Raw genomic sequence first — 72,089 nt, 5'->3', positions numbered from 1 at the left:
CTCCCCCAGCTGCTATCAGGGCAGGAGATGCTCACACCTATGCGGCCAAACTGCAAATGAATTGCGCTTGAGCGAAGCCGCTGCTCCCGCACTGACTGTAACGCAGTCAGTTCTTCTTTTACTGTTATGTTGTTTTGTGGATCACAAGGTTTAAAACTACTTATAAACACACAGACACAAAGTAACTCCACCAGAGTGCCTATTTCGGGTCACTTTTGCCGGTCCAAGGCCAGATAAAGGAGTAGGGTTGGAATTGTGACATTAACAAAACAATAATTGGTAAAATAAATTTAATTTGTAGTTCTAAATAAATTCTAAATGCATTTAGGACATTTTTTACTCACTTTATGTCTCTTCCAAGATGTGATTTTTTTCTCCTACAATGTAGGTTACTATTACATTAGCATGACCAATTATGCAAATTAGACAATGATGTCATTTAGCGACTTCTAGCGACTTTTAGGACAGCCAATAGCGATTTTCCTTACTGAGGAGTTGGCAACACTGTCTGTACAGTGCACCAATACTGTTTATGGATGCAGCTTGTTTATCAGGCTTTTCTATATAAAGTGACTTCTGTCTAAAAATAAAATAAAATAAATAAAAAGAAAGAAACAACATGCCAATCAGAAACATCACAGTAGTTAATAATGCTAAAGCATTATGTTAGCATGATGGGTCTATTTAGCTGCTAGAAAGCAAAGGTTAGCATGCTACTGTCATCAGCTTAGCCAGCTGCTAATCTAAAATTACTCAGTTTTTTGAATTACTCACATTCCAAGATAATACAAGCTGCAAACTTCCATTTTTCTCCAACGTATTCCACTTGTACCCAGTGGTAAGCAGGTAATGGTAAATTTTTGAATGCAACCGCTACAAGTGGGCCGAGTGTGTATACAGTAAAAAACCAAAATAGAAAGATGCTAGCTAAAACAGCTGCTGCATCTCAATAATTTGTCTGACTCCATTCTATGACTTGTAGTTATCTATTACTTATCTGATAAAAAATATAAAAGATATAGATGATATTTAGGTGTGGTTGTAGGAAGGTTGGTAGTCTGATCCCTGGTTGGTCAAGTCTGCATGGCAAATATTGGGGGCGAGATACTAACTCCAGTTTGCTCTGATGCATCCATCGGAGTATGAATGTGTTTAAATGTTAGATAGAAAGCACTTACATAGAAAAAGAATGAAAAGGTGCTTGTGTAAATGTGGTATGTTGTATAAAGACCTTTGAGTGCTCAGGTAGAGTAGAAGAGCGCTACATAAGAACCAGTCCATTTACCATAAAAACAATCAAATGTTTACAGTAATTTCCTTGTGAATGAAAGAGAAAGTGAACAAATATTCACACTCTTGGTGTAAAGACGAGACATTCATGAATGAAAGAACTTCTGTTGATGCTCTCACTCACTATTCTTCATAATCTCTTGTTCTCTCCCCCTCTCGCCCACACTCACACATTTGCATTCCTCTGCTCTCAGTCAAACAAGAATGAGACTGTGTGTGGCTCTCTGTGTGAGCCTTTGTTTGGGACTTTGGCTTGACCCTGCAGGTCTAAGACGGATCAGGAAATTGAAGTGGGACAGAGGTGCTTTACCCCATCCAAAGACACTGACAAAAAACAAAAGAAAACATGAAACAAGCATGTTATCATGTCAGGGACTGAATGACAGACTTGTTAGATTCCAGTGTGCAGTTATTCTCAAAGAAACCATAAATTGCAGGTTTGTCGAGCAGAATCTCCTGATTCACTTGTTTAACACTTTGTTTAGCTTGTTTTTTCTTTGACTTACTGAACTTAAAAAAAAACTTGGTCAGGTTTAGGAAGATTGTGGTTTGCATTAATTTTCTGGCCTTCATGCTGTTTGATAAATGATGAGCTGGGAGTGACAGTCATGTGTCTCTAATACAATAGAACACGTTGTACTAAATAAGCCACTTCACTAGTATTTACAAAACAGAATTAAGTGACACCCCAGGGGAGAGAACTGACTGTACTAGCTGTATGAACAACATTTATTTATTGACACGTTAGCCTTTATTTTTAAAGTGCACAGTAGAGTAGACAGGAAAGCAAAACTCAGGGCCCTGCTATGACCTTTTGGTATATGGGTACTTTGTAAGGCTGTTCTGGCTGACACACTTCTACAGAATTGCATGAAGATTTGGTGTGGTGCCTCTGGATTGGCAGATATCGTGGTTGAAGAACACCGGACCAGCTCTTTATCCTTTCATGGTATGTGGGAGTTAGCCCAACTAGTGTTTTCGACATTATCCCTCGGAATATCCTTTCGGCGTGCTTCTAAAAATGGGATAGCAGTGTCCAACATCCTCTGGGAATGAGCCTGACTTATTGCCGGCAATGCAGTCCAAGCCCTTGTAACGGTTGCACATGGACCGAAAAGCTCTGGCCCATTGATACGAGCTTTTCAGTCCTTGTGCAACTGTTGCAAGGGCTTGGACCACATTGCCAGCAATAAGTCAGACTCATTTCCAGTGGATGTTGGACACTGTTATCTATGGTGGAAGACTTCCACTCTAATGGCCTCAGAATGTCATCACTGCTTTTTGTGGATGATGTGGTTCTGTTTGCTTCATCAGGTGGTGGTCTCCAACTTACACTGGAGATTTTGGTGATGAGAGCTGAGCATAAAACGAAAGGTGTCAATTTACCAGTCAGTCTATGACTCCACTCACCTCTGGTCTCACGATTTGGGTAGTGAAGTATGCAGTTGTATAGATCCAGGACATCTGTCGGCCGGCCTGGGAATGCCTCGATGCTTCCCTGGATAAGCCGGTGGAGGTGGCTATGGGGCGGGGAAATGTTCTTTTAAGCAGAAGAAAGTGAGTGGATGGTCATCTTCCACTCACTTTTACAACGAGTAATGATGTCATTACTCATTGTCATTACCCATTGAGTAATGACATCTCCCATTTTCAATTACAATAATAAATAATTTCCTATAAAAATATTAAAGTAGAGCATAAGAGCTTTTAAAACTGAGGGACAGGGAACCTAAACAGGTTTGATGGGGTCATCTCTGTGAAAATAGGTGTTTTTTTAAGAGAAAATTAGTTTGCTAATGTTATTCTGTATGTACAATGTACAATTAGTGAATATACTATAAAGTAAAGTAAAGTATATTTTTAAGTTTTAAATTTTTCTTAAACCTCAAGAACTTAAAGAAACAACAACAAAGGGATGGGCGGTCTTAGCAGAAATAGGATTATGTGCATTTTAAATAAACGTAATTAAATTTTTGGTGTAAAGCGGTAATACTGATGCTGCCACTATAACTGCTGACTTTGGCATGTGACAGCTCAATTAGATCCAGTTCTGAGAAGTTAAAGAAACAATGCTTTCACTGTAACAATGACTGGATCTGAGTGACTGCACAGAGACTGTACTGTAGCAAAAAGGAGCTGTCTTTCTGCAAAGCCTGTAACAATGCAACTCAACAAACCAAAGTTGCATGGGCGTGTGTATGTGCTCGGAGCGAATCATGAGGGATTTAGCGGCACACACACCTTTGCAGATAAAGGTATAAAACACTGATAACAGGTCTTCATGAATGAGAAGACAAAGTTTACATTTTTGCCTCAGAGTGTAAAAATGTTGATATTTCACTCACAAAAATAAATCAAATTAAATCCCTTGTAAAATAGATCTCTTTAAATTGTCCAGAGTCATCTTAATTTTGATGTCCTCCCAGGAAACACAAGTTGTTTTTCACAAAGAACTGTGACCTTTCAGAAGCGCCAGTGTCACAGAGAAATGTGACCTGTGACAGCAGTTCCTCATGGAAGGAGTTCAAATGGAAACAATGCTCATTTAGTCGGTAACAGAGAGAAAAAAAAAGAGATTACTTAACAGGAGAGATATGGTTACGTAACACTGCTCACACAATAAGGTATTTCATTTTTTGAAGTATGAGTTTGGTGTTACTTCCGTCTTTGGACATAACAAGACCATACTCAGGATTAACTTAGCTAGCTGCTTCCAAGAGAAAGCAAGTTTCTACTTACACAAGCTAACTTAGCAAGAATGTGCAACTTTCCCAAACTATTAAACAGAGAAATGATGAATCCAGTAGTGCTTTTTGTCGGTATAGTTTGTTTCAATGCTAGGACTGCCGTTAGTAAGTACCAACAGATTCCAATTCAGTTCAGAAATCAGGATTTTTTAAAAAAAAAAGACACACATTAAAAATGGTTGAACAATGAATTTAAGTATTCGCTTGGCTCGTCTCTGTAAACATTTGTGTGCGCCAAACATTTACCATCAGCAGGTTATAAAAGAGAAACTGTGCTGGTACAACAGGAAAAACTTTTTGTTTTCGCATCCAGCTGGTTTGACTGGTTCAGTAGTTCCTGGTTGTAGCTTAGGTGTAGTATTTCTGCTTTCCTACTCTAATAGTACGATTTGTTTTCTTAAAGTCAGCCACAAGTTCTAACTGTACTAAAATGCGTTGCCTTTTCTTTTGCCAGAGTAAAGTTCAAAAACATTAAAGCATTGTTCATTTCACATAATGACAGGCCACAAGCACAGTTCCCACCCAGTAAGTACCCTATTTGCACATGTGCCACAAAGGTAAGCTGAGAGCAGGTGTGCTCCAGTTTCATCCCACCGATTGAAGTTAAAGAGAGGCGGGCTGGTGACCTTCTCAACATGAATGTGTTATAGTTAAAGCTAGAATATTTAACCTTTATGACCTTTTCTTGGTTTAGTAGAACTTTACATATACCTGCGTTTCACTGGAGTCACTGCACCTGATCACCCCTGAGCTAATCACCTCTCAGGCAGCTTTCCATTTTCTTATGCAAGTCCATTGCACACTGCCAAGTGAACAGCTCTCAGTACATTACATGTAGTCTCACCAGTCTCCCACTAAGCCCCCTTCCTGAGACCAGCCCGGATCACTAACACTATTGCTCCCCACCTGCTCCTCCATCCCTCAAGACAATACTTATTAACTTTTTATTTTCCCTCACATTAAACTGGGATTTTCTTGTTCTTCAACCTTACTCCCCCCATCCCTACTGCGAGTGTTCTTGGAACGGTTAACCTCCAAGGAGGATCTTTATTACAATATAGACGGGCAGCCTTTTTTCTTATTTGTTATCTTTTCCAAGAAGGAGATCTGACGATCGGTCAAGTTTTATTAAGAAAATAAAGGTCACTGGGTTTTTCATCCTTGGGTTCTTGGTGCGAACAAAAGTTAATGCAGGGAACGGCGGGTTTCAAAAAAGCGAGGAGATACCAGGTTATTTCCACCAAGAGAGAAGGGTGCAGCATAAGCTGGGATGGAGACACTGCAGGAGTCAACCTGGAAAGAATTTATGTTCCCATGGAGCCCCAACAATCAGTAGAGATTTTTAATAAAGTAAACTCCTCCTTTCATCCTAGATTGCTTGTTCTATAAGTGCTTTTACACATGCATGTGTGTGTGTGTGCATCTTTTTTTGGTCGATGTTAGGTGCCTTTAGACGTTGATGACACAAAACAGGCCAGTGGCCATCAGACTGAAAGACAAACAAATCACCGAAGAGGAAGTGAGTTATCTTTTGGAAACCTTGTCATGTCGCCTACACACACACGCACAAATACACGCACTTGAACAGAGGCATAGTTGATCCTGATCGGATGTGAGGTCTCTGACGGGATCAGGGTCCCTACGTAAACATTCCTTAGCTAAACACGACCTCCTAACACAGTGGGAAAACCTATAAAGTCCAACAACCATCGCGGGAGCCTCTTCACAGTTTGTACTGAGCTCTTGGACATTAGCTTTTAATGCTGCATTCAAGTTTAATTTTACTGACAGGTTCCCAAGCCAAACCAAGCCAGTCCAATCCCACTGTTGGCTTAAATATCGCAGAGTGTCACAAGGCATTTAGGGTTGTGCGTTACACATCGTATCTGCTTAAAAATGTGGTGAGGGGTTTTTAATATGCCAAATGTTTGACTCCTGCACAAGACACTAAAAACTGATATGATTTTATCAATAAATTTCCTACCAAATCCAAAGAAACAGCAAAATCTTGCCCACTGTCTTTAGCAAATTCTCACCACCATTTGGCTCTGGAAACCACTTTAGGTAGGAAATAAAACTTGGCTCCTTTAAATGTCAAAGTATGTGATTACTCAGATGGATACCTGGAAATGTGCTCGGTATGATAGATGATTAATGAGGACAAGGAACTAATACACTGCTTAAACTGGCTTGAGCTCAAAAAACTCAACTAAACAAACATTTAAAATGTTCAAATGGCCTAAGATAGCAGTAGTGATTGGTGGGAATCTACTGAGTGGTGATGCTGTTGTTGCTGCACTGCTGTTTACTTTTTGCACTCTTTTTCAGGGCAACAATGAATAAACCATGACAAGAAATCACAATCAGCCAATTTTGTAATTGAATCATTAGAAAAAGACATCAAAAATTAGTTTAAAGTCCAAAATCAGCACCAATTCCCTCCTTGCCTAGGCTGCCTAGCTGGTAGCCACACTGAACATCAAAGTAAGGCACCGGTTTCATTCACAGAGATGAACTCAATCCAGCCCTGTACATGGGTTATTAAATTCATCTTCACATTGCCCGCTTGTACCGGAGCATCTCTTGATTCTGGAGCATTACCTTGGTAATCCTCTTAGTGGTGGGAAAGTGGTTTAGCGGGTGCATTCTTTATGACAGGCGCACAAATGGGGGGATCACATTAGCCTTAGGGGCCCTGGAGGGGAGGGGAGGGCGCTCGTCTCCCTCACCAAAAAAACTTTCCACCCGAGATGGACCTCCGTCAGCCCTGTGAACCCGCTGACTCCCAGCTCGCCTCCGCTGCCCTGCTGTGGGATGTGTGTTTTATACAGTGACAGACAGGCAATGAAAGACACAGATAAAACGAGAATTGTTTCAAAGGTCATGCCGCAATTTAGCCATCAAACATGTTTTTACCTTACAGGTTTCATCCAGCTAAGATTTCGACACCAAAGAAGAATAACAATGACCACAGTGACTGCATTCATTTATTCCTACTGTTTTTCTTCCTTGCTCCAGCAGAAACAGGAAGATACTGTCTTCAAGTTTTTATGTTCACAGACTAACCACCACAGACTGAGGAAAAGGACAAAGCTCTTTCATCAGAAAGGTTAAGCCTGCACAGAAGCGCCTTATAATGCCTTACACTGGGTGCCATATTGGGGAGGAGTCCCCTGGTCCAATAAAAAAGTGGGGTTCTATAGAAGTCTATTGGAAAATAGCCTTTACCTCACTTACTGAGATCTAACTAAACCATTTCTTGATGATTATGAGCTCAAGTTTCAGTTTTAATTCTTATTGCATGCAACACAAAGCTCAATTGGGTCCACATTTGCATCCAAGGGCGATAAATCATGATTTACTCCAAAGCAGTGCTATATCTTTGACAAGTCACTACCCACCCACGGAGAGTGCTTCAACTTCTCAGTCAGATCCAAAGATGGTGACTTCATGGTGACTACACTTTTTATATCTAATAACCTGTTGTGTTAAAAAGAGAAGCTAACACAATGGTGCAGTGTCTCGGCCGGCTAGTTGAGGATGGGTCTAAAATTCGAGCTAGTTATCTCAGTTTCACCACTCACACAGCTCCAGCTGCGTGGCTTTGTAAGGCAGTATATGCAACTTTGTACTCTTATGCACGATAGAGTAGCTTTTAAAACATGAATCGAGTCTTAACATTTCACACTGCCAGCGGGGAGAAAAAGAAATTGGGAAATATAGAGGTTATTCGGTTCGCAGCGCAGGGGAAAGTAAGGATTCTGCTGTGGCACAGGAATTAGCGGAGCTGCAGCAACCGGGAGGATTAGAATAATAGGGTACAGGACTTACTGAAAGCAAACACATATACATTACTGTGCAAAAGTATTGAGACACCTATTATTTAAATAAACATTTTGCTTCCAAGGAGGCAGGCTTTATAGTAACTTTTTAAAAAAAGTGATATTAAACATTAGGCTCTGCAAGCATTCTGGAGGTCTTTCAAAGGTTTTCTTTCAAAGGTTTTCTTTGGTCACTGTCTGCTTTCTCACTTATTTTCAGTCCAGTCTTTGTACATGAAGATTTCAAAGCAATGTCTTTTTGTTTATTAAGCCTTTTAACACTGACCTAACTGAAAGTCATGTCCTTAAGAAAAAGGAAAAATTCCAGCAAAAACTTGACACAGTACCCGAGAGATGTATCTGACTCTTCAGTTGATACATCTTCTAGTGGTTTCAGCAGAGGGGTGACTGTCAGAAGCTATTCTTAGGGAAGGGAAATTACAAAATTACACAAAAACAGGACTAAAAATGGCAACAGGGCTATGGAGGAGATCAGGAGAGAAATACAACAGTGAAGGCTCTGTCATGGTTTGGTGCTGCCTTTCAGCCAGTGGTGTTGCAGAGTAGAGCCATCAGGTTTTGATCCACTCTACAATACCATCTGCAAAGTGTTTCTTTTGTTTCAGCATGACAGTGATCCTAAATACACTGCCAATGTATGTCAGGGATCGGCCTATCAGGTGGCTGAAACGCAACATTATTGAAGCATGATGGCATCATCCTGACTGAAAACAAACAAAAGGGAACCAACATCCAAACAAGAGCTTTGAATGTCCTTCCTAAAGACTACTTGCATGGATGCAAGAGTTCAGGATGTGTTGAAGAATAAAAGTAGTCATACCAAATATTGATTTTAAAGCTCATTATCATTATATAAACTGTTTTACCTTATTTACTGTATTTGAATGAATGCTTGCCCATATATCTATAAATTGCTCCTCCTTGGAAATTATGAAGAAACAAGGGGTGGGTCAAGAGTTTAGCAATGTTCTGTATTATTTGTCAGACATGAGGTACAATGACAGACTTGTGACTGTCACTGTCCATTTTTAGCCTGCAGCTGATATATTAGGGCAGAGTGTAAGGCACATCTCTGCCAGCAATGTTTCACAGGTACACTTATTACAGTACCTTTAAACAAAAAACAGTGTTTTATTGTACAGTACTTTTTTTGGATAGTATTGCTTCACTACCCGACCCGACCATGCAGTTGAAGGCCAGCTACAACGGCTCTTTTCTGGCCTTCCGTGGCTGTTTGGATCGCTTCCCCCGACCATGCAGGCCTTTCTCCGGAACACTCCACACCTTCTCCAAGCTACAATTGCTTCGCTACCCGACCCACCGGAGGACGTTCTGTCCGGCCCGTCGGTCCAGCCTCCAGAAAGAAAGCGGCGCTCACGCCGCAGACGCTCCTTGCCACAGTCAAACCCGTGGATTTCTGTGCAGCCGACTGTGGTGAGTGAGACGGACAATTTTTCTATTTCGGACTGTGAGACTGTTTTTTCCGGGGCTGTGTTTTGTGCGGCAGATAGCAATAAGAACTGCTTATCCCCTGCCCAGCAGCCTTCGGCCCAGCTAGCTGCCCAGCAGCCTTCGGCCCATCTAGCTGCCCAGCAGCCTTCGGCCCAGCTAGCTGTACACTCGCTCTCAGCTCAGTTTCCTGTGTCAGCTGCTCACTCGCCCTCAGCTCAGTCTCCAGTGTCAGCTGCTCACTCGCCCTCAGCTCAGGCTCCAGTGTCCCCGCTACCCGTAGCCCAGGCTCCAGTGTCCCCGCTACCCGTAGCCCAGGCTCCAGTGTCCCCACTACCCGTAGCCCAGGCTCCAGTGTCCCCGCTACCCGTAGCCCAGGCTCCAGTGTCCTCCGCTACCCGTATCCCAGGCTCCAGTGTCACCGCTAGCTCCGTCCCTCATTCTGTCACCAGTCTCACTCATTCATTCTATGCAGGGAGAAAATCTAATTTCCACCCAGGGTGTTTCTCGCGTTTTCGCTGCTATGGGCACAGTTATGCACTCCAGGGCCTCCCCAGAGGCTAGGTTTCAGTCCCCAGCTAATTCTGGATCCCTGAAGGTTAAGCAGCCCCCAGAGAACTACACCGTGTTAGCGCTGTCTGGGCAGAGCCAGTGCTCAGCGCAGCGCCAGTTGCCTTCATGTCTGCCAGAGGACTCCATGCCTGCTGGCTTTGGGATAGCCCCCACTGGAGGGTCCGAGGGGCCGTCCGGCCTTCGTCTCCTGTCTCCGCTGGAAGATCCAAGGGGCCTGGCCGGCCTTCGTCTCCTTCCTCCGCTGGAGGGTCCGAGGGACTGCCCCAGCCTTTGTCTCCTGTCGTCGCAGGAGGGTCCAAGGGATCCGTCCAGCCTGCAATGCCACCACCTGTGGCTTCCACGCCGTCGCCTGCAGCGCCACCGTCTCCGGATTCCACGCTGTCGCCTGCAGCGCCACTGCCTCCCGGCTTCCACGCCCTCGCCTGCAGCAGCCTCTTCAGCCTGTGGTTGCTTCGCCACCGCCCGGTCCTGTGGTTGCTTCGCCACAGCCCGGTCCTGTGGTTGCTTCGCCACCGTCACTTGTACGTCCAGCTCCTCAACATCACCGGCCGCTTTCCAGGCCACTGACTGGGCGTCATCGCCGTAGTGGGCCGGCCTCCGGACCGGCTCCGTCGTCTCCTTCGCCTGCGCCGCCGCCTTCCGTGCGGCCGGCCTCCAGACCGGCTCTGTCGCCGCCACTGCCTTCCGTGTTAGCACTGATTAGGGCTATTGCCCTGTTGTAAAAGCTGTCCTTGCGCCTGAATCTTCTGCCAGACAGCAGCAGCTTAAACACACGGTGTCCTGGGGGTGTGCAGTCCCGTAGGATGCTGCATGCCCTCTTGAGACAGCGAGCGCTGTACAGGTCTTTCAGGAAGGGAAGATGATGTCCAATTATTTTTTTGGGCTGTATTAATGACCCTCTGAAGTGCCTTTTTGAGTGCCATGGAGATGTCAGCACACTTTCAATGGAGCAACGGTAGAAGACGATCAGCAGCTCCTTCTTCAGGTCCATTTTTCTGAGGATTCTCAGAAAACGGAGACCCTGTTGGGCCTCCCTTACAAACGCTGAGGTGTTTGAGCTCCAGTGGAGGTCTGTGTCTATGTGCACACCCAGGAACTTGAAACCTCGACACCCTTTCCATGAGCTCCCCATTGATGCTGATGGGCTGCAGCTCAGACTTCCTCCTTCTGAAGTCGACTACCATCTCTTTTTGTCTTGGTGGTATTGAGGTCCAAGCTGTTGTCTGCACACCAATCTGACAGCCTCTGAGCCTCCGCTCTGTATGTCGTCTCATTCGCCCCGTGGTGGGGCTCATGTCTGGGGGCTAAATTTGCAGATTATACCACTGTGGTAGTGGTATAATCTGCAAACTTAATGACTGCGTTGTCTGGGTGGGTACTGGGTGGGTACTGACACAGTCATGTGTAGGCCTGCACAATAAATCGAAAATTTATTGTCATCGCGATATCAGCCTGTGCGATGGGCCCATCGCAAAAGACGGCGTAAACTGCGATAATTGGGTACCTTAAAATGTTTACACACGTGCTTTAAAGAATTTACCAATCAAAGAAACCCCTTTACACATTTGACCAGTCGAATAGAGCCCTTCACGGCATTAACCAATCAAATGGATTAGAGGCCCGCCTCGTACGCAGGTGGGGAGCGAACAACGCTGCAGCAACGAGTCAGAGTTGTAAAGGCTGAGAGCGAGACGCATGACGAGAACGCTACTGACTATGAACTCGTGCCTAAAAAAAAAATAGTACCTCGCTTATTTGGAGGTACTTTGGATTTGATAAAGACGACGTTCTCCAAACACAGGTACTCTGCAAAACTTGCCAAACACTCGTGGCAACCACCAGAGGAAACACGACTAATTTCCACTATCATCTTCAATACAACCACAGAGAACTGTTTGAAGAGTTCCAGAAAGACAGGGCTAGCCAAGCAAAGGTTGCTAAGTAAGTAAGTAAGTAAGTAAGTAAAATTTATTTATATAGCGCTTTTCACAGATAAAAATCACAAAGTGCTTTACAACACAGGAAATGGGAATATAAAAACAATATAACAGTAAATAAAACAATGTAAAACAATAAAACTATAAAAACAGCATAAGAAGAAATTAATCAAATGCTAATGTTAAGACAAAGAGCACAGCAGTCCAACAGCTGTCTCTGTATCCGAGTTTTTCAAGTGGAACTCATGAGAAAACGTCGAAGCGCTTCAAAGAAATAACAGAGGCCATTACACATTTTTTGACAAAGACATGATGCCTATAAATACAGTTAGCAGAGAGGGCTTCACCAGTCTGATATGTAAAGTGGACTGGAGATACCGCATCCTCTCACGAAACTACTTTTCCCATGTCGCCATTCCACAAATGTACGAAACATGCCGCAAGACCGTCATGTTAGTGCCGCCTCTGTCAGTGCGCCCCAGGGCAGTTGTGGCTACAATGTAGCTTGCTATTGCCAGTGTGTGAATGTGTGTGTGAATGGGTGAATGACTGAATGTAGTGTAAAGCGCTTTGGGGTCCTTAGGGACTGAGTAAAGCGCTATACAAATGCAGGCCATGTTTGAACTGAGCCAAGCTGAAAACTACGCAAGCCCTACAGTAAAGTTTCCTCTCCAGTTTTGACTTAGATCATAACTACTTGGTGAGTGGTAAAATGATGAACAACTGCATTGAGATAATTTGCAGTATAATTTAAGTTATGTTTATTTAAAACTAATTATAGAGACTTGGAAGGATGTCTTTCAGAATTCAAGCCTTAGAATTTTTTTTTTATGGGGGAAATGTTTGAAAGTTAAAGTGCACTTTGTTGTTACACTGCTAATACAGCAGCTTTCATTAAATAAAACTGTTGCAGTAAAATGGAAATTATGTATTCGTTTTTTTTTGTTTGTTTTTTGCTATTTATTTTATCGCAAGTCATATCGTTATCGCAGTATTGATCACAGTTATCGCACATCGCAGGTTTTCCTAATATCGTGCAGCCCTAGTCATGTGTGTAGTACTTTTGTGGTGATCTGACTGTTGTTGTTACCACGAGATTTGGTGAAAGTGTTGTTTCCTTTTGTCAGAATTTGAGATAAAGTTTTCAAGAGTGCTAAAAAAGCTTGCTGAGAGCATCTTGTTTCCTGTGTGGTCTGTGTGGCTCAGCTCAATCCAACACAGGAAACTAAAGAAATGCCTTCACTGTGACAGCTTCCTGTTTGAACTGAAGTTAACGGTACACAGTCAGTATGCTGATGCTGGGAAGAGGTGTCTTCTTAAAAATGTCCCTATAATTAACCACAAGTAGTGTGATTTTCATTCTGAAAGTAAGTTGTGTTACTTAACTTCCACAGGCTTAGTGATGCAGTTTCATACATTTATTCTGAGCAGCTGTTGCAGCATATTGCCAAAGTTTCACAATGAAGCTCAAGAGGGCTTTCAGTTTTAAATATTGACAGAGCAGTGGGACTGTGCTAACACAATACAGCAAACCAATCAAACAGAGAGAGTAAAAAGGAAAGACCTGCAAAGTAAGAATAAAGGTCTGCTGCAGTCTGCAGTTTAGGTAAAATAAAAAGGCCCCAGACACTATTTGATGAATCGTCTATCTTACTTGGAAAAGACCTACAACAGCAGCCACTTTCTAAGAACAGGAAGTTATTTCAAGGGAGGCTCTTAACACAAGAATATAAAAGGAAATAGACATCAAGTCCTAGTCCCTCAGCCCCCCCTCACTTTTGCAATAAGTACCACATCCTTACTAAGAACATCTACTGCTATGATTAAATATTGCAGAAGAAACGTCTGGACAGTTGGTTTATATTAAAATATTTAAAAATATATTTAAAGAAACCCTACCTAAAACAGCTAAGACCTAAGAATAGGCTATGAAGATATAATTCAGTGCGACATAAAACAACTTAATCCATTGAATAAAGTCTAGCACTCATGTCTGTCCAACATAGAAAGCTGAAACCAAGATACAGCTAGCATAATATAGCAAAGAAAAAACAAGCAGGTATAACTGCCGGGCTGGTCTCCATTCAAATATAGCACAACTATAATTCACCAATTATACCTTTACAACTGACTTCTTTAATTAGTTGTACTAACCTTAACCAGTAAATGAAATGTTAAAAGGTAAAACTAGCATATTTTAGCTATGTGCAAGTCTTAGCTAGCAGCTCAACACCTTGTGTCGCTGCAAGTTTGCCAGTTGATTTTCTGTTCCTTTTTAAAATTAATTTGCTTTTTATGTAATTCATTTAGTTAGTATTTATTCATTCATGCCAGTCTTTGTATAGAACCAAGCCAGCCATTCCTTGTCAAGGTTAAGCTAACCCTCTTTTGGCTCTAACTTCATATGGTTAATGTATCTCTTTTTTATTTGCATTTTGGCGTCACTAAAGTTTAAGCAAACATGAATTGTGCTTTCATTTGAAGACATCATTAATGTTGCAACATAGAACAGCTCTATGCCACAAATACTACTTTGGCAAATGGTGTTTATGGCACAAGCAATATTGTTTTAGTCTTATTATATAAGCCATTTTTGAAAGTGACTAACTACAGGTCCTCACAGTTTGTTGGGCATGTGTGTTACTATGAGTGCAGCTATTTGGCAGAGTAGTGTGACAGTACAACTCGCCGACTGATTTCAAGTGTGCATGTTAACCTGCTCTTTTATCTCAAGGCCTGTTGTGTGGACTAGCTACAGATGTCCTGGTTTAACCAGACACTGGAATTATGTAATGTTTTCCCAAGCAAATATGAAAAGGAGCAGCACTTAGCTTTTAGCAGTGAATAGCCTGATGTCACAAGAGTTCAGGCATCATTTCTCTTGTTATCTGACCCTATTCCAGCCTGGTGTAATGTACATTAAACTTTTTGAATGTGACGAAAGCAAGGGTAACAGATCCTTTAAATGAACTGTTACTGTCCCTCACTGAATCAATATGAAGTGTTATTTCTTGCATAGTTTTTATGGATAGAATTGTTAAAATGAGTATGTGTTGTCTTCACTCAGCCTACGTATCCATGACCCTTGTCAAATTGACCCAAGACTTCTTTTTTAATGAAGCCAAAACACACACACACACACCTCCCCACGAGTTAAAGGTCAGGACAATGACATGTGATGCAATACTGCACACAGTGTGATAGTAAACAGAGACAGCAACTTGTCTCTGTTGCTGTCTCTGTTTGCCAATTTGCCAATTTTGCATTTTTTTTTTGCAAAATTGGCAAAATTATTAAATTATTGCTTCTGTAAGTTCTCTCCTCTTTGTTCTCCGTGCTTCTCTTTTTCTTTTTTTCATCCTCCAGTCAGTTACACCAGAGGCCTGCATGTCTATGAGCCTGGTTGTGCTTCACAGAAGCAGATGTGTTTTATTTGTAGCTGTCAGATTTAATTTACTCATTTAACCCTTTGAAATTTGAAGGATTTGATACATTTTTCTCATAAGCAGTTAGCTATAGCTAACTGTCATTTAGTAGAAAAAACTTGCACAATCCTGATATTAATGAGTACATTTGTATGTGCTATTATTTAGTATTAAAAAGCATAATTTGTTACCGGTATTATTTTCAAAAACTGTGTGAAATATGGAAATATAGGATGAAATATATGCATAAGTAAAGCTAAATAAATAAAATAAAACAGAGTTCATATATGAACAGCATCTAAATTATATACAATATATAAATAATAAAATGTTGCTTTTTTCTGCAAAGTAATTATAAAGCTGCAAAACTTGTTACTGTGTTGCAACAAAGACAACCGAAGCATGGAGTAATTTAGTTTTGTGCCTCATGCTTGAGTTTACCTGTTGTGCTGTGATTTATATGATTTTATGATATTATTACCTAATCATGTGACTTAGCAACAGCAATTCCTAAAGTGATCTTTACGCAAAATGTTACCAAATGCTCATGCTGTGTCCCCTTCTCTGTCCAACCATGACTGGTTTACCACGTGTCTGCCCTGCAGTGATGTTGCAATGGTCAAAATAAAGAGAAAAACCAAACTGCTCAAACACCTGCTGCAATCTCACAGGGACATTCATGTGTATGTGTAGTCTGCCCTGTCATCATAACACTACACACAATCAGTACAAAGCTCCTTGCAGCTTGGCTTGGTTGTGACTGGAAAATTTAGCTTTCAAGGTTTGTAAGTGAAGGAGTGGGGCAAAGTCTGGGCCCCGATGATCTGAGTCTCCAAGGGGACTGAGAAAATAAAGCTGGGCTTCCAGGTGCAGAGAAGCTCTGCAATGTTTTGGTGTGGTTATGTAACGCATGGGAGTGCCGGCTTATCACGTCTAAATATTCAGCCCTCTGATTTGTGTGTCGGTTAATTTATCACGTTTTGAAGTCAAAGGAGGAGACTTTTTACAAATATTTAATTTATTTGTCACATACACAGTACAACATATAGTGAACTGCTTGTGTCCTGAACTGTGGACAGGCTGCAGACGTAGCCGCACCATTTCAGGGCTGGTATTTAGCATGCGGGGTTTAGCCAGGACCCTTACTGGATACCGGGTGTGAATTGAACTTGCGATCCCCGCAATTAGAGACACATGCAGCTTGCCATTAGAGACGGATTAAGTTGTGGTGGATAAATTTGACTGTTACAAATCTGTTACGAAGCCTAATTAAACAGAAAAGGTCTGAGAAACAATGACTTTTTAAGCATGTTGGCTAGTGCATTTAATTACTGGCTTTCTTCCAGCTCTTTTTTGTATTATCCTTCAAATCACAAATGCTTCTCACCTGCATCAGGGTGGAGCTCAGGTGGTACTTTCTCACTGTCGTTTGTAGTTAGGTATTTCTCTAACTCTACAGTTAGAGGGATATGAAACCTATGCAAATGTGCCTGTGTGCAAGTCCTAAAGTCCAACAAAACCTTCTATGGAGAAATCTACCATTTCATTTTTCTTTAGGCCTATGGAAAGTGAGTTAATCCTGAGGACAACCTGATTAAAGCACCATAGGCTTGAACTTGTTGGCCTTAAAAGCTCGGCTAGTAAGCCTACTTCCCTGTGTGAATTATGTTTTTATTTCTGCTCTTTATTTGCTCCAGAAATTTAACACTGCCTGGTTTGCAGCTGAAAGCATAAAGCTAAGACTGTCATCCACGCCATAAGAATACATCAAAGCGACATGCAGTAGGGGAAATAATTATTTGACGCTCTGCTGAATTGGTAGCTTCATTTTAGCAGCGTGAGATCAACCGAAAATCCAGAAAAAATACATTACATTACAATTGTTTTACATGTCATCTAGTAAAATAAGCATTTGATTTTCTACAATTCAGGCAGAATTCTGGGTTTCTCAAAAATTGGCTGTGAGCCCACAGATTACAGTCAATCAATGCTGCTGATCTCAACTCATTATGTGTATAAAACACATCTATCCACAGAATCAGTTTCTTCTATTCCAACCTCTCCACCATCATGGGCAAGACCAAAGAGCTGTCAAAGGATGTATGGGAAGAGATTTTAGACCTTTACAAGGCTGCAATGGACTACAAGACCATCAGCAAGAAGTTTGGTGAGGAGGTGAAAAACCACTTGTGTCATTTTTTATAGAAATGGAAGAAATATAAAATGATCATTGGTAACCTTCAGTCTGGAGCTCCATGCAAGGTCTTGTCTCTTGGGGTAAGGATTATCAATAGAAAGGTGGTAGATCAGCTTAAAACTACGGGGCAAAGCTTATTAATGATCTGAAAGCAACTGGGACCACAATCACCAAGAACACCACTCCATAATGGATTGAAAACTGTCAGTGCCCGAATAGTGCCCTGTACAGTCCTGGCTTAAGTTTGCCAGTGAACACATAAATGACTCAGAAAAGTGTTCAGATGAAACCAAAATCAACCCGCCATGTTTGGAGGACGAAAATTTCAAGTATGAGCCAATGAACAGTCGAGCACAGAAGTGGAAACATTATGCTTCGGTCGGATGACTTCACTGCACCTAGGGGCCATAAAATCTTGGACGCTGAAAAAGGGCTGTGGACGGACCTTGCAGCATGTCAGCTAGTGATTAGTAATGTAATGTCACCACCACCTGTTTTATGAGAACACACTCATAACTAGAATCCTGGTTGGACTTACCAACTATCGCTCAACCATTTAGCATTATTGCATCATCTGGGTTAATGAAACCAGACAATAGAAAAAATAGCCTTGATATGCCAGACTTCCTTGTAGTACAGGCTTTGCTGCTGTTCTCATTAGTTCTCAGTGTACAGACAGTGATCCCAAAGCAGCGGCAGTCACATGCAGCTGCAGCAGTAAAGCCGTCTGCTCTGCGTCTTTTACTTTTTGCTTTAAAAAAAAAAGTAATCCTAAATCATACTGAAACTGAAATTTTCAAAGAACACATCATAAGTTTTGACTAAACTCCAGAATGTTTTCTATGATCTTGCTTGCTTACTTTTGACTCAAACTACCGAAAGTAATGTTTGAGCATTTGTTCAATTTACATACATTAACAATAACATGACAGTCAAATTTCATCTGCATTTGAATGTGTCACGAGCATTTGCATTTCATTGCTTGATAAAAATTGTATTTTATGAGAAGAGTAAGTCTGCATGAAGGGCACAGTTTGTTAAACTGCACTGTGTGCGCCCAGACTGACTTCCTAGTTAGAATGGTGCAAATACTCAGAGGATCATAGGTTTAAGCATTCCTTTTCATAAATAACGGCATTTACAGAATAAGTCAGATTCAAGACAGCGGCATTTTAATGAAAGATTTACTTTAAGCCAGATATTTTAACCCTGCTGAGTGAGATTTCATTTCATAAGTGACTGCTCAGTATGGTCAGCACTTCCTGCAACGTGGAGAAGACACCTCATTCAGCTAATGTGGCATCTTTCACAACAAAAGTGATCACACATACTAACAAGAAGCAGTCAGAGTTTCAACGGTTTTATTTTCTTGACTTTTGGTTGATATTCTGTTATTGTTTAGAGATTGTGTATTCCTTTGTAAGTGAACAAACTCATTCAACAGAAGTTCCCCACTGTATCAATTTAATGGAATAAACATTAAACCACCGTGGCACGGTGGTTAGCACTGTTGCCGCACAGCAAGAAGGTCCTGAGTTCAATTCCAACATCAGGCCGGGGTCTTTCTGTGTGGAGTTTGCATGTTCTCCCCGTGTTTGTGTGGGTTCCCTCCGGGTACTCCGGCTTCCTCCCACCGTCCAAAGACATGCAGCTTGTGGGGATAGGTTAATTGGAAAATCCAAATTGCCATTAGGTGTGAATGTGCGAGTGAATGTGAGCGCGAATGGTTGTCTGTCCCTGTGTGTTGGCCCTGTGACAGACTGGCGACCTGTCCAGGGTGTACCCTGCCTCTCGCCCTATGACAGCTGGGATAGGCTCCAGCGCCCCCCGCGACCCTGAAAAGGAGAAGCGGAAGCGGATGGATGAAAATATAGAATAGAATTCAACTTTATTGTCATTGCACATGCACAGGTACAGGGCAACGAAATGCAGTTTGCATCCATCCAGAAGTGCTTTAGCCATGATATAGATATATTACAATATATATTAGCAATAATATAGATATGTAAGTATATTACAGAAATGGGTCTATTATGGTATGTTATAATGTACACGGTATGAAGTATGTTATGAATATTCTATAACTATAAGTATGTACAGGCTGTAGTGAGTACAAGCTATGTACAGGCTATGAACAGGATATAAATATGAAATAAAAAACTATACAGAAATCTGAGATATACAGTTATACAGAAATGTGAACTATGCAAGTTATAAACAGTTGTAGAATTAAAAATTATCGTATGTACAGAATGATTATTTACACAGAACTATACAGTAGTGCAGTTAAGATAAGTGAGATATGTGGATAATTTCTACAGATATATATAAACTATATAAAGTGCTAGTGGTTGTGAGTGGTGGTTCAGTCCATGTTATTATTGTGTGTTTGAGGGTACAGTTGTCCATTGTGTGTGTGTGTAGGTGGTTGTGGGTGTGTGTATGTTCAGTCCATGAGTTTAACGTGGGTCAGATGTCAGGAGGCAGAGTTCAGGAGTCTTACAGCTGTGGGGAAGAAGCTGTTCCAGTACCTGGTGGTCTCTGTCCGGAGGCTCCTGTAGCGCCTCCCAGAGGGCAGGAGGGTGAAGAGTCCATGTGATGGGTGACTGGGGTCTTTGATGATTTTCCCAGCCCTTTTCAGACACCGCTTCCTGTAGATGTCCTTTATGGCAGGAAGTGGTGCTCCGGCGATGCGCTGGGCAGTTTTCACGACCCTCTGCAACGCCTTCCGGTCCGAGGCAGAGCAGTTCCCGTACCAGACTGTTATACAGTTGGTCAGGATGCTCTCGATGGTGCAACGATAGAAGTTCACCAGGATGTCTGAGGACAGGTGGTTCTTCCTCAGAGTCCTCAAGAAGAAGAGGCGCTGGTGAGCCTTCTTGACCAGCTTGGAGCAGTTGGTCGTCCAGATGAGATCCTCGGAGATGTGGACTCCCAGGAACTTGAAGCTGCTCACACGCTCCACAGCCGTCCCCTTAATGTGGATGGGTGGATGTGGGTCAGCATTCCTCCTGTAGTCCACGATGAGCTCCTTAGTCTTCTCGGTGTTAAGCAGCAGGTTGTTTCTGTCGCACCACTCAGCCAGACGATCCACCTCCTCCCTGTAGGCGGCCTCATCGTTGTCACTGATGAGGCCAATAACCGTGGTGTCATCTGCAAACTTAATGATGGTGTTGGAAGCATCAGCAGGTCTGCAGTCGTGGGTGAAGAGGGAGTAGAGGAAAGGGCTCATAACACAGCCTTGTGGTACACCGGTGTTCATTGTGATTGTAGATGAGCAGCAGTTATCCAGCCGGACATGTTGGGGGCGGATGGTCAGGAAGTCCAGTAACCATTTGCAGATGAGGGAACTGATGCCCAGGTCTGTCAGTTTCCTGATGAGTTGTGAGGGGTGGATTGTATTGAATGCTGAGCTGAAGTCTATAAGCAGCATTCTGGCGTATGTGTTGTTGTTGTCCAGGTGTGAGAGGACAGAGTGCAGTGCGATGGAGACTGCATCCTCTGTGCTCCTGTTCTGGCGGTATGCGAATTGGTGGGGGTCCAGGGTGGGGGGGAGACAGGATTTGAAGCGTGCTAGGACCAGCTGCTCTAAGCACTTAGTGATGATGGGGGTGAGTGCTACTTGGTGGTAGTCATTGAGGCTAGATGGGTTGGAGTTTTTGGGTATCAGGACGATGGAGGTGGATTTGAAGCAGGCCGGTACCACAGCGTGGGCCAAGGACAGATTGAATATGTCTGTGAGCACTTCTGCAAGCTCCCCAGAACACGCTCTGAGAACATGCCCGGGGATGCCATCAGGACCTGCAGCCTTGTGGACATTGATCCTGCTCAGCACCGCTCCTACATCGGTGGGGGAGAGAGTCAGAGGTTGGTGGTCTGGCGTCACGTCTGCTTTGGTTGTGGTTGTGGGGTTCCCTCGCTCAAAACGTGCATAAAAGTTGTTGAGCTCGTTGAGGAAGGAGACATCAGAGGATGCGGGGGAGGGTTTGGTGGTCCTGTAGTCTGTAATGGTCTGGAGTCCTATGGTCTATGAGATGGATTCGCCGTAATAAAGGGTCAGTACTATTATGTCAGATCACAGGACACTTTAGCTTTTGTTCACACTGAACTTTAAACTTTAAATACTTTGCTACTTACCTATAGAAAGGAATGTGGTTGTCCATCTCCATATCTTTTGTACAGGTCTGTCTTGACAAAGAGATCTTAATCTCAGTGAGACTACCTGTTCTAAAAAGAAAGAGTGACAAAAGATATTTTTACCTATAGTTATATTTTTTTTATGTACTATGTAAAAACCAGTGTAGGGACTAACGCGTTATTAAGTAACACGTTACAGTAACTACGTTATTATTGTGGTAACGAGCACAGTAACTAGTTATTATGCCAAAACCAGGAATGCGTTACTCGTTACTGGGATAGGCTCGTTATTCATTACTTCGTGTGGTGGCTATCACGGAGCTTCCACAGATTTAGTAACATTAGCAAGTGGTGGAGGCCGCAGGTGGATGAGGGAAAGGGGAGGCAGGAGGAGCAGAGACCCGAAGCGGCCGCCGGTCCGAGTGTGAGGTGAACTGAACTTCAGATAAGAAGTTATGACCTGCAGTCTATCTGGGTCAGATATAAACCAAGTTTAGGTTTATTTTCGTTATGCTGACTTTTTCGTACTGCGTACTAGCTAGCATGACGGAGTTTCTATACAGCTGGGTGGGTGCTATGATGTTGCTGATGTTGAACTTTATTTTGTTCATAAGGTTAATTATTAGAGTTTCCAACCATCCCGTAAAAAACGGAATCGTTCTGTATGCAGAGAAAATATTTCGCGTTTGGTATTGAGGTGAAAAGAAACGCAGTTTGTCCCGGACTTCAGCTACAATGAAAAAGACACAAAACTGGAGTTATTCTGTGTCTTTGCTGCACAGCTGCCTCTTCTTCTCTCATCCTCTCCCCCTCCCTCTCCCGTTTCTACTTCAATAATGAAACTGATCAATGATCAGCTGATCGGCTTTTCTCTCTTGTTTGTTTATCGCCCACTTTGCGCCAGAAAGAAGAAACCAGCTGTGGTTGCGTTAAACAACAGCAGCACGTTTAAGCTTGATCAGCTGTTGTTAGAATTTATTTAATATTACTTTCTAGTATCAGCTGATGTTTGCTGGAACCACAGCCGTAAAAGCTGCTGGTCATGATATCGGTTTGATATGTGGTGAGAGGGAAACATGAAGATGAAACCAGGAGATGTCCTTACTGAATCATCAGAGCTGAACAGGTGATGGAGAAACAGGTTTACCTTTTAGGTGACATGAATGAGTTGAAGGGAAGTTATGAACTGTTTCTGAGAGACAAATAACACCAGGATCCTTTTCTCAGTAGCTGACAGCTGGTAACTGTGCAGGGGCGGATCTAGCAAAGTGTTGCCAGGGGGCCAAGTAGGGCATTAACAGGGAAAGGGGGGCACAAAGAAATACTTTTCTTTCTTATTCTCATTTAAAATGTCTAGCTTTTAAAAAATAATCATCTGAGTCTTACAACAAACGATTGATAGATTGATACATATATACCATCAAGACAGTGAACATCACTGTCACAACAGTGTTTGTTTTCATTCAAAGGCTTTATGATTTTTCCTATAATGGTGGGCTGGTCTCTAGTCAAAATGCCCAGGACGATTTTTTGTCCCAGTCCAGCCCTTTATGCAGCTCATCTGCAGTCTGGTAGTTACCTACATCTTCCTATTCAGAAGGCAGAATTTCCGACTTCTGAGTACAATCGAAAGCACCACAACTGCAGTTTTTGTGTTGGATGTAAAAAGCGCACATGACGCTGTGACGTAGGCTAGAATCATGGCGGCAGTCAACGACGGTCCAGGCATGGGATTTCTCTCGTGGAAATATGCACGTTATCTTTTCCTTTCTATTGGTAGGTGGCACAGTGCACTTGTGGTAAGTAAGCAAGCTAGAAGACTGGCAATCTTGCTGGGTATCCAGTTACGGAAGCAACACATTAACAAGAGAATTCTGAGTAAAACCAAAGTTACTTTCCCTAGTAACTAGTTACTTTGAAAGTAATGAGTAACTTGAAGTAACTGAGTTACTTTTGATAGAAGTAACTAGTAATGTAACTAAGTTACTAATTTAAAGTAACTTACCCAACACTGGTAAAAACATATAGCTAACAACAAACCACAAAGTGGAGACTTGCCAATTTATAATCTGCATGAAGGGTACTATATTTTTGGCAAGTGGTCTCCAGATACTTTTAAACAAGAAATATGCACAGATTTTTAAAAGATTCACCACACAAAAAATGATACACGGGCTAATAAAGTAAGACAGTGCTGGAGTCATCAAGTAGCTTATTGGAAAGTTCTAGTTTGGCAAAAGTTTGCTACAAATTACATTTGGAGTGTATAGTAAACCCCCCCAACTAAAATATGTTGTCATTTAACATACCTTTAACATACCACATAAAACTTAATCTGGCCTCCTTTCATATATGCTATAAAAATGTGGTTCAACAGACGTGTTGCCTTTAAATGTGCATTTCTATATATATATATATATACTTACATATATATATATATATATATATATACTTACATATATATATATATATATATATATATATATATATATATATATATATATATATATATATATATATATATATATATATATATATATATATATATATATATAGTATGTTTTCTTTAAAAAAAGGCCATTGTTTTTTTTTTATTCTTGTGAAATATGCATGTCCAAAGCTTTATATGTTTGTATGTGATGTTCTAGCTCTTAATCCAATGTCGACATGATGGTCTAATGTTGTGGTTTTGATTGTAATTAGTGATAGATTTTACTTTTCACATGTTTTACAACAAAATTAAAATGTGTTCTTTTATTCCTTTCCATGGTATCCTGAGTGATGCATCCTCGTCCAGTTTATTAGTTAAGTTTGAAGCAGGCTTTTAGAAGAAGCTCAGCTTTTTTGAGCCACCATACTCACCTTGACAAAGCAAACTTCCCTCAAAATTCTGACAAATTATAAGGACTCAGGTATGAATGGTGTGAATCCACCTGGGATTTATTTAATTTAAAACATTAAAGCACTGAACCTGACAGAGAATAGAACAAAAGGCAAGCAACATACAACAAGAAGAGGAATGCACATGTTCCAATACATTGTTGCAGCCATTTACCATTTTGCTATATAAATAAAGAAATGAGTTACTCAACAAAAAGTACTGGCTCAGTACTTCTTCTTTTTGCACATTACTGCAAACAGGGGTTTAACTGCATCAGAAATGCGACCTTTTGTGTGAAATTAGGGAACGTGTAGCTCTGTCCAAAACTCAAATTCCATTTCCCAATATTAAAAAATACTGACCTATTTCATCTGGGAATAAATATAATAAAAACATTCACAGGCTAATGTTAAGAACTAAGAAGCATGCAAGCTCCAATTTTTAATCTAAGTAGTCACAATGACATAAGCATTGTTAGTTAAAAGATGAAGTAGCTTGCGATCAATTATATAAGCACACACCTTAGCACATGCACTTTGCATGCACTTTGCAGGTGATGCTTTAGCAAAACTTTCCTTTTTGCTAAAGCATATAGTTAGGGCTGAACCAGGTGACCCTGAATCCTCCCTTAGTTATGCTGCAATAGACGTAGGCTGCCGGGGGATTCCCATGATGCATTGAGTTTTTCCTTTCCAGTCACCTTTCTCACTCACTATGTATTAATAGACCTCTCTGCATTGAATCATATCTGTTATTAACCTCTGTCTCTCTTCCACAGCATGTCTTTTATCCTGTCTTCCTTCTCTCACCCCAACCGGTCGCAGCAGATGGCTGCCCCTCCCTGAGCCTGGTTCTGCCGGAGGTTTCTTCCTGTTAAAAGGGAGTTTTTCCTTCCCACTGTCGCCAAAGTGCTTGCTCATAGGGGGTCATATGATTGTTGGGTTTTTCTCTGTATCTATGAAGCGCCTTGAGGCAACTTTTGTTGTGATTTGGCGCTATATAAATAAAATTGAATTGAATTGAATTGAATGAGGCATGATGACATAGCAAAAATCCACCTTAGGTAAAATGCACAGCAGACTAATATAGGGTGGGCCATTTATATGGATACATATAAATGTATCCATATAAATGGCCCACCCTGTAGAATAAAGGCAGTTTGTGGGGTTCGTAGTTTTTGAGAGTCTTCAACTAGTAAAAACTAAAGTTATAAGGAGATGTCTGTATGTTGTGTTGCATAGACACTAAAACAGGCAACTGAATTTAGCATGCTAACTGGCTAATTAGCTGCAAAAGTCTCTCATGTCTGCTGGTGAGTTCATCATCAGACATCAAAATGACAAATTTGACTGGCAAATAAACGCTAGCACAAAGATTTCACTTTGACATCCAGTGTTTCAGTCCCAGTACTCACTTATCCTTTCCCTCTATCACAGCTGTTATCACGTGAAAATTGTGCCAAGTCATGCCGTGCAGTACGTGGGTTAAATTGCCTGATGGAAATACAGCACCTTAACAGGAACATCCAAAATCACATGGAGGGTGAGAATAAAATAAACAGCTCCAGCTGAACAAACACAACTCCAGAACACTGTATGATTGTCTGGGTATGATTTATCCCCCCCTCTTCCTCTTCATGATGTGCCATCAGAGGGTCAGTCCCATTGTGTATTTACATTGTGAATTCCATACTGACCCTGTCTAAGCCTCTTGAACCTGCTTATCTTGAACCTGCTTATTTCCTTCTGGCTGTGACATGAAAATAACACAACTACGCCTTTTTTACATGACAACTTCAAAAAGATTGTTTTCACATCAAAAGGGTTTAATATTACATTCATATATGCCTGCAAGAGCTTCATGAGTCCGTAGTAATACGCTCGGCAGCTGAAGCTGGACCACTGGCCACTGGTTAAAACATTAATGAAATATTTATTATTGTAAACCAAACTGAGCGAGAAAACATTTGATATACTCTGAAAGTTATGAGGATATAGAGATACACAGGCGAACAGAAACACCGCTGCCTTCTGTGTGCCGATAGCACAGACAAGTGTTGACACTGACTCAGGCTCAGATGCTGTTTCCTCGTGTGTGCTTGCTGTAACTTTGCCCAAAATGAATGAATGTTGCCACATTATAAGAAGAAAGCACCTGTCTCTTTGTGAACCAGAGTGATGAGCTAAACCGTACCTATGATTATCAGTATTATCATCTGTTTAAACGTGACCTTTTGTGTGAAATTAGGGAACGTGTAGCTCTGTCCAAAACTCAAATTCCATTTCCCAATATTAAAAAATGCTGACCTATTTCATCTGGGAATTAATATAATAAAAACATTCACAGGCTAATGTTAAGAACCATGTCATTTCCTAAAATAGTTTTGGAGTTGAAATACTAAACAAACCTGACCTTTGAACTGTACGATGTGTTCATAGAGAGATAATTACCAGCACAGCAAGCTTTGTCATTGTTTGGCTGTTAATGTGGAATGCAAAGTTTGTATCAAACACAGTGAGTCACAAATATTTTTACAGTCAGGAATATCTATTATATCCACAGGAAATACTTACAGGATTGATATCATTCACAGCATTAGGATAACAGCCAGCGTTTGAAGTCTGTTTTATGATGTGGCCATTAAGATAAACTCATATAGATGAAGACTAATCAGTGTAGGTTGTTTGGATAGTTCAGCTTTGAATTATCATCATCACAAGGCTGTGTTGCAACCACTACATGCTGATCATGGATACTTTATTTGTTTGTCATTTCTATTTAATAGAGTTATGAAATGCTGCATTACTAGTAAATTTAGCAATGGTTGATTTCATAGTTCGCATAGAGTTCAACAAAACATAGGCTGTAAGAAGACGGTAAAAATCAAAGAAATTGACGAATTAAAACATAAAGCTGGCTGTAAGTTTGTATTAATTTTCACAGAAAAGAATATTGCTATAGAGATTTCCATCTAGACCAGGGGTGTCCAACATAAGGCCCAGGGAGCCTTAATCAGCCAGGAAAAGACTCCCATCCTGGATGTTGCTAGAGTATGTGAAGGAAGCATATGTTTTAGACTTTAAACTGTATTTTCATACATTTTACACCTTGTCGTACAGATGAAGACCTCGCTGATGGCCAATTAAATCTATTTTAACTTCAATTTCATTTCAATGTGTCCAATTACAGGACAGTCCTGACAATGATGTACTAGAACTTACTCTTGTTAATTAATCAGCCCCTGCTTTGCATGACTTAGTTCTTGGGTGAGTGCTGGGTTTTTCCACAGAGTCGCAGGTTCCACCCCTGGGCAGAGTCGCTGCATTCAGTTCAATTCAATTCAATTTTATTTATATAGCGCCAAATCACAACAGCAGTTGCCTCAAGGCGCTTTATATTGTACAGTAGATACAGAGAAAAACCCAACAATCATATGACCCCCTATGAGCAAGCACTTTGGCGACAGTGGGAAGGAAAAACTCCCTTTTAACAGGAAGAAACCTCCGGCAGAACCAGGCTCAGGGAGGGGCGGCCATCTGCTGCAACCGGTTGGGGTGAGAGAAGGAAAACAGGATAAAGACATGCTGTGGAAGAGAGACAGAGATTAATAGCAGATATGATTCAATGCAGAGAGGTCTATTAATACATAGTGAGTGAGAAAGGTGACTGGAAAGTCACAGCTCTTCAAAGGAGAAGATTGTTTCACAGTAGCATTTACTCACCTTGTGCTTTCTACCTTCAGCCATCCGGTCGACTTCCACTTAGATCCTCTGACTATACTCACCTGCATCCAGACGTTGGTCTGTACTCGGCAGCTCACATCGGCTTAACTCACCTGCCTGCCCTCCTGTCACTGTACTCCTGGAAACCACGCTGCCTCACCCGGACCACTTGGCCCTCCCTTGCCATTTCTCCACCTGCCTGTTATGATTCCTATCCACCAGGACTTCACAGACTGAGCCACTAAACCTTGTCTCCTCTCATTCTAGTGTTCAGAGCCTCCTGTTTGCTTTACCTGATCCAAGATCTTGTACCTACTCCCCTCGTCACCGCTCCCAAGTGCTTTTAGTAAATCTAGTATTCCACGTAATTTAGTGTCACTCATGTTAGTTATTGTTGTTAAGGCCTCATGCTATTCCTCATAGTTAACAGTTCACAGTCAAGTCACCTTTGCTATTTCCTTGTACTTGTAAATAAGTTCTTTAAATCACTTTCACCAGTGCCTCCATGTGTGACCTGTCTATTTGTCCGGTTCAGCCTCAGCCGTGACAATTCTGTAATTTTAAAGATTTATTTCTTACAATTTAAGCCAAAAGATTCTTGCTTACAGATTTGTTTAACTACAGCAACACTTCCTTGTTGTGTAGAAAAACTGTGATATACTGTTATAATTGCACTTTTTCTTGGACTGAGATATCTCAAGGATTAATATATCTTAAAATAAAAGTGGGCTGTATATGGATGACAGTGTAAAATGAGTTTGACACCCCAGGTTTAGAACTGATAGATGGACTGACTCTGGATTTTTGTTGCAAGAAAGTGTTTTATGGTGGCCAAACAACAAGGATCACAGACAGTTATAATCACAGACAGCAAGAACTTCAACAAAAAGGATATACTTACTTTTTTATTGCCAAAAAAGGCTGATGCTGATGGACTACAGCAGCAGAGAAGACCAAAACTGGACAACAGAAGTTTAGAAAAATGTTGTCTGATAAGTCCCGATTTTGCTGCAACATTCAGAATTTCACATAAACAACCTGAAATAATGGATCCCTCATGCCTTGTATTGGCAGTCCAGGCTGCTGGTGGTGGTGTAATGGTGTAGAGTAGGGCTTTCAAACAAAAGGACTGGGAAAGACTCCAATCCGGTGCACCAGATTGCTTTGGAGCAAGTGAAAGAGAGCATATGTTTTGGACTTTTGAACTGTATTTTCAGAGGTTTTTTAGCTTTTCCTGCTTTTCCTGCTTTCCACCTTCCCCATGTACATTCATACTATGATAAAGTCATTAACTAATAAATAAACAATTACATGACAGAAAGTTCCTGTTTTGACCATCTAATGTAGAAATTTTAGTTTTTCACAGCGAAAAAAGCAAACAACTGAAGCTTATGAGTAAGTTCAAAGGAAGATCCGCAATCACTCTTCTGCCTGCTTTCCTGGGTGTTAGGCTGCTTTCTGTTCTTTACATAACTACCACTTTCCCACGCTATCAGTTTCAATACTGACATCATTATTCCAGTCCAATCATCTTCTCGTCCACCTTTGAGCCAATCAGCCTCTGCTTTGCATGGTTTAAATCTGTGCGCTCCATCATTCTCCCTTTCAGACTCTCATTCGCGCAGCCCACCTCCTCCTCATCTCCACCTCACGACCTCAGTCAGGGCTCCATCCATCGGTCTCCAGCTTTACCGCCACCAGCGTCTAGACTCGGGGGAGTCCTATCACGGCTGGGATTCTGTTCTGCCCTGAGGGGTCATTGGAGTCTAATGGGAAAATATGTTAATTTCTATATCTTGATAAATCATGTTTAATTCTTCCAAGTCATCAGTTCTTCTCAATTCTTCCAGATGAAGTTACTGAACTTAAAATATCTTTACGATGAAATGCCTAGCATAGGTACTTTCTCTGGTTCAGCCCACTTGAGATCAACGTAGGCTGTATGAGTGATGTCACATCCCTGGTGTAGAGAAGATTGTTCTGTTTCAAGAAATGACTGTTGTTGTTTGTTTTTGTTTGTTTTTTTTAAATAAAACTGAATTAAACTGAACACTTCATGTATATAATATGCCAGTTAAACATTATTGATCTTAATGACAAACATTGAGTGACAAACATGGAGTGGATGGCACTGTGCTCCGTGTGAACACACTGAGGAACAGAATGTACCCAGAACTGAACTGAACCAACATATAATAGACTGAGGTTGATTCGCACAGACATATGAAACTGCAGAAATCGAGCTCAGTGTTTGCACACGTAGCAAACGTTCATTTTCTTAGAAAGGGTGTGATGTACTCTCACTGTCCTGACTGTCAGTAAAACAGATTTATTTTCCATCACAGCAGGTGAAGAACACAGAGCTAATGAAACACATGAGTGAAGGCCGTCGGCTGGACCGGTTCCCAGGCCGCTGAGTCTGTAGCAGTATTTTACCTCATTGTGTGTTTAGGTTAAGTACACACTTTATTCAGTTTTCATAGTTTGATTTTCAGAAATGTCTAACTGTGCTTGTAAGCAATTTCTATCTCTTTCGTTTCTCAGGAATAAAGACTTTAATTTCTTTTCAGACATGCGGGGCTAGCATAACCTCCCAGGCAGATTTAACACACCTAGGTTTTGCTCCACCACACCTATACGGTCCCCAAGAGGTCACGATCAATACCCCCCCTTTTTGCATGCGTAGTGTACTGCATGTCTGTGGTTGGAGGTGGTTATTTCTCACACCTAAATGTAGTTTATGCCACAGGGTTGCCATCTTTGCCACTGTAGGCATGTCATGCAGCACCTTACAGTCAGACACATAAAATCATCCATCTCTGATCTCAGAGACTGAGCCCTGCTCCCCTGAGCACATCCTTTAAGTGATTAAAAAGAGATAGTGTTTGTGTGTGTGTGGTTTTCCATGTTGTTGTGGCTATGGAAAATGTGTGTATGCTGTGTGTGTTGTGCTGATGCTGCTTTCAGATGAGTCATCAGCATATGGTGGGGACCCCGAGCTTAATTACGTCCTCTAATTCTAGTTTTAATTCATTTAAGGTCATTTAGTAAAGTCGATCAGTGGTGATGACACTGACATTTCCCTGATGCACTCAGTCAATGAGAGCGGGGCCTTTTCCTGACTCTGCTCAACTGTTCTAAAATTGAATTGTATTTCATAAAAGTCTGTTAACCACATCTAGACAGATGCTTGTTCAGAGTGGGTACTGGCATCCACTCTGAGGCCACCGAGAGCATCCTTGGTCACACACACACACACACACACACACACACACACACACACACACACACACACACACACACACACGTATATATATATGCTTATTGTTGCCATTTTCTCATTGACTTATTTCCTTGTGGTACTCAGTATTAATTTAAGTGACCTCTGAATTAAATCTCTGCTTTTACTAATTACCAGCTGTAATAGAACAGATGTTTGTACTGCATGTCTGTCTATCTATGGAAAGATTTTTATCAAGACATTAACATCAAAGCTATGCAAGCTGCAGTCATGAAACTTGACACTGAAATGAGAACTCTTTATAAGGTCAGTGTGTTCCGAGAACTCATACAACTGCAACACGTCTCCACACGTCTTTGAGCTCCTGTTAAAGTTTCTCACTTACACTTGGACAGTCTCTTTTTAGGGTAGTTTCATTTTAATGAAGTACGATAGTATATCAACCAAATATCAAGCATTAACACATTAAATACGTTATGAACCGATTTGCATGTTGTTGAGTGAAAGAAATATTTGATCCCAAAGCAAAACATGACTTGGAAAAACCCTTGTTGGTAAGCATTTCTTGTAGTTGGTCACCAGCTTTGCACAGATCTCAGGACAGAATTTGCATTGTTTAGGCTTGGGCCAATTGTTTAAGAATAGTGAAGCAGTAGCACTTTTGCATGAGATGCCCATCCCTAGTATGAAGCAAATGTTATGTATATCTGGACATACATAGATAGAAACTATAACGTAAATGGTTATATAATTCTCATTTTTATATGGAAATTCTGAAAGGTATTGCACATATAATGTTACACCTACAAATAATCTATGTTATGAGTCTCCAGTTACCCTATACCAGGGTTTCCTGGCTCAACAGGCTTCTGGTTGGTGGCTAGACTTCTGATTCTCATAGTGAAAGCAATAAGTCCATGTGATCTTATTTGACAGAGCTTAATGCATTTTCCTGTGTATATATATCTTTTCAACAAATTAAACCATAAAGAAATTTGAAACTAATTTTTCCAAAGCAAAGGATCCATTAGTACTTGGTGGAGAGTCCTTTTTTGGCAAGTATGGCTTATAGTTGGTCTCCAGGTTTGCGCACATCTCGAAAAGGAATTTTGAGAAAGGCCAAATCTCTAAATCCTTTAGGTTTCCTAGCTCTCGTCTTCAGACTGGCTAGGCCACATCATTGCCGTAATGTGCTCCTTAAATAACCACTCCTTTATTGCCTAAGCAGTATGTTTTGGGTCATTGCCATGCTGGAAGACCCATCTATGACTCATCTACAGTGTTCTGGCTGAGGGAAGGAAGTTCTCGTCCAAGATTTTATGGCATATAGGCCTGTCCATTGGCCCCTCAATGCAGTGGATGCCAAAGAGCTTAATTTTAGTTTGATCTGACTACAGCACTTTTCTGAATGAATTATATGTTCACCGGCAAAATTAAGATGGGCCTGCAAATGCAGCTTCTTGAACATGGGGACCATGCGTGGGGTGCAAGTTTCCAGTCCATTACAGTGCAGTGTGTTACCAATGGTGTTCATGGAGAACATGGTCCCAGCTGTCTTCATATCATTAACAAGCTCCTTTCTTACCCCATGAGACAAGGCATTGCATGGAGCTCCAGACCGAGGTCGTGTGATGGTCATTTTATATTTCTTAGATTTCCATAAAATCCCCCCAACAGTCATCACCTTCTGACCATGCTTATTGCTGATGGTCTTGTAGTGCATTCCAGCCTTGTGGAGGTCTAGAATCTTGTCCCTTACATCCTTCAACAACTCTTTGATCTTGCCCATGGTGATGGAGAGGTTGAAATAAAAGAAACTGATTCTGTGAATAGGTGTGTTATATACACAAAACGACTTGAGATCAGGAGCATCTGCTACTGATTGATTGATTGATTGACATGGGCAGACAGCCAGTGAGCCAGGAGTCTGGTTTGGTTGTGGGGGATCAAATGACACGGAAGTTAGATTATAACTTTTATATGTTTATGTTTTTTTCTGGTCTTTTGGTTGATATTCCTTCATAAAACTGTCAAAAAAAGAGACTGTTCATTTCTTTGTAAGTGAGCAAACCCAGTGGGAGATCAAAAACGTGTGGAGAAATGTTACAGTTTAAAATGAGTTCTCTGAACACACTGACCGTAATATATGAGTAATTAGAATGACTCATCAGTCAGACACACCCAGGGGCATGTCCAGAAAGGTGGCATCGGCTCCCCCTGAAATAGGATCAGTGTATCATTATAGGGCTGCATATAAACCTGAAAAATCATGGCATATGTTTTGTACACTATTTTTAATTTGATTTCATGCTGTGCAGTGTATGTAAATGAATACTGTAGCTTCCATGTACTGCATATTTGTGTAGCATAGTATAAGGTGTCCTTGGTTATGATAGAAGATAGTATTATTACTGTTTCTTTAGTTTAAATGTTAGCAGTTTTATTACAAGGAGCTTTCATACACAGGATGAGGAGTCTCCAGACTTCTAGACCTGGATTTGGCCTCTGCAAGGATTATACTACAGACACAAATGTCCAGAATTAGTTTCTGGGTTCACCCTTATGGCATGTTGGGGGGTCAAATATCTGGAAAAATCTTAATGTAAACAGAGCCAAATGGAAGCTCCCAAATGAAATGCTTCTCACATTCGTCGTGGAGGTATTGGTAAATCTTTGCAAAGAACTTTTAGCCATAGACCCAGCTGGGCTAAGACTTAGTATTGTGATCCCCCAGGAGAATCTGAAGGATGTGGCTAGAAAGAAAAACTACTGTGATAACTTTGCCACATGACTCAGATTAGCTGTTGTGGGGATTTTATGCCTCCACATTGCTGACAGCTATAGCCAGGAGGCATTATGTTCTCAGTTGTCTGTCCTTTTGTTCAGTTGTTAACAAAATATCTCAGGAACATCCTGAGGGAATGTCCTCAAATTTGTCACAAACTTTCACATGAACCGATTGATTTAATGCACTGATTATCTTTTGGTTCTCAATTGGCAATGTGAACTCACAAAATAGATTGTGAAGACGATGATCATGCATTTTGAATTATCATGCATTTTGAATTATATAATTGCATAGTAATTCAATTATAAAGCATTCCAATAGTTTATGCAGCTTCTTTAAAAAAAACAAAAAAACAAACCCTTTTCCTTATACTGGAAATACACTACTCCTGCCAAGAGTGTGACAGTATTGCACATGGAACAAAAACACTAGTGGTGTGGTGTGTGGAGTGGTGAGATTAGATGCTAATGCAAAATAAATGTATAAAGCTGTCAAAAAGTTCTGATGGCCCAGTACAAATTCTATCAAATACAGCTAGCATGTCACAAATTTGGAGTGGTTTGGGGTTTATTGTTGGAACAGTAGTTTTGCATGAGGTGCCCATCCCTGGTATGAAGCAAGTATTATGTAAATCTGGACACACATAGATGTAAATTGTAACTTAATTGGTTATAATTCTAGTTTTTATACTGAAATTGTAAAAGTGTTACACATTTGTAGTTTTACACCTACAAAGCGCCTTGAGGCGACTGTTGTTGTGATTTGGCGGTATATAAATAAAATTGAATTGAATTGAATTGAAATGATCTTATAGCTTTCCAGTTACCCATTGCCAGGGTTTTTTCCTGGCTCAGAATGCACTTCTGGGGGGTAGCTATACTCTGATAGTAAAAGCATTGAGAATATGTTACCTCATTGACCCAAATCAGTGCATTTTCCTGTCATTTTTATGTCTTTTTTTCAGCAAATTCAACCACAATTAACATCACAACATAATGTTACTTTGTAACTTCAGTCATGCTAAATTTTTCAGAAGGCGCCACAAATGACTACGTGCTGAAAAGCCCTGCCTAAGTTATAGCCTGTTTCAACAGATTGTTTTGGTTTAATGTTATCTAATACTTTAATATTCTCTCAGCATTCTCGTGAGTGTTGTCATGGTTTTAGCAGCCAGGCAGTTTTCAACATAAAAACCCCAAACAAACCAACCAACAAACATAAAAACCCGAATTGCGCTACCTGAGCACTGAGAAAATTAGCTTCTACCTTGACATAGCTAATCACCTACTAGATGACTCATTTAGCAGCTACTTCCACAAAATATTTGGACACAAAACAGAAGCCAAGTAGCCAAGTCACATGTAACACATTTGCGATCTGGTCTAGTACACTTGTAAGAGTTTGCTAACACACCCAACATACCAGATAAATCACTTTGTGGTTTATAAGCTGCATTAGGAGAATTTGATGATCAGAACTGGAATTTTTATTAGATCATGGTGGGAGCTTTTAATTATGGCCAGGTACTTTCTCAGGTCAAAAAAATCTGGGTAATGTGACTTCAGTTCTCAGCAGTTTAGTGGTGCTGTGCTGAGCCTCTTTCCCACACAGATAGTAGGTTATTAACGGTGAGTGTATTCCAGGAATTTACAGAACGGTACAGCTAATCCTCATAAAAAGAAGATACTGGGTGGTATGGGAGGGGGGCAGGAAGCGAAGAGGGTTTTGGAAAGGGGGGACTATTAGTTCCAAAGGTAAAGAGTTAAGAGGAGGAAGAGAGAAGAATAGAAGAAACGTCTTGGTGGAGAATGGTGAATCAGAAAAGAGGAAAAAAGAAGAGAAGAGAACAGCATCAGGAATCACAAGAAGCAGGTCTGTTTTGATTATTTACATTGGAGTGGCACACCTTGATCCAGTTTTATTTGCTCCCTTTTTCAATTACACTTCCATCTAAATACAGTTAAAGCTTTACATTCTTCAGAAACAACAAATAGGAACAGCAAGCTACGGCTTACTGACTGGTTACACAGTTCTAAACTGTATAAATCAAGTTATTCATAAAAAGCTCCATTAACAACGGATTTGGGTGTATAGAATGAGTCATATTTGTTGTATATCCTGTGTTTACTTAACATATCTAATGTGGAAGATAAATGTGCTATTCAGTTTATTACTCATGCATCCTATCCTTTCCCTTTGCCACTGCAGCAAGCTGGACTTCTGGGAAATGGGAGCATTTGAAAGACATTCTGACTATTTTTGTGGTCATTTGGATGCTAATCTATGAATGCACACGGTTCATTATTTATATGTGAAGAGAACAAAAATGTTTTAACAGGTATATGAGGCAAAGGAGCAGCACAATGAGGTGAAGGGAGGTTTCTACAGATTGTCAATCAGAGGTCAAAGCTCACACGTGTGGCATAACCAGATTTACAACTTCCATGTGGTGGAATCTGCATTGTCTTGTAAAGATGCCGTGCTCACACATAAAATCTCAGTTGGACAACACAATTTTTCATAGAGGCATTTTAATGGCATTGATGAAAAACTGAAGCATGGGCCACCAGGTCCTTGCATAATTAAAGTCTGTTAATGAGTTCTTAATGATTGTTAAAATAATGGTGTAAAAATACTATGGTAAGTACAATACAGTTATTTGCTTTGAGCATAGAAATGTCAGAAAATGACTTTATGTCTTTTGCAAAGTGAAATAATTTTTATTTTAAGAATAATCTTTGTTTCAGTGAAAGTCAAAATGACACTTACGTTACAGGAAGTTTTAGCATCAAGTAGAAAGTAGAAAGAAAAGCAGCAACAAGAGTATTCATAAAGAAACATATGGCACTGGTCAGCACTCTTGCCTCACAGCAATAAGATTCCTGGTTTAAATATCAGCTGGGGCCTTTTCTGTGTGGAGACTGCTGTGCCTCTGTGGGTTTCCTTTGTCCACAATTCAGCAGCATGCATGTTAGGATAATTAGAGATTCTAAACTGGACACAATGTGTGATAGATGGTAAAGTGCTTGTACTCTAAAAGCCTTTGAGTGCTATATTAAATTAGGATTATTGATTTGTTGATGTGTATAGCCATTTTTAATGCTCCAGCTGGAGATGAGTTTAATTATAAACTGTTGAGTATTTTTTTTTTTAAGTAGTTTTATATTTATTGGCACAGGAAAATATGCAGTATTAGTGGATTTTTTTAAGCTCTGCAAAACCTTTTAAATTGAATTGCATGGAGTGTAAAGTTGGTTTTTTTTGTTTTTTTTTTTTAAATCCAAACCATAGTGGAATTGATAAAAAAAAAAATCATTAGAAGTGTACAAACATCAATACATTCAGTCACTCCAAACCATTATGAAGTTTTGTTGGTCACTGTACTACTCACGCTCAACAGTGTTGTGGCAGGGCACGTGCCACACACTTCTGCTGGACATGACTATGATATATGATATTTATGCATTTTTATTACTGTATTTGCAAAATGCAGGAGAAAAACTCTTTGGAGAAAGAAAAAAATGGAAAGATTATAACATTCCTCATTTTGACTCTTGGGACATTACAAGCAGGTGTTACATGTCAGCAGCAGATGCTAGGTATCCAGAAAATTGAAGATTTATTTCTATAGGCCTAATACCATCTAATTGTTATGACAGAAATATGGTTGTGGTCACTACCTTCTCAGACACAAACTAGAACCCCCCCCCCCCAGCATGTTATATAAAATCTGGAGCGACAAAAGGGATTTTTCCCATATCCACATTTACAAACATTTTATGATATACTGCATTTCTATTATTACCACTTGTTCGTTTGCTTTGGTTTTCTTTAAAGAACTATGATTTTAAAAGTTAAACAATGATAAAAACATGGTTTTTATTTCACATTTTTATTGTTCATCATAATGAAACAGCATCACCGATACAAAAAAAAAGGAAAAAAAAATCCCCTTTGTTTAGGTAAAATTACAAATCTGAATGTTCAACCTGATCCATAGGAACACTGTGAACAGCAGAAACATTAAGCCAGTGCTTCTACACGGCTGAGGGTCCATAGAAAAATAAGGCAGGTGGTTTTTCTACACCTTCTTTCGAAACACATTCTGGGGACTTGTCTGTTTTACAAATCCATGAGAAGACTTGTCATTTAGACCAGCACGGCTTAGAACAGCATCGTACAGCTTGGCTCGATCACACAGAAAAGGAAAAGAGATATGATACGAGTCTATCCGAAAGTGAGAAGAAAAGTTCAGCCAGACTGAATTCCTGAGATACTAAAGTGGGTTGAAAGAGCTTTCTGGTAAAAAACTGCTGTCTCTTCTCTTTATTGGATGAGCTGCTTGAAAAGACAAAACTCATCCTGAGGAACAGAGAAAAACTCTTACATTAGTAACAGACCCAGAGGAGAGAGTGAGGCAGATTTTCAAACACCTATTATTGAATATTGATAGTGAGTACTGCACGGGTCAAGTGACCCTTTAGTCGAGAAGCTTGGTGACTTTATCAGGCTGTAAAAATGTTCAAGTAATGCCTTGCAAATAAAACCTGACCAAAAACTGGGCTTTTTAAAGATGTCTATGACACCAATGCGTCACAAGCCACTGACATACACCCAGCAATGGTGTATGATTGTCCTGGTAAAGCTTTAAGCTGGTGAACGTGGAAGGTTCTTATGCATAAAGGTATACGCTTACAGTACATGTTAGTTTAAGTGATGGCTACATTGCATTGCACAGTGCAATAGCAAAAGAACCACTTGGTCTTGTAACAGATGACTAACGTGTCTCGTAAGAAACTTCCTGTAGTGTGGTCATAAAATATTTGTCTCGTCCTAATTTTGTTGAGTGTTAAATTACATGTTTAATATCAACACAGCTTAATCGTGGCTTTAACATTCAACCCAGTGACGGTCAGCTAGTGACATAAACCCTGTTGCCTTATTTCTGAGACTCCTGGGAAAACCGTGTTGGGAATTAGGCTGTTGAGTTAATGCATTGTGATGACAGGTTAATGTTAAAATACGAAAACAGATATATAGCGAACAACTTTTCTACAAATATACAAGCTTCAAATATAGGACCAAAAAAACCCAGAACAAACTACTGTCTGACAGCAAGAGAAAAAAAAAGGTCTAATACATACTTAGAAACTAAAACAAACACGGATTGCAGAAGAAGTCAAGTAGAATTCATCCATCAACCCGCTCACAAGCAATGAGTGTCAGTGTACCGTAAAATAAAGATTATTTACAGAGCATATACAATTGTTCAAAAAGACCATGTTTGTAGGCCAAAAACATGCACATTATATACTATTTCATTTGAAATATCTATTTGTTTTTATGTACGTAGATCCACAAAGGATCTATAAATGCTGTCCACTTTGGCTGCGTGTGACTCGCAATGGCACGGGAGAAGCGGTGAAACGGAACAAGTCTGAGGTTGTGATGCCGCCATTCACTGTTACATTTAAGGCACCTGTTTCAAAAGCCAATTACAATACCAAGAATTCAGAAGGCACAATAAAATAATGAATACGATTACTGGTTGTATATTATTCTTTTAAATTAAAAAAAATGTCAAGAATTATATATATATAAAAAAATATATTGCTAGGGGATATCCAAATGTTTAGCTTTAGATGTTGAGGTAAAACATCTGAAGTTGCAACTTGGGATCTTAGTAGACACCCTTCACAACATACTTAAATATGGCTGACACCTTTAGCATGGTCATCTAGGTATTGAAGCATTCTTTGTTAATTATTATTTACCGCACCCTTACTTCTAAAAATTACTGCTCTTTGATATTTTGTGTGTGAAGGGAACATTTTCACTTAATTGTCAAGACTTACACGTGAAGATTGATAACAATCTCGTTTACATGCCAAGTAAAAACAAAGGAACCTGGAGACTTGTTAGCCCTCGCTAGCATATTGACTGACTAGCTAGCATATTGACTGACTAGCTAGCATGGTTTGGCGTAAAGTTAAAATTTGCCTACCACAGCCTCTAAAGCTTAATAACTGAAATATTATATTATATTTCCTTAAATTAATTTCTATATATCCGTAAATGTTTAAGCATTGCGTCACACTTTTATGGAGCGTTTCAATCCCTACAGGCCTGACAGTAAAAGGTTAGCTTCCTACTTAACGTGCCTACATGAGATTGTTATCAATCTTCGCATCTAACTCATAAACTTTTACAAAGTGTCAAACAATTACTTCAAACTGAATAGCATATAATTATGCAAAAAAACAAAGGACGTACAGAACGTAAGTTCTTCTTGAGCATAATATGGCACGAGTTAAAATAATTGTAATATTTAGGTCAACCTATTCATATGTATCTTTTTTAGCTGACCTTTTTTAAAAATTGTCTAAAATGCATACTTATTTTTTCCCCATATAATTACTTATTTTTAAAAAAAACAATTCAATGTTTATCTCATGAGTTCTATTGTATGTGCCTTAATAATGATTCCAGCAGGTATATGTATACTGCTAGTTGGAAATGATCATCCAGCTGAATGGGAAACAGCCTTAGGAGGCCAAGTAAGATATTATATACAACAACCATTTTGTCAGTAGATACACTTAATTATGTACATTCGTATCTTGCATATTTAGATCCATCTGTGAACAGTAATACTGAAAGCACCCAGTTAATCTTGTGTGCACAGCCGAAATGAAAAAAGACCAGCAAGGAAGATCCTTGACTTTTTGGAGCTGAAAATATCTAGCATAACTCTACTAAAGAAAATTGTTTGTGCGTGCCAACTTTGGCAAAGCTTCTGATTGTTAATACGTAACACAGCAGCAAATCGATGTTGAATTTCCCAAATAAAAAATGGAATTAAATTGCTCATCAACCGTCATTTTGAGAAGAGATGAATGCTTAATCGACCGCAGGAATTTTAGGAAATAGTAATAATAATTATAGTAATGGCTCTTTACACAGCTACTACTGAACACAATGCTAGATGTGCTCCTTTTTCCATGGATGATGGCACACTCCAAAAGACTCCTTAAAGTTCACAGAGGACTGATGGACCTACATCATCGTTCCAGCCCTTCCAGCTTCAAGTACAGGCTGCAGAGTATCTGTTCATTGTTGTTTCTTCTTAGCTGGAAAAGAATGACCATCAAGATGATGGTGACGATCTAAGGCTGTCTCGGTGGCATGTTGGCATTTTAAACCAGAGACCGGTACCCCTTGTGATTCTTTCATTTGTGTCGTTTCACATCCAAAACAAGAAAAAAGAAAAAAAAAATACAAACTAAGCTAAAAGGATCCCCTCCAGTGGGACTTTCTGGGAGGATATTGAAGATGTCTTAACCCAGTGCTGCACTCATGTCTATAGCCTGAGGTTCTATAACGATTTGATGAAATGAAGGAAACCAGTGGGTACGGAAAACAAGTGATTTGCTGTGGGGCAGTCAAGGAAGTGGCTGCACTTCTAAATGGGAAACTGAAGAAGGTAGAAAAGTGTTTTAATGGTGTCCCCCAGAGCCTGGGGGGTTGTGGATCCAGTCAAGAACGATAAGCGTCAAGCTGCCAATCATGAAGATGACTCCCACGACCAGGAAGATGGCTGCCTGAAGAGAGAGAGAGAGAGAGAGAGAGAGCGACAGAACAAGAAGGGATTCAGCTTGATGAGATACACAGAAGGGGTCTGTGGAAATTTCTGGCAGATCACATTCATCTGGCCCTCAGTGGATACATGGAGAAAGCCAATACAGTGAGAAAGCAGCAGAAAGCATTGTGTGTGACTGCGAGTGTGTTTCTGCACACTTACCCCAATCTTCTGTGGGGAGCGCAACGGCAGCGACTTTACCAGGCGCAGGTAAAAGGCAGCGGGTAGGATGAAGATGAGCATTGTTGCTGCAGAGGCGCCTGCAATTAAACCGAGAGGAAAACTGAATCTGCCAATCAGGTGACAACAACTGAAACAAACAGCCAGACCAATCACTATGAGGAGGAATTCTTTAAGTGACATGTTGAGTGACAGTTGTGTTTTTTTAGACTTTTTAATAATTAAGGTGCATAACATAAGCTTTTAAAATACCTTTAATAAAGCATCAAGCCTCATATATTATAGGCATGCCATTAACTATTGATTTGAGGTGCTGGTACTCAGTACTCTTCGGTTTGATTTAGGGATTACTTTTGCAAAGCTGATTTTTCTTTTTTCTTTTTTTTAAACTTTGCTCGAAGTGATCGTCTTTCCTCCAACAGAACATGTGCACAGGCATCTGCTGGCAACTCTTTATTAAAAAGGGGGTGAGTAGGAAAGTGTTCTTCCTGACAATCTTAAACCTGAGAATCCTTACCAGGTAAGGATTTAACCTGACATTTTAAGCTTCTCTGTACTTCCAGCGGCTTTATCCAATTAAACAATCCCTCATCTGAAGGTGCCAATCAGGCGTGAACCGGCAAACCTCACTGACTCACTCTGGGTTCATGTGTCTTTTTGAAAGGGCAGAAATGTTGCTCTCTGTTCACACTCAGTGTCAGGACTCACCGATGAAGCCAAAGATGTCCCGGATGGTGGGGACACAGATGACCAGGACGTTGTTAAAGGCCAGGATGAAGGCGGCAATCAGCAAGTGGCGAGTCCAGCTGAACTCTCGCCCGCTGAACAGTAACGTGGTGATGGACGAACGGATCTAGGAGAAACAGTGACAGAGTGGTGAATGTGGTGAAACAGTGTTTTCAGCTTTCTTGTAAATAGAGAAATAAACGTTTGTTTGATAAAAAACAATTTATTCCAACACTAAAGTCAGTTGCTCTCTTCTTGTCTCAGTCAAAGAACCGAATCATTAACAAATATGCACGGCTGCCAGCCTGCGACTGAAGCCGATTCCCCACACTTGGCCAGTGATTGAAGTGTGTCAAGAGTTATGAACTTGTGTGTGTGTGTGTGAGTCAGAGAAAACCAGGAGATCCTTGAGCTACAGGCAACCTGTTAAAGCCTGAACTGGGTGAAAGGTCGCAGGTATCAGGTAAAACCTGAGGCCCCTTTAGCCCGTAAGCCTCTGGGAGAGAGGTCACAAAGAGCCCTGCTTACAGCGCCCATTCAAAACTGCTTGGGATTATCTCCCGCAGCGCAATGGAACTATGGGATTGCATCAGCCAGTGCAGAGAGGAGGGCGGGCTCAGCCCGGGGGGGGGGGGGGGGGGGGAGGAGGAGGCGTGTCTTTACGCCTTTTCTCTTTTTTTGTTGCTGCCAGCATGTGCTCACAGCACAGATAAAATGAACGATTCAAACCCAAGTTTCTCTCTTAGCCGTTTTAAAACAGCCCCTCCTCACTGCCCCAACCCATACCTTCACTTTACTCCCACCAGCGTAATTAGGACTGCTTGGAAAACTAGAGCCTGGACGCAGCATTTCACTCCAAAGCTTCAAGTTATTCAGCATCTGACTGTCATCTGGCACTATGACTCTTGAGAGTGCACCCTTTGATATCTGCACACTCCTAACCTATCAGTATGGCCAGGCTTCGGTCAGTCCAAAACAAACCACAGATGAAGATCTAAGGTAATAAATAGGCAAGCATATGTGACTTTTTCTGAGCAAAGTTAAATGTGTGACTGACAAAACCAAGTGTGAACTAAAACTACAAGCAGCACAGTAAGGAAAGCCCCTTCTCGGATATACATATATATATATATATATATATATATATGTAAAAAAAAGTGTTGCCTCGCTGTAGAACCACTGAAGCTTTACAAACCATGACTTCTTCTCTAGGCAAAAGGCTTTAATGCAGCCAAGCAAACCTAAGAAGAATACTTGTGAACCGTGCTCTCTAGCGGTGACACCGATCCTGATGGACAACAACTGCACTGTGTGAGGCACAGACTTCCCTGCTTTCCCAGAGGTTTACATACAGAACACGCTTTGTACTTCAGCAAGAACAACATTCGGGTGTTGAGGTTGTGTAATTTCTGTCTGGGTGGTGTTTGTCCCCTCCAGCATGACACCAGTGTCATCCTTTTAACCTAAATTCAATAGAAGACCCCTCAGGCTCGTTTGCCCTCGGCTCTTTTGGAAGCGTTTCAGCACATCTGGACTGAAATAACACAACTGTTTACAGGAGCACACTTAGGAGGAGCACACCTATTAAAAAGTAAGACATTCACACGCCTGGATTAATCACCAGAAATGACCACTCATGACACATTAAATATATTTAGCTTGAGTGGCAAACTGCAAATATTCACAGTCACATGTACATTACTAAAGCAGGAGCAGAGGAAGTAAAGAGAAACCAGCTGTAGCATACAAGCCTTTACATACATGTATTTAAGCCAGAGCTACAAAAGGAACGTTTTTATGTTGATGATAGTAAGTTATTACTGGCTGTAAGTGTTAATCAGCTCTCTTACAGCCGTCTTTTGTGGTTTCCATCTCCTGCTGGAGCCTGAGAACTGGAGCACGTCTGACTCCACATAAAACCCTTTCATTATATCCTGGATCCTGGCAAAGCCTTATGTGATGTGGCCTCTGTAAGCATCTATCCTTCACGTGACTGCACCGCCCTCTGCATGCACACACAAACACACACACACACACTTTCAGGCTTGAACGTTTATCTGGACATTTATCTCCCACACATACAGTCTTGTCTCGTCTCTTATAGTCCTCTACAGGAGTCAAAGACAGCTGCAGATAAAGCTAAAGTTAATCTCTAGCTGAAGGTCGGCCACATTTTCCTACAAAATGAAGGTCAGGAGCATTCAAGACAAGATTCTCAAATGCCACACGGAAACTTGGCATAAGCGTTGCTGTGACTGAGCAGTTCTTTTGATCCGATGCCGTGCATGGATCTAGATCTAGCCAGTCTTCCGGCAGTGTTATGGCAACGGTAATTGCAGGAATAGTTATGGTCAGTTAATTAAAACCTCCCCAACTTTGTGTATTTTAATCAGAACGCTGTTATCAAATCAACTTTCCCAGTCACTTCATTCACACTGTCACCAGTTAAAACTACACCCAAGACTGACTAATGTTATGTGTCATGTCTTCACATGCAGGCATATTCAATCTAAAATCAGTTTGCAAAGCAGGATAACTAAAAGAAATCTCCTTGTAACAGCTTCAACGCTGATAAAACGGCCACGTGCACATTAGTTTTTTAACTCTAAGCCAAGGCTGCATAGCTGCCTTTTTCCTAATTCATCACAGCATCCTGTTTCAGTCTCGTGTTTCTCTGCTGCTATCAGTTTTCTATGTCCTCTGTCAAACTCTCTCTATTTCTCTTGAAGGACTCAGCTGGATATGTTTCACACAGTGACTAGACATGGATCATAAATACCCAGGATTACGTTTTTTGATACGATTTGAACATAATGTCACATATGGCCGCAATATTCAATTCAATTCAATGCAATGTATTTTATGTAGTGCCAGATTTCAACAATAGTTGCCTCAGGCACTTTATATTGGAAGGTGAAGACCCTACAATAATACAATACGATAACACAATAATGCTAACAAAGTAAGTCCATTACACTGTCTTCTTCATTGACAGAGTGGGTACAGATGCGTATTTCTTATCAACAAAACTACACAATTGGAGGACTGTGCGGTCCTGGCAGAGGTTTGTGTCTGTTTCTCTTCTCTAGCTCGTCTCACTGGCTCCACCTCTCTATCGCCCGGAAGGCAGCAGTTAGAGTCGGGGTTTTTCCACTGTCCACTCCGAGTCTGTAAACTTCCACTGCAGAGACTGAGGGGGCTGAAGGGATTCCCCTCTAACATAACAAAACACAACAAAGGAACTGAGGGGGAAGTGGCACTGTGCGGGCATAAGCTCCATCCATGCGTCTAAAATGTAACAAAATGTGTAGGCTGTATGTAAGAGAGCACCGATGTACAGAAATGTGTCTGTATAAATGTGTGTGCGTGTGTGTGAGTGCGGTGTCGCAGTGTGTTTCCATAACATGCCATCACTTGCTGCATCATTCTCCATCAGCACTTTCCTCTGATTGAATGCTCCTGCCCCCTGGTGGCAGTCTGCTGTAACTTCAAGTATTTCCGAGAAGAATTCATGAATGCCCCAGCTGCTCTTCTCTATATTAAACCCAGTTTAGATGTGTGTGTGCGTGAGTGCCTGGAAGCCAAAACGGGTCAGGAAACTTCCTCTGTCTAGCAGCCATTCTTGTTCTCCTCAAGTCAGATAAAGGTCAAGCTAAAATTAGCCCTTGACCATGTATGGACAGGCAAGTAAGAGGGGAAGCGTACGTGTGAATGAATGTGGCTTGTGAAGTTGTGGTGACTGGAAATCACACACATGCAGACTTTTGACTTCATGCTGAGAGAAAGCAACATAAACGGGTGTAAAAAAGAGTTGGGCCTCACTGCTGAAATCTTACAGTGTGTATGCCTGTTTGCGTTAATGTGATAAAAAAGTTTTGTTTTTTTAAAGAGCCTTCGTCTGTGCATTTGAGCTTTGAGGTGACGGCACAAGCTGGAGCTCCAAACTGAACAGTGTGTTCTTTTTTACCAATGGCGGGAAAAAGCAGCTGTGTCCAGAAAATGACAAAAAAAACCCAAAACATTCTGAATGACTGCAGTGAATACAAAACACAGTCTGTAAGCAGACTGACAGAGAGTGGCAGCAATGTTCAACATTTACAGGCGTGGTGTTTGTGCTTGTGTGCTCTGACGTAAATCAAATTAAACTGCTGCCTAAACGAGGCTCCAAATGATGACGGCGAGTGATGAAAGAGGTTAGAAATAAGCTCTAGGCATGATATTTTACCATAAAGGCAACTTTTTCGGCTTCCAGAAGACAAGACAGAGACAGACTGTGTGTTTATGCAGGTTGTACTTACAGGGAAAAGCACGATGGGGACAGTAAGAGTGACGGCAGTGAGGACAGCCAAACGCACCAGCAGCAGCATCGTGTCAAACTTGTACACTTTAGTGAAAGTGTGCAGCAACTCTGCCTCCACGTTGTCTGTGATGCAGAGGGATAAAAGAGCAGTCTGTGAGAAATACTGAGACTGAAGAAATGGAAAAATAGGAATTCTAGCAAGACAAAAGAACGGAAAGGCAGAACAAAACAAACAAAAACCAATCGTGCCATTTTTTCTGTTGGTTAAACTGTTGCTTTTACCATAAAAGGTGAGGTAGCCAAAGAGTGCCGACAGCATGTACATGATGAGCATGGCCAGGATGGACAGGTTAGAGACATTCTGCATTTTCTTCCGGCTCCGACTGTAGATGGCAAACACACAGACTTTTAGAGAGGTGACTTCACGATCGAAATATAAGGATTTTCCCTACTTTGTAGGGTGAACACAAAAGGAAGTGTCGAAAACAAACCACTTCCTGCAGAGTAGCACCATTATCATGCCACTTCTGCAGGAGGTGGTCTGTTAAAATTAGGTAGTGACCGACAGAACAAGATTGTAGACACAAGTGGCAGAAATGACTTTTCTCCAAAGGACTTGCCTCTCCCTTAGCGATTGGGTGCCAGTTGAGGTTGTTCGGGAAAAAGTGACAAGTACGCCTCCCGGACACCTCATATGTGAGGAGTTCCAGGCATTTCCTATTGGAAGGAGGCCCCTATTTCTCTCTAGTGTGTCCTTGGGAGATTATATCTCTTGACTGGCCTGAGAATGCCGTGGTGTTTCCCTGAATAAGGTGGAGGCGGTAGCTGGGAGCTAGCTCACAACTAGCACTTCCCAAATGACAGTATTACTGAAAAATGCTAATTAGAAATCCATGTTAAAGTCCCTGACAGCAGTGCACGGGGAGGTATCTGAAACCAGATGAATGTAAACAATACCAGCTCTGGCAGAGGTCCACTACTAGGAGGCATCCACTAATCCACATTAGGAGTACCCCACACAGACACCACAATTTTTGCCATCTCAGAATTACTAATCAACTTTTTTTTTGCTTTGAACACATCAAGAATATCAAGAACTAACTGTTTCTTCGCTTCCTCTTGGAAGACGTCATTGCAACGGGTCAGCGTATGATGATTTAAATGTATATATAAGATGTTTGATGGTTTTTCAGGATGTGATGATGTAAATGTAAGTAGCATACTTACTCTTTAAGCTCGCTATAGATAGGCAGCACCTCAGGATGGCAGACGAACGCAAAGGCCAGGATGGGAACAGTGTACGCAGTCTAAGGAAGGATGAAAAAAGTAGGGAAACGAGCCATTAACATGATGTAATATATATGAGAAGTATTCTTCTACTGGGTAAAGTAGCTGTAAAACAGAAATGCCTGCTGATATAGCCTCAAGAGAAAAGAGAAGAGGGAGAGCACTAAAAAACCTTTTCCTCAGCATTTAAGACTTCTGATGCACTGGACAGTTGAACACAGCAGTGCTGCACTGCTGTCTGCTGTCTGCTCAGGTCATAAAAACTGGTATGCATAAAAAGACACGGAATATGTTTCCTTTCTTTGTCTCCAATCAAAGCATGACATGCAGACAATACAATGACCTTTACTTCTACCAGCTACTACTTTTGAACGGTCTCATTTTTCTACTTAAATTATGTGAAAGGTATCATCGTGAAATTTTATTTGTAAGAGCTGTTATTACACAAAGTTTGGATTTGGATTAACTCGCTTTTATGAAGTATAATGCCACATTTAAAATGTGTACCCTGATTTATGATTATATTTGCCCACAGATTAAACAAAACATTTGTCACTCAAAGGCCGAAAACACAGCACCAAAGATGTCAAACATGTCTTGGCTTGGCATACTGGTGTCTCGTCTATTCACCCCTACAGCCCCATGATACATTGTGTACATGTTTTCAAGACTTTACCCCAGCAACAAGATTATCTTCAACTTTACTAAAGTCTTGGAGTGTCTAAATAATTGGGAACTGATCAATGGGCAATATTTGCACATGTACAATGACAAACCCAACAGTTCTCCATTTCAGAAGCTAAAACCTCTTAAAATAACAAACAAGCAATGGACTGTGAAGGCAATCAAAGGTTCTGCACCAGTACAACGAACTAACCTGTGAGTTGAAGACAAAGTATTTCGGCGTGCACATCTCCTCAACGTCTGGGTGAGGTTCAGAGTGTATTCCCGTGGAGTGCTGGGTATCGTGGCTGCCAATGATTGCTGGGGAAATGTCAGTGTGGGAGAAATCCATCTGTATAGACTTGTTTTGTGAGGCGTAGAGCCCTGGCATGTCCGAACCATTTATGCTGAGATTGGATGAGTGGCCAGAGAGGAAAGGCAGAGGGCAGGGTAGCTGGGTTTTTTTGTATATTATCTGAAAAAGATTGACATGAAGTCTGACTGTGCTCTTCAAAGTAGAATTGTCACATATTGTATGCTAACGTACTAGCTAACAGTTTTTTATTACGACATCCAAAAGATACGGAACAACATTAGCATCTCAGCAACTTAGTGATTTCAAACTCCTTTTAGCTCTTTTCTAGCTTCCTTCAACTCCATAGAAAAATAAACTGGCAACTTAGTTGCTAAATAATTGACTGAGTTCTCCAGTTAGCAGCTAAAATTATCTGTTTTTTGATGCTGCAGAGGTAGCACATGCTGGGTTTATCAAGACTGTTCACTGAAGCAGGCTCCTTTACCAAAGAAGGTGCACATGAGCAGTGACAGTGAATCAAGAATTTAATATTGTTAAAAAATGTCATCTTTGTAATTTGCATTTAGTGTAATTTTGTCATGCTACCTAGCAAGAAAGTGCCAAAAGATACCATTATAACGCCAACCATACTGAAGGGTTAAAACAAATCATTTAGGGACGGTTGTTTTACTGCTTAGTTGAGGTGTGAGGCTGTATCTTAGGTTTTAGTTGCACCTTCTTCAAGAATAAGAAGTTGCAACTAAAATTTATTAAAACGTGGTAACAAAAAAATTCTTTGACCCTTTTCCCTACCACTTTTGTTCTTTTAGGCAACAAGTTGAGTGTTGACCTGGGAAAGTAAATATGAAAAGAAAGAAAAATCTACTTCCTCTGTTAGTAGTCCTGACACTGGCAAATCGGAAATCTGAGTAACTGGCAACAGGCCGTAACACAGAAACTATTAGCTGAAAGATGCTAACATACCCCAAGTGACAAACACCTACGTACAGATGGTTTATGTTCATACTGATCTCTTGACATACAACTCTTAATCACATTATTATTAGCACATATTACGATTGCTCACACTCAACTTACCACACCTAGGAAGAAAACCATGCAAGAGAGGGAAAAACCACTGGTGTAGCCCAGGTAGCCTAAAAAAGAAACGAGAAAACAAAAAGTGAGTTCCTTTTTTACTCTGAACCTAGATGGCTGTTTTTAATGCATTTTGATGCCTTTTCTATTATATGTGTCACTCTTGCTTGTCAGCCCTATTAAAGAAACGCACCAACCAAGTGTGATCTGAGCAGAAACAAATTTAAATACTGACAGATGCAAAAAAACCCCACCATCATCATCATCAACAAATTCAGTTCTAACATAAAGAATTTATCCCGTTTGCTGCTTTATACAGCTGTCTGTATGTTTTACAGACAGCTGCAAGAACATGGAGGCACTGAGGCATTTGGCGAGACATAGCAGGAAGTGAACTTTAGAAACTTTAGTGAAACTGGAAGTCAGTCTGTGGTGGGAGCAAGTGGATAAAGTTTACAAAACATGTGAAGGAGAAAATATGACGGTGTTCACTTGTGTTCCTACCCAGATTTTTGAGGAGGGATAAAGGCAGAATGATTCCGACGGACACAAACAGCACCAGGTAATTTCCATTTAGGTACCATTCACTGCAAACACAACACAAGGTTAGACCACAAGAGATGGCACACGAACATTAGTTTGCTTCATCTTTAGAGGAGCCCATTCTCACCCAGAGTTTTCTTCTAAGTGCAGGAATGCTCGGATCACTTCTGGCAACTCATACTTCACTATAAAGAGGTAGCTGGACATCGCTGCAAGAGGACAACAAGGGCAACTTCAGGTTTCACGCAAACTACAAATACTTCTTTAGAGGTGCACATTACAGATATTATTATAGCTCCAGTAATGCAATTAAAAACACGTATGTTTCATTGAAATACACTGATTTAGGGCCTACCTCCAATGTTCTGCATGATTATTGATCCAAATGCAGCCATTTTTCCGGGCCAGCCAAATGCCCTCTCTCCAAGCTTCTCATAGATGAGGGATCCTGCCAGAACAGAGAGAGTGACTAAGGATACCAGCCTTAACTAGACAATCAGGTGTATGTTACACCAGCGGTCCCCAACCTTTTTTGCGCCACGGACCGGTTTATGCCCGACAATATTTTCACGGACCGGCCTTTAAGGTGTCGCGGATAAATACAACAAAATAAAACTAGTACCGGTACCGAAAAAAGAAGATTTATTCATAACACGCGTGAAAAGACCCAGGAAAACCAAGTTAACTACAAAAACGATAACAAAATAACGCTGAAAACCGATAAAACCCTGAAAACCATACATTTCACACCTGAGCCTCAACTCTCGCGGCCCGGTACCAAACGACTCACGGACCGGTACCGGTCCGAGGCCCGGGGGTTGGGGACCGCTGTGTTACACAGTCTCTTTTGCAATTCTTACTTAGCCCCTTCTTTGTAAAAAAAAAAAGAAAGTTATCTTTGCAATAACTACTTCATTCTCATTTCTTCAAATGCCTTTAGGGAAGGGCGTGGAGATTTCCAACGAAAGTTGGCATAACAGCAATTACTTTTTTGCGCTGTTACAATCACTTGTCCGGGCATTTTCTCATGCGTCATACTCCTCCCTGTGACCTACAGTAACCTCCCAATTAAATACTGTATATAAAATGTTATCATCTGTGGAAACATACACTTGTAATCCCTTAATAAGCAGTCATAACATTTAACGTCGTAACATTTAAAAATGTTTAAAGGTCTGAAGAGCAAATACCAACCTCCTTCCTTAGCAGTCACAAGGAGCAGGTGTACAGAGTATAAGGAGAGGATGGCTACAGCGATGAGGAGGACTCTGCGCAGAGAGAGAGAGAGACAGAGAGGTGTAGAAGTATGAAAAACTGGTACTGTGTAACTGAGAATTTACCCCTTACTGTTAAAAAAAACTTAATGACATTTGAAGCTGCTCTGGCTCATGTGTTGTTGTGTTGCTACAAATACATCCATTGCTGCATTCTTCAAATACCATACTGTGTGTCAGCAGTGAGATTATGACGGAAGAGGGACAAAGTTGTACAGCTTCCTGTAGTTATTTCACACCCCCAGCTAGTTCTCATTTTTAGGCTCTGGACTGCAGCCATGTGCGTGGACAGTGGATGACAGAGGGAGTTGCGGTGGGTACACCGGGGGCATTTAGGGGGTGTTGGGTAATGGAAGTCATCCACAGTCCAATAATGCATATGCATGGGACCAGATGGCTGAGGGAACTGACCACTGAAGCTCAGATGTCCCCGTGGGGAAGAGGTGCCCCCTAATCCGAGTGGTACGTGACCACAGTCTATATCTAAAAGAGTCCTAAAAATCATTTTTATTTTGTCAGTGCAACGATTAATAATCAGACACTCTGATTTCCAAACAAATTAGTGACATTCCCTTCAGCCTTAGCTGTACCATAATTATCACGCTATTCTACCATACAAAAGATTCCAAAATGCTGAATTGTCATGGTTGTTGTGGTAAGCATTATATCAACACACGATTGTCACCTTTCCTAACAAAAAGTGAAAAGAACTTTCTGCCATCATTTGGCATAAGTTAGTTAGTACACACACTAAACACTCCACCTAGTGACGCAGCAGAAAATCTTCGTCTTTCCTGCCCAACCCATAATTCTGTCATCTTAAACTCCCCTACAATAAATTCTAAGAAGACATGAATTAATCTTTGGAGAACAATGTAATGCTAACCGGTGGTTTTTTTAGGTTTCTTTTCAGGACTGTAAGGAGGGGTGACACTCAGCTTATAATTGCATTAGTTATTATTAATCCATGTATTTTGTGCTGTCTCCCTCCCCTCGACCTAAACTGGTCGTGGCACATGGTTGCCCCTCTCTGAGACTGGTTCTGCCGAAGGTTTCTTTCTGTTAAAAGGGAGTTTTTGCTTTCCACTGTTGCCAGGTTCTTGCACATAGGAGGTGGTCTGATTGTTGGGGTTTTCTCTGCTTTATTTTAGGGTCTTTACCTTACAATATAAAGTGCATTGAGGTTATTGTTGTTGTCATTTTGTAATTTGATAAGTACGTTGAACTCCAATTGAATAATTGTTCAAAGTATATCCTGTGGAGCAATCATTGTTTTTGGCATTTGAAACCAAATTAACACCTAATCTCTATCAAACATGTAACGCACTATATACCCGCTAGTCCAAACATACTTACGTAAAGAGAATGATGCCAGTGTTTGCCATGGCAAAGGACAGGCCCAGGATGCCGCTGCCCATAATGGCGTTGCTCAAGTTGAAGACGGACATGCCGAATGAGGCGTGGCCAGGATGCTGCCCAAAGTCAAAAGAAAAGACAAGAGCTTTTTAAGGTAAAACTATCTTCAGTTGAGTGATGAACTATTGATATTTACTACATGAATCATTAATGTTAGCATCATATGCACCCTGTTTTAGAAAAAGAAAGAGCTAAACATTTGGCATAGCAAGCCACCTACAGACAGATAGATGCTTTAGGAGACAAGCTGCAGTTCTTCTGCACTATTCTTATGGTTTTGACCTCACTCTCCTACAGCATCTCATAACTGCTAACATCTTAGAGACTGTGGTCTGCCATGTGGTCTAATTTAAAATAATGAGCAGTGAACTGAACACATGAAAAATTAATGTAGAACAGTAAGTGCGTCTGTGTGTATAATTAATACTTTTCATTTACTTGAATTATGAAGACAGGATGATGAATTGTTGACATGTGCATATGCATTATATGGTGAGTAAAACCGAATATGAAAATAATATAACAGATTATATTGGGAGTCAAAAGGAGCTACATAGTTGATGTGACTAAATCCTTACATATTCTTCTTCATATTTCTTCTTCTTTGGTATCCCGTTTGACAGGAACCTGTGGCTCTCTCCATCGTCATTATCATCCCCATTAAATTGGCTGTCAACATTGAGAAAGATACACGTTAGGACAAACACAGTGAGAGGTTCACCTCAAATGTGCATCAACTTTCAGTGCTATATTTTATGATGTAACCGCCTGTCATCAAATGCAGTCTTTGTGCGTAAGTGCAAGCGTGAGTGCAAGCAATAAGATGCTCAACTGTTTATATGGTTATACCAATCTACACTGCTCTCAACCCAGAGACTTCCTCTGAAGTAGAACCGTTCAAATGAGTGATGAAATATGTAGATTTTCTTTTGCAAATTATTAGTGTTAGCATTCAGTGTACCTTGACTTGGCAATGTGCAGGAAACAAAAAGACATTGGTGCCACTTATAAAAGATTTGTTAGACACAAGAAAAACAATCTACCAACACATAGTCCTCCATCCAGGACTATGGTCATCCATAAACTGACTGTGAGAAAGATATACATTAGCACATGCAGCCTCTGTATCAACTTTATGTGCTACAATTTACTATTAACTACCTAAATCTGTAGCCGTAGTCTGCAAGCAACAGAAAAGAAGCTGGACTGGTTATGCTGGTTATCTGACGACATTTGTGTGTGTCAGGGTTTTAAATGTAAACGTAAAAATTGTAACTGCACCTCTTTACACCAATCTATGCCTTTCTTCATTTGTTCTTAAAAACGCATCAACTCTAAAAACTTTTTTTTAAAAACTAGCTACCCGCTGTGGCAAGGGAGCAGCAGAAAGTAGCTAGCTGGACTGAAACACCTTCCCAATTCAATAACCACCAGTGTGCCTCACCCTGATAAACACATTATTTACATGCAATTAATCTGCCGTCTTAAAGCCAAAAGATAGACATGCCAAATGAGGAGTAACTTCGCAAGTGCAAGCACAAGTGCAGGGAGCAGAAAAGGTATTGGACTATCTATGTTGGTTATTTGTCATGAATCTGAACCTTCTGTAAAAGATTTGTCAGACACAAGGAAAAATCCACCCTCCCATAGTCCTGTGCTAGTTTTATAAAGTTCTTATTATCACCTTTGTCCTTCTCCGTCTTCATTATCATCCATAAATTGACTGTGAGGATTGAGAAAGATATACATTAGCACATGCAAACACAGCTAATGGTTAATGTCACATATGTATCAACTTTCTGCCCCACAATTTGCTTTTAACCACTTGCCATCAGCTGTAGTCTTTATGTTAAAATACAAGTGTCAGTGGAAGCAACAGAAAAGAAGTTGGACGCCAACCTATGCCCAGAAAGAAAAGAATGGACAAGAATCTGTAATAATCTGTATAAACCAACCTAAAATGAGTAATAAAATATGTTTATATTTATTCTATGACTCATTAGTGTTTGCCAAGTCTGCTAGTCTTAGTGGATGCTATGTGCAAGAAAACCAAAGCCTGGTACTGCTGGTGGTGAAAGGTTCGCCAGTAGAAGGAAAAACTATTTATTATCATACTTTTTCCTCCTTCGTATCTCATTTGGAAGGAACATATCAACCATGTTATATTCACTGGCAGAATAGAGAAAGCAACAGAATATATGTATGTATTATTGTAGGGTCTTCTATAAAATTGAATTGAATTGAAAGTTATACATTAGGACATGCAAATGTAGCTAATGGTTCAGTTCAAATATGGGTCAACTGTGGTACATCTTTTTTGTAACCAGCTGCCAATAGCTGTTGTAGTGTTTATGTTTAAATGCAAGTCTTAAGTGCAAGCAAAAGAAAAGAAAGTAGAGTCTATAGCTTTTGTCAAGCGGTTGTCCTCAAACACACCAACCTTCACCAGACAAAGACTTATATTTATTTCATTAGTGTTAGCTTTAAGTTTACACTGTCAATGTGCAGCAAACCAAAGGCTTTGGTGCTGTTGGTGAAAGATTTGTCAGACAGAAGGGAAAATCCAGCTTCCCATAGACATGTGTTAGTAATATAGAGTATTTATTATCATACTTCTGCCTCTTTGGTATCCCATTTGTCAGGAACACATTGCTTTCACCATCGTCATTATCATCCACATTATACTGACTGATAGGATTGAAAAAGATATGCATTAGGACACAAACACAGCTAGTGGTTCAGTTCAAATGTATATCAACTTTCTGTGCTATGTTTAGCTTTTTTTTAGCGAACTGCTAACAGATGTAATCTTTATGTCTATATGCAAGTGCCAGAACAAGCAACAGAAAAGAAGCTGAACTGGTTCTGCCACTTGTCTGAGGTCATTTGTGTGTCCACGTCTCAACTATATATGGAAGCTATGTGTAAAAAGATTCACTGTGCGGCTTCAGACTAAAACATATGCAATTTATTCTTAGAAACAGACCAAACATCCCAATTTATTACTCAGCAGGTGTCCTGAAGTGATGCAAACACAGAGAGTCATTCATTGAAAACATTACCGTGTTACGATTTATGATTTAATCACCTTTCTGTGCAACGAGCAGAGAAGAAGCTGTCTACGCTGATTATTTGACACCAATTTACAACTTCTGTCATTTATTCTTACAGACGCACCAATGCACATCAATTTATACCCAATCATGGTAAAGCAGGAGTCCAGAGATCAGCTTGTGATTAGATTGCCATAACCAGAGGCTTGCCCACAAAAATCCAGCCTTCTCTAGTCTACTGATATTAAGAAAGACATCACGGTCACTGACCTGCTCATGGTGGCCTTCTCACAGTCGGTGGGCTCTGTGAGTTGTTCATCAAGGCTGTCGTCGTCAGCCACTGTGGAGACTTTCCTCAGTTCCATGCGTTCCACAATTCCCGGCATAGTGGTACAGAGAGCAGGACCAGAGGCAGAGAAATGTACCTTTCTAGGATTTTCAGGGTTTAGACTTCACCGGCACAGGATACAAGAACCTTGTCAATCACCTCAGCTATATCTTGTTACCGTTGAGAAAAGTCCTGAAACAATAAAGGAAAAACAAGACAAAGTTTCAGTAACAGAATTGGCTTTTTGTCTGTTTATATGTTGCTTTCCTTTTTTTGCTGGTCTTAAACTATTCCAAGAGCTGGAATAACTGATTACAGGGGCTGTCAGTGGTTTTATTATCTGCCCTTATCAGGTTTTTGGCCTTGATGAGGAAGGCACACAGAAAGCCTTTTTGGCAGAAAGCCCTGAAGGCAAACTTCAACTTAAACATGGTTAACCATGATGTTTAACCTTTAACTATCCAAGTACTTTATGGCAGAAAGGGTTTCTTGTAGAAAGCCCCGGGGGAAGACCACTCTCACAAGAATAAAAAAATCCTTTAAGGTAAAAATGGAGCCCTCTACTCTGGAAACCCTTTCCTGGAACTGAGGGGCTTCCTAAGAGATTATATGTGCCTTGGCACTTGTTACGCAGCTTCACCTGTACCAGGAAGGGTGACCTTCTGTTAATTTTATTGCCTTTTACATTTCACACAGGCTCAATTAGTTGTGTTAATGACTAAAGTTATTTGTATCTCTTGTCTCTTTAGGAAGATATCACAACCAAGTGCTGACGTACATAATGACTGCTGAGCGGAGTCGAGTCAGCTCCAGTGACGTGAAACTAGGTCATGGATATAGCATGTCCGTGGGGTCGTCGGACCACCATCAGCAGCCCCCTTGATAATGCATGAGCTGGTTTACACAACTTAACCCTTAACATCAAAGAAAAGAAATGACACTCCACTTAGGGGCACCACCTTCAATTTCTGTAGTGTTTAAGTTATGTAAGAAGGAGGTCAACACACTGAAAGAAGACAACGTGATTATAAACGAAAATAGCAGCAACGTGATTTACAGTGCTGTTTTCCCCCCTCACACAAAGAGCTCTTTGACTGAGTTGGAAGAAAAGATCCTAAGGGCGACTCACTAATGAAAAACTAATGCAACGTGTACAGGACCAGCCAGAGCCGTGACACCGATGAACCCATGAGAAAGGACACTTCTGACATCCTCTTTTGTTTCACGGCACTCGCAGCAGTAATGATGTGGTGTAATGCATTGAGAAGAACAAATATGTTAATGTAAAGTTAACGGAACAGCTCGGCAAACCACATTTACCTATTCACACAGCTCTTTCTTCTGCCATGAACTTAACATACACTAATGCAGACCTTCCCAAAGTGTGGGGCCCGCCCCCTAGGGGGGGCGCAGAGCCATGGCAGGGGGGGCGCGGGATGAAAAGGGGGGAAAAAAAACAAAACGCTTGGACACTGCTAGCACGGGCGCCTACAGAACCGCAAAGCAGGAGATGAAGCATCGCTGAATATGTTTCCAAACCAACTTCATTCTAAGCCAAAGACTAGAAAATATGGTGAAGCATATCATCCCTTTGGCTTCACCTGCACAAGTGCCGAGGTAGGTCTCCCCTGCAGAATTGGTTTTCCCTTTGTCGGGAGCAGCGCTGGGCTGTTTAAATCACGGACAAACAGTATCCCACATTCGTGATTTTTAGTTCACAAACACTTCTTGTAATGACTAACTACTCCTGACATTTCGGAGATGTTAGCTAAAGTTACAGTGGGATACAAATAATATCAGGCTGATCCTGCCACGATTTGTTCCCCCGGTTCAAATCACGGACAAACAGTATCCCACAGCTGTTTATGTTTTAAAACCTATTTTGCACAGAGAGGCATATTTTGAAAAATGTATTGATAGCAATGTTGAATATTATTACACAGGAAAAAAAACCAACTACACGTAAAATAATCACATCGTGACGCTTCTGCCTTTGTAAATGGAGGGACAGTAACTGCGTGTGTATATGTAAGTGTGTAAAACCTGCAGATAGTCAGATTAACAGTATTTTGTCATCTATCTGCCATTCTGCAATTCATCTCATGTAAACAATAACGTGGCGCACAGCGTGACGTGAAAAAAAAAAGTGACATACCTTTGACTTTGCGACGAACTCTGTATTCCTCGTCCACACGTAAACGCAAAAAAAGAGTTTTAAAAAAATCTCAGTTTTCGGTGATTCGAAACGTCGTTTACGTGTGGACGAAACAGCTGCGTGTAGGTAGGTACGTAGCGTAAATTAGTTAGTAGTTTATTTTCTTACTACCTGTAATTTATTGCAGATTACTTGTATTTGCTTAATTGTTTACTAAATGTTTGAGGTGTGAAATAAACCGCAATGGAGCAAAATATGGGTGTGTGTGGTTGGAGGATGTGTGCGTGCGTGTGCGTCCGCGCGTGCACGTGGGGGGCGTGAACATTTTTCTTGTAAAACAAAGGGGGGGCCAGCAAATAAAGTTTGGGAACCACTGCACTAATGGATTAATTGATGTGCAACTGTGGCAGTTTGCATGAGTCAACATGCAGGCTGGAAGAGCTGGAGTAAACTGAACCACCAACCTTCGGATTAGCACACACAGTAAAATAAATGCAACTCTCATGCCTGTATCCCAAATATGCAGCTACAAAAAAGACAAAAGATAAGCAGATATTAATGGCACAATACGAGACTTCCAACCATTTCATACACCACTGGACCAGGTAAACTGTAACACTGCACACTTTCACTGCTCTTCTAAAGCCCATCCAACAGCTTGCAGCAACAACTGGTGAAATAACCACTTGCGACACAATGTAGGTGGATCCCGAGTTAAACTTGACTCAATTTTGAGGTGAATGACTCGAGTGACTGTCAGTGTTTGACTTACATCAGGGTAGGTAAATACAATCGAACATTACATTCACAACCAAGACCCGAAGTGTCTGTAGTGCCCGACCGTCAGTTACAAAGCAAAGCCTAATGAGCAAATACGTAGATATGGACAGGTCTTTATTCTACCTTGATTACCTTTATGCATAATGATAGCTTTGCTTCTTTGCACTGAATCAAACAGTGTTTTAAACCAACCATTGGGTTTTTCATGCAAATTTCTGATAATGCCACAATACGACAACAACTGTAACATCAACGATGAACAAAAACCTTCCCACAACCACCTGATGATAATCAAGTGGAGCAGTAAAAACATAGTTGAGCTACCATCCATCCGCAAGTGGTCAGTCTTAAGGACAGCTGATAGAAATACAAAGACCTGCAACTTCTAAAGAGGGAAGCGGTTGAGCCACTTCAAAGTGTAAACAAGCGTTTGCAGTCAAAACTTGAGCTCTTTTGGATACACTACCAGGGGTGTTCAATGTCCTGGCCGATGCAGTTGAGACCTTCTTTCACAAAAACTTATTGTTACTGACAGGTTGTTGTACTTTCTGTGAAGTAAAGCCATAATAGTTTTGAGCCAACAGAGATTAGGTGGCTGTGTCATCGTTAAAAGCCACATCACACACACCGCTACACCTAATCTCTCAAAGTCCTTGTCTGCCGTGCTGTTAGAGGGAAATGGAGACTGGGGTTCGCTCTCTGCAGCCAAGAGGATTAACCTGTCAAGCTGGGTTAAAATGATGTGTTGATACAACCATTACTTATAGAAACCCACATTAAGTACTTCCCACCATCGGTAAAATTAATCTTTATAGGTTGCTGGAATTTGTTCATTTTTTTTCCAAACCCGAACCATCTATCTCACTCCTGAGGCCATGCTAGGTAAAGCCACATACAGAAACTTCAAACCGCTACCAAAACATTTTTAAAGACTCCAGAGACAACACACAGTTCATACAATATGCATTTAAAGATGTTGACTTTGTTCTTTCAACATGTTTCAAGGCAAATCACACAGCAGCAGTCATTTTAAGTTTCTTCTCATATATAGAATGTCTGCCATAGTGCTATAGACTGTATGCAGTCATGGTAAGATAAGACATTGGTCTTATCTAAAGTGTTTGGCAAAAAAGGAAAAGAAGCCAGGCTTAAAAAAATACAGTAATTTGTAAATTTAGAATGAGAGCCCTTTACCCATTTAGTCTGAAACCATTCGCCTTCAGTGTACACACAAACTGTTGCATCAGCCACGGTCTACAAGTCTTGGCACGAGCAAACACACCGCTTTATAGCTAAGTGAGTGAAGTCAATGCTCTAAACTTCTACGTGTTACACAGAAAATTCCTTGAAAGCAAACATTACACGTGTTTCTGTTTTACCCCCCACTCAACATTTGCACAACAGAGGTCCTACCTGCTGTGCATGGCATGGCTCACTTTTTCAAGAAAAAAATTTCCCTAAACAAACAAGCTCACTTACTGAAAGGTTTCTTAAAGCAGTTCTAGGAAGGTTCCTTGTTTGTCCTCCCTTTTTGAATGAATAGATTTGAAGAAAAACAGACAGAAGACAGACGAGTGGATGGGTGAGGTGCTCTGGCCCTTTTGTGACTCAGGTAAGACAGGAAGCTTTTAAAAGAGAGGAAGGAGGGCCTCTGTCAGCCAATCAGGATGCGCAGTTTGCTCAGACTCCTCCTTTTTTGATCAGTCATAAGCAGGGTCGTAACCCTGATAGCTCACTCCCAATCTCCACCAACACCACCCACTTGGTATGCATACATGTATATACACATCCGACTCAACAAATATAATCGAGGAGAGCACACGGAGAATAAACTATATACACTCACTGAAGGACGGATAGAGCTACACTGTAACGTGGCCAGTTTGATCATCGGCATCGGACTGAAGATACCAGCGTGCACCAACTCTTAAATACCCTCAGCAGCTTCAAGACACGACCACATGACAGGACACATGACCACTTATAAATGGACCTAAATCATACAGATCAAACACAGGTGGTCTGTATGATTTAGGTCACAGAAAACTGCAGACTGGACTGGTCTCTGACACACACACACACACACACACACACACACACACACACACACACACACACACACACACACACACACACACAAAATTGCTTGCACATGCAGCAGGCACACAGATGCCCAGACACAGACATACTGTAGGCGACTGTCAGTGTTTTCAGTAGTAGGCCGTGCCACAGGCTGACCAATCAGATGGCTCACTGTCTGGATGTCGGCGTGCCCAAGGTCATGTTTGTGTCAGAGATGGGTTTTTTTTTTTACTTTGTAATGCAGTTCAAATAGAAGAAAACACACACATGTACAGATCACTTAAGGTACAAAGGCACTATTTTCTTCCTCAGAACATAGGGCATTGAGCTTGTAAATGCTGAACATGAAAACATATGTTTTAAATATAGACTCCAAATGCTGAACTGCTACAAAGTCTTCATTTATACGATACTTTACTGTGTTTTAATGTTTAAATAAATTCAGAAAATTAACTTTAGCCCACACGAGCCATTATTACTCCGCATACTTGGCTGCAAATAAGGACTAGCTGCTGTCCAGTTTGTAGTGAAACTGTGAAAAGTATAACCTAAAATGGGAAACAGGGACCGTTTGCTTTTGAAATATGTCACCTGCAGCTCTGCACAACTTTATCTCTTATCGTCTCAACTTTTTACCGTCTCTGTTGCACTTTTTCACGTTTCACTACCACTCGTCTAGTAGTTAGCAAGGCGAGCACAACCTGACAAATCTTGAGCAATGTGTGTGTGAGATCATGTGAGAAACTTCAAAATGTACCAGAGCAAGAAAGCAGTAATAATAATCTCACTTTAAATGCAGGTAAAATCAAATTCATCCCAAAAGTTTGACACAAATCAGAAAAATGATGAAGCTGAAAAATGCACAGGAGAGACAATTTCTGTGAAAGCTAAACTATGTGTGTGTGTGTGTGTGTGTGTGGGGGGGGGGGGTGTGTCTTCACATACATGCTCGGCTAATCACCTGACTAAGCATCAACCCCCGAAGACACAGATTCGGGGGTTGGGAAAGAAACTTCTGAGCTGAGCTGAAAAGCAACTAGCAACAAAAGTGTCTGAGGTCAGAGTTTGAGGTCACATGATTAGCACTGCAAACAAAACAAAGACTTGAAGTATCCGTTGGAGGCAAAGACACGTGCTGGCTTCAGCCAATCCATTCAATGATCTATATCTGCCTCAGTTCCAGCCTACAACTATAAAAACATAAACCTAAAGGACCAGTCCACCAACTTTGCTCATTTAAAATGAAGGTTTTTAGTATAAAAAGTACAAAAACAAAAACTTTCTTTATGTACTATAATGTCTCTATACAAGTTTACCAAATTGGGGTAAGAAATATGTGGCTGAAAATATTGCAAAGTTGCTACAAGCATTTACAAATACAGATATTTATCATATTCAGAAATATGTCAGTATCTAAAAATCCTTTTTTGAATCTTCCGATTCTTCTTCCTTTTAGGTGTTTTTTTGAGTAATAATAATAATGATAAACAATCCTGGAATTGAAACTTCACTTATTTACTGATAGGTTTGTGCAGAACAGGGTGTAAGAGTTCATGTTCTCAGTTCTCTTCTCACTGGGTTCAGTAAAGGTTGATCATTGCTCACGCTGTTATCTCTACCCACATTTTGAGCCATTAGCATGTCCCCAGTCAATGTTTTGGGAACACTTTGTCATTTAACTGGCAGAGCCCACCTACTGCTGGTGTTTGCCACCACACTCTGGCTATTCTTTGTCTAATTCTTCATCATAAAGTTTGCTAAAGTGATTGCCTAAATAAGAGATGAGGTAACCATGTGGTTCTTCCAGATTAGAGAGTACACGTTGTTACTCTCCCGCTTTAACTGCATGTCTGTAGCGGAAGAACAACAAACTATGACCAAAACATCGTTGGCACCATCAACTTTAACTTCTCTTTGTATCTTTATTGTTAGTGAAGCCCAAACCTCTCAACTCCATGTGACTGGGTGCAAATACCAAACAACTTGCAAGTAAATCATTAGTTGTCCTCTGTCAGCACGTGTTTCTAAGTAAGTGCTATGTACATCATATGATACTTAGCAATTATATTTGTGGAGATCCCTTCAAGATAATCTCAAAAATATTCAATAACACATACATTAAAAATATAAGCTTAATTCAAATGACTAAAGTTACTTTCAACATTTTTTTGTAAACATTCTAAAAGTTAGCGCAAAGTTGTCCTGGCGTGCTTACGTCAAAAAGAAGTCACACACATCACAGTAGCTGCAAATTGCAACCACATTCCTCCACCTGAAACCACAAATTCAATTTAATGAGGCAGTTTGGATGTACAACGGTAGCTGTTAAAGAGAAGCTGAACCAGCTGGTTCATACCTGACACCAGTAGCCTGCCAGCCTCTCTTGGGCTTTAAACGATTAAAATGAACAAAACGTTATCAGTCAGCAGAAATGACCGCTAGTTGTTTGCAGGTCAACAGAATGAGTCACTAAGAATCAAACTGTTCTTCTTATGATGCACTTTGCTTTAAAAATTGTGCTACAACCAGCCACAAAACTTACTGTTAAGAAGCAATTGGGTACCCTGCCACTAGGTGAAGGTAAAGCAATATTCTGGGTAACAGATTAAATAACAAACTGTATGGTGAGTTTAATACAGGAGTACATGTCTATGCTGCAGTATTGTTTGATCTGTTGGCAAATTGATATATTTAATCACATATAGAAAAACACATATAGAAAAAAAAAATAGGGGTGGTAGACATTCATCCATCCATCCATCCATTCGCTTCCGCTTATCCTTTTCAGGGTCGCGGGGGGTGCTGGAGCCTATCCCAGCTGTCATAGGGCGAGAGGCAGGGTACACCCTGGACAGGTCGCCAGTCTGTCACAGGGCCACAGGGTGGTAGACATTGTTTATAGAAATCGACATAAATATGGGCCTCATTGTATGTTTACATGCAGCAAACTCTATTTACCTGCATGCATGCATCAATGGTCAACTACTACACTCAGTCAGACACTGACCACCTCCATTGAGTGCATAATAAAAAATTAGAATGCAAGATTTTGCTCAATCAAATAAACATCCATGTAGGAAAGGAGATTTTCATACCTTAATTTTCATTAAGTTATCGTTTAATTATGGTTTACCTGCACATCAGCAACATGCACCAGACAAAAATGCATATAATGCTGAAACAAAGGTGACTTTGAAAGCTGGATTGGATCACATAGCCTAAAATACATGCATACAGTTATCTGACAACCTTTTGATATGGTTCCTAAGTACAGTTAACTTGACTTATTAAGTTACCCTGTGAAATGATGTAATACTAATACTAACACTGGACTAATATGGCACACTTTGGAGATGTCAAAAATGAGTATACTCAATATTTGTTAAATTAGATGTTACTGTTATAAAATCAGTATCATATGACACTTTTATAAGGTGTTACTATTCATAAATGCTAGAAACTAGCCATTTTAACCAAACGCCACATTCCAACCAGAAATATCACCAAGACCTAGAAGAACAGTGTTACTACCTCGGACAATCCCTGCTTTCTAAAACTAGTGAAACTTTTGAAGCACAAAACAGTTTTGCTAACCTTAGGTTTGCTTACACTTTCCAGTCATTTCACAACTGCCAAAACATGAAATCCTATGATAGATGGATGAACAATAAAGTGTTATCTCTAAAGTCTTATCTGTGAAGAGAAAAAGCCATACAGCCAAGACTGGAATCCCCAACGAGAGATCTTGCTATGATTGCAACTCGTTTTGTAAACAGTCCGAATATGTACTGATAACAGATAACGACAGCTGAAGCTCATGGAGCTAAAAGTTCTTTTTCATGAGCGCAAAAAATACCAAACTGTCCATTAAACCAGTGAAGTCCATCTGCCTCTGCTGCCTAAGAACAGTGACAGAAATCAAAGCGTTCTGAATCTGCAAAGAATTATGACAGCCTAACCATAGCTACTGGTGAGGCGTGTCATCTGTGGATGGCTTAACATTCACTTGTGTCCCTGCAGCAAGAACTATAACCACATATGAGAGAGTGTGAGAGAGGCACGCATGCTCCTTCAGATCATCCAGTTTGTCATTGTTTGCACTTGGGACGAATTCATCATGTGTGACATGTGGACGACAACTCCCTCCTCCCTTCTGTAAATTTCCCTTGCTGCTGCGCTGGAATCGAATATCACATTTTCACATGTTGAGTGCATATGAACAGACTATCCTGGAAGGCTGCGTTCGTGCTATTCATATCTAGTTTGAAACTGCTACCATTTGGAAGGGTTAGGAATCTATTTCTTGATTTTGATGTTCCATAGAGAAGTTCAATTTTTAATGTTCTGCTTCTGTAGGGTAAAGTAAGCACAGAGGACTGAGTGTTCCCAGAAAAGGTGTGGTGGCTGGTAACTTTTTTTTCAACCTCAGTCCTGAGGTATTCCCTCTAGTCTGGAACAAATAATCACATACAACGACTCTCCTGAATAAGGGCAACTTTATACTACATCCAAAGTGCTAGGTTAGCTGGTTAGATAATTCCTCTCAACTGTTTTCCAACATTTTCTGTTCATTTCCCGTTATCGTTTCACAGTGACGGGCTAGATGTGTGAAGGTAAAGAAGAAGACGGGGTTTGAACGCACCTCTGTCATTTCATGCGATCACTGTGATGTATGTGGCCACTGAAAACAACTGCAAACACTTTTTGACGTAGCCAAACAGCACATGGTGTGACCTATTTCTAACATAATATGGAACGGCTCTTATTGCCGGTGACATTGAAGATACCAGTTTGCGTCCACTGTTAGGCGACAGCAGTGTCGGAAGTGAAGGAACGAATCGTTTCATTTATTCAAAAGAAACTGTTACATAAAGATGGAGATTTCTATGACGAATATCAAACAAGTAACACACAAAAAACAACCAAAAAAAAGCCCATATTGACAAAAAACTTTGACCTTAGACCTAAAGTAAACACCATATTGACCTTTTGGACATAAACCTGGTGTGTCCAAACCTGTTTGTGAACCCCGGAGACTTTCTCTCTCTGTCGATCTTATCAGTTAATATTGATTTGCCAGCTCATGTCTGCTAATAGTGACGACAGCATTTTGTTTTGTAACAATGTGTAATTCTTCACAAGCTCAAGGTTTCACCCTTGACTCTAGCTGGAGGAGTGGACGATGACTTCAGAAGGGGCTAATGGGCCAGAGAAGGGTTTTTGTTTCCTGTTACGTCAAAGGCTCAGTTCTCGATGTCTTCAGTTTCAGTTTGATTAAAATTAAGCTAAAAGACTAAAACCAGTTCCATCTGTGGTCTTTTCCACCATGAAAAATAACCCGTGGGTGTAATTTGAGCGCTTGGAGCCAGTAACTTTTGTTAGGTCACCTGTATAAAGACGTCACTACCCAATGCACAGAGGAGACAGACTGTTCTCTCAGTAGGAGAACACATTTACGAAATAACCTGCTTCTTTTCATGTTTCTCTAGTTGGCACCATTTTGAACTCTGGATATCTTCATCACGCCATAGTAAGAACTTTCCACATAACAGTCTGCATTTTAAGTTCACTTTAACACAGAACTACTCTGGCTGCTTATGTAAAGCTGACACCTTTGTCCCTAGCAGCTTTATAAAATGTAATTGAAGCATACAATATTGAATTAGGAGAAACAGAAAAAGAGTCTTTACACTACACAAGCATGAATTCAGGTCCCTTTAATTACATTAACTGGGTCTAAGGAAGGAATTGCAGAAGAAAAATGGAGAATATTTTAGTGACCATGAACCCAGTGTTCTCTGATTATTCAGAGGCGCTATGTGGGATATTTAGAACTACAATCATATCAAGTGCTCTGCACTAATCTCTTGCTAAGGCACTGACTCATAGTTCTGATTCCTGGCAGACAGATAAAAAAAGAAAATATTTAAATATATTACCTCTCTCATGCACAGTGTTGCCTACATGAAACTCGTGTTTACCTTTTCAGGGACTTGCTAACATTAGGTAAACTCAGAGTTACTCTGGGTAAATTATAAATGCTACATTTTTAGGAAAGGCAGAAGTATCTTGGGAAGTCTGTATATTGTCCTTTCTTCAGAGGTTTTAGATGAGAATATTCTAACACTCTCAAGTCTGCAGGACAAATATGAAGGCAGAGTAAGCATGGGGAGACAGTTAGCCTAGCTAAGCCCCCAGTCACACAGGCCTATAACCAGGTTGTTAACTGCAGGGTAACCACTGATCATGAGGGGAAAATGTACATTCCCCAACAAGTTGTGAGTGGTTGAGAGCAGTCAATGTGATATCACTTGCTAAAGCCCCATTCACACAGGCCTTGAGAGCTGGCAGTCACCTGTCCTGCTATGTATTCCGCGAATGCTTAGCAAGTGGTTGCACTGTCACTACCATGAAATTGCGTTGCAAAGACGTGTGCAACTATGGATAACAATTAAGGAGGTTTTTGAAGCAGTACTCTTTTTATGACCAGTTTCACCTGGTGAAAGCTAGCAAACTCCAGCAATCACTTGTCAAACGGTCGGGAAATACATGGGTCGACAGGTCTCCAGGGCTATGTGACTGACACCTGATATGCTTGCTAGCTGAAAAAAATAGTTTACGAGTTTCTATCACTCCCTCTCTTTGCCTTCTTTTCCTTTTGTGGTTTTCTCCTTGACATTTACCCCAGGTGTACCACAATCAGTCAACTGAGGAATGCCACCTAAAACTACAAAAAAACAAAACAAAAAAACCTAATCAGGAATCACACCTTATTCCCTCCACAGGAGTTTTTAAAGTGCTCAAGCAGCTGTGTTGGCAAACATCCCACAGTGCTTAGAGGACACTGAACCCCTGCAGCTGACCCCTGACCACCCTGTTGGCGAGAAAAAGAAAAGGGGGAAATTCCCTCCAAGGTTCTGCTAAGTTTTACATTAGAAAAAAGCTGGATTACTGCATACAGGCAGGTGGTTACCTCAGTGAACAGCTCAGGTTTGTGAATTATGCAATCATTCAGTTCACACATTATACAGTGTATTTACCTTTTCACATTCCCATTGAATGTGCCGACAGCATTCTGGAAAACTGCCAGTTGCTTCTGTGCTTTGTGGCACTGGCTCAGTGCATCTTTGTATGATATCCATTCCTTTGAAACTGACACGGCATCTGGCTTGTGGATCATTTGCTCATACTCCAAGTTAGATCAGCCAGTGCAGGCAATATTTCAGCTCCCAGCTGCGCAGCAGGATCTGACCTACATGTGTCATTCAGGTATCCATGGAGTCAGTGAGGAGTAAGGCTTCACGAGCTCCAAGCTCTAACATGTGCAGGAATTTCCTTCCCACCTTTATCTTGGAAAAGCAGTTAAAATAACTGTAATGGCTGCTTTCACAGAGACCTTTGCAGTCAGCTGGTGTAAGACTGAAAGGCACTGCACTGATATTAAACATGGAGGTTAGTTTAACCAGCGTGCAGCTGGTGAAATAGTTGGAAACTGCTCAGTTGGTACGTGATCCACAAAACCTTTTCCAAGCTGGAAACACGCTTATGTTATGCTTCTACAATCCTTTGACTCGACCATACTCTTTAAAAGAAGTTACAGTTTAGGAAGTTGTCAAACTTCATTAAAGTGCACTTCTGCTCAAGAGCTGGAATGACCCACTGCCATTGAGGCAATGGGCCATTTCAAATTTCTTATAAACTTAGGTTACACATTTACTCTGTAGTAATTATTAAAGCTGCAGCCAGGTAATAACTTTTTTTCAATAACTGATAGCCATTACGTCTCCACACAGTCTTTACACCACAAGTGTTTACGACTGCCACCACCACATTCCTCAAAGAAAACACGCCCACATCTAGAAACTTAAATATCCATGTAGGTGGAGTCATACTCAGACCTCTATTATGCAAGTAGGGAGAAAAGAAAAATCTAGGCCTTGGTTTGAAAGTGTACAGTCACTGTGTAGCAACTGGGTATTTTTAGCTTTCAGAATGGCAGCGACAGAACCTTAAGTCACCACTTAAATACGCCCAAGCCTGCAGATTCTCCAGGCTCAATCTAAGTCTTTGTTTTCAGTCCTGTGCTGTCACCTGGCTGTCTGCCACTAAGACCAGTGTTCTCCAATTTCAAACCAAAAGGCGCTCAAGAGAGTAAAGTGGAAAGTGAAAAGCATCCCATTATAAAAACCTCACTCTTTATAATCTGTAATCTATTATGATGCCCACAGTCAAAAAAATTGATCTTCTAGGTGGTAACTGAGGGGCACACCATGACAGACAAAGAAAAACAAACAAACAAACAAAAAGCGTGGACATGAAATCTCGTCAAAATAAACTGAGATTAACCATATAAGCATCCCCATCAAAGCATGGGGACAGTATGAGCTTGTGATTGCAGTCATAACATATCTATTAGTCCTCAGAGGGCTTCCTCAAGCCACGCTCAGCGTGCCTCGCTCCGCTGTTACATAAACCACGATCCTTTCTTTCTTTAAGCATCTTCTCCAGCTGCTCACTGCTTCAAAAATCATTACTGGAATTGTATTATATACAGAGACTTTATGAGTCACAGAAACTATGGAAAGTGAAAAAAAGCAGGGAAATGTTAAATAAAAAGCGAGATGCAAATTGGAAACGTTATTAGCCGCCTTTGTGTAGCTTTTTTTCTGCGGTTTCAGTGAACGCGGAAAAGCGTGCAAAACACACACAAGCTCCACGCAAAATCCACGTTTGCTGCATGCGATCAACTGGTGGCTCGAGAAACCATCTTGTTAAGACAATAAATGCTCACACAAAAAAAAGAAAGAAAAAAAGCGCAATTTTCTCTTATAAATAAAGACACGTTTGGCGCTGTTTATTGACTTCAGGCACCACCCTGCAGGAAGCCTCCGCACACAGACGCTCCTTATCTAAAGACACGCTTTACTGTAGAAAGAAACCCGATAAAAAAACAAAAAACAACAACGAATAAGCATGCATGCAAACCCAAATAAACCCGCGCACAAGTGAGCTCTTTGTCATTATTATTATTTATGATTTGACTTACATGTTCTAATTTTAGTCATTAAACCTCACCACACTGCTTACCAGGCGGGGGGAAGCCCTCCGAGTCAAACTGCCCGCTTCCAGAGTATCAGAAAGGGAGGGTAATGATTAGGCAGCTAATCACAAGAAGGATGGGAAAAAAAAACAAAAAAACAAACTTAAAGTAAAGAGCAGATGTTAATGGAAATGTCGGGGTCTTACCTACTGTGTAAGAGCGGCGCAGGAGGAAGCGGACTACTGGAAACGAGCGCTTCAGACCCTTCCCATTTAACAAGCAAGGACACTGAATGGAAATTTCCATCTGCCATGCGATGATAGCAACTCTTTAAGCGTCGTGTTACACCCACCGCTGCTGGGGGCTCCTTCTTCTCCCAATTACCTCATTTGATTTGAGGAGACACTTAAACAGCCCAGAGCTCAGAAAGTGACGGTCTGAGTGGAGTCGCTCAGTCAGTCTTTTACCAGTTTTTCCACCTGAAACAGGCGTTGTAGTCTTAACCATTTTATAATGAGTGTCCAATTTTATGTTTGGGCAGTGTTTAGGATAAATACAGGTTTAATGACAGGGAGTCGTTGTTTACATTGTGGCTGACCACGTTGTTGGAGAAAAAACAGCTTCACGCTGCCAGTTCAGTGCAATTCACTGCTTTTAAAGCGAGCAGGGCCAGGAACGGACTTATCATTTGAGCGTTCCTGTGGTGGTGGCCAAGTTTGAGGAAGCTGCAGTTTACTGTCGCCTTTATTTGCCATGCATTTATTATCCATTGTATTATTTTACTGCCTTGCATTAACTACTTTCCCCCAAAAGGAATAAATATTACACAAATACACATTAAATCTTAGTGTCGTGAGTTTTAACAGCAGGCATAGAAATCTAAGCCTTTGTGGGATGGATTCAGCAAGGTGTTGAAATATTGCTGGCAGATTTTGGTGTGACAGCATTACAGAGTTGCTGCAGATTTATCAGTTACACGTTCATGGTGCGACTCTCCCGTG

General features: G+C 40.8%; 1 protein-coding gene across 7 annotated transcripts; it reads right to left on the bottom strand.

Annotated features, from left to right (window-relative positions):
- Window positions 1–39,139: 39,139 nt before the first annotated feature.
- slc38a4 (solute carrier family 38 member 4) lies at window positions 39,140–71,563 on the bottom strand. Of its 7 annotated transcripts, none has more exons than XM_084909562.1 (18): window positions 71,295–71,563; window positions 56,974–57,223; window positions 56,264–56,338; window positions 55,335–55,373; window positions 54,229–54,319; window positions 53,591–53,706; window positions 52,155–52,228; window positions 51,316–51,408; window positions 51,088–51,169; window positions 50,922–51,004; window positions 50,418–50,476; window positions 49,239–49,499; window positions 48,302–48,381; window positions 47,357–47,457; window positions 47,073–47,197; window positions 42,757–42,901; window positions 42,031–42,128; window positions 39,140–41,830 (listed from the first exon to the last, which is right to left on the bottom strand). In XM_084909562.1, the coding sequence occupies exons 2-18, from the start codon at window positions 57,087–57,089 to the stop codon at window positions 41,726–41,728; spliced, it is 1,743 nt and encodes a 580-aa protein (XP_084765688.1). In that variant the 5' UTR covers window positions 57,090–57,223; window positions 71,295–71,563; the 3' UTR covers window positions 39,140–41,725. The 7 variants fall into 7 exon arrangements, with proteins under 7 accessions (XP_084765688.1, XP_084765691.1, XP_084765689.1 ...); XM_084909565.1 differs by having other exon boundaries at window positions 71,299–71,563; XM_084909563.1 differs by lacking the exon at window positions 71,295–71,563 and adding an exon at window positions 71,136–71,287.
- Between the last annotated feature and the right edge of the window lie 526 nt (window positions 71,564–72,089).

The sequence above is a fragment of the Perissodus microlepis genome, chromosome 17 (genome assembly GCF_051167445.1).
Source record: "Perissodus microlepis isolate ML-2025 ecotype Zambia chromosome 17, ASM5116744v1, whole genome shotgun sequence".
NCBI lineage: Eukaryota > Metazoa > Chordata > Actinopteri > Cichliformes > Cichlidae > Perissodus > Perissodus microlepis.
The sequence above is the reverse complement of the archived record's forward strand: the minus strand, read 5'-3'. Positions and strand labels throughout refer to the sequence as shown.

Coding starts and splice junctions, on each gene's coding strand:
- slc38a4 (XM_084909562.1), bottom strand. CDS start 57,089: ATGCCGGGAATTGTGGAACGCATGGAACTGAGGAAAGTCTCCACAGTG. Junction 52,229..53,590: donor ACTGGCATCATTCTCTTTAC/GTAAGTATGTTT, acceptor CTCTCTGCGCAG/AGTCCTCCTCATCGCTGTAG. Junction 47,458..48,301: donor ATCTATAGCGAGCTTAAAGA/GTAAGTATGCTA, acceptor TGCCATCTACAG/TCGGAGCCGGAAGAAAATGC.